Genomic DNA, 72,089 nt, shown 5'->3' on the forward strand with positions numbered 1-72,089 from the left:
AATGCTAACAGAGTGACCATTTTTGGTCTCTATTTCCAATGTCTTCTCAATATAATTTGGTATATGTTTTATTGAAATATCATGAATACATATGCATTGTAGCAAAAACTTTCTATGATGAAGGTTTCCATCAACATGATAAAAATAAAAGGATGATTGGATCTACATACAAAAGGTATTTCTTCAAATAGTGGATAGGAGTCTCTTTAAGAAATTTAGATGTTTAAATAACTTACTTTATTAAAGCTGTGGGGGCCTAGAATTGGCCACCCAAGATATGTTCTTTGGCATGAGGATTATTTGGGGCTGGTTACTTTTAATAAACTGCAGACCCGAAAGGAGCTCTGAAAAGCAGAATTTACTTGCCCTTTGTTAAGCAACATTTATAGTGTAAAGGAAATTTCCATCTGTAAAGGTGTCTCCCTCTATGTACCAGGAAGAAGAGGGGATGACCTTATCTCTAGAAACTCTTAGTCAATCCCAAAAGGCAAGGACTTAAATCTGCATTTGTTTACTGTTACTTGTGTGGTAATCTCCCATGATTGACTCGCCCTCCACCCCGAACATCCTCCTTTGTTGTTAGCTGAAGATGATATTTAAGGTGGGGGCTTCAGCCATTTTGGCGAGTTGCTCAGCTTGCCTGGGCCTCTCCCATGTATACATGCTATAAAGCTTTGTTTAATTTTCTCCTGTTATTCTGTGTCATGTGAATTTAATTCATTATCCGGCCAGAAGAACCCACAGTGTGTAGAGGAAATGTCTTCCTCCCCTACAAAGCTTATGATTGTTTTTGAGCAAATGATCGAGATAACTTCAGAATATATACATACAGTTTGGAATTTGGAGTTAAAGAATTATTACTTTTGAATTTATGATTAAATGAGCTAATGCACACAAAAGTATAAAGCACAGTATATGTATTATTACTTTTATTATTTCTTGGTGGATTTTATTCAGGATACTTACTTACTAAGCTAAATGTAATGCTTGCTTTCAATACCCTAAAACTGCAGTGTGTGCACTTCAATGCTCTAGTTATTTATGTAAATTATTGAGGGTCATAAAAAGCTCGGAAAAGTTTGCTATACAATAGTACAGCAGTGAATAGAGTGCTATGTCAGACTAATCTTTTGATCATGAAAGGCAAGCGAGAAATTTGTCTTTATAACAAAGGAACAGGCTTTTACAACCAGTGGTCTATGGTCATTCAGAAATGATCAGTCTCAGAGGCTACAAGTATGCAAATTCAGTTTGATTAATTTCAATAAAATTAAAGAAATAGATTCTGTGGGTCCACATGAGGTTGAATTTTTCATTTTCAATCAGCTATTTAAGTATGATGTCATTACAGCTCTGGAGTATGTGAGGAGAGAGACCATGACAGTGAAAAGCGTGCCCTTGGGTTTGATTTCCTTCAGGTTGGAGGCCTAGGGAAGTAGGAGTCAGGAGCTAATTTCATGAGAGCCTTTATAAGACTTGGGGCATGAGGAGTATTCTGAGCCCAGGGGACACAGAGTGGTGGAGGGTTGCAGAGGTTTCCCATGCCTCCATGTCTGCTGGGAACCCACTACAAGAATAAGAAGCTTTTGCAACCTTGAAAGACAGACATTTGGGATCTTGTAATAGCAGTGGTAACAGAGAGTCCCTTTCAAGCAGCTTTGCTAATACTTTATACGAAACAGGGTGAACCAAATTAGGAAGGAAAATATACAGAGAGTGTCAAGTGGCAACTGTTGTGGTCATACTACTGACTGGTTGTCCTGTAAGCAGATGTGAAGGTACACTTTAAAGTCTCTCAGAAAAACATGGGGAGCATTTTGGGCATGATGGTGGCATCTGTGTGCAAGGAGTGATTACTAAAAACAATACTGAATATCACAGGTAGGTAAGGCCTCAACTTGAAAGGGTCTCAAAAGTCCCTAAGTAGCAGGTAATAAAAGCAAATGATAACATGGGCACTATCTTAAGGGCTACACATAAAATGACTCATTTAATTCTTACAACAACCCTACGAAGTAGTTATAATTATATCCCCATTTTATAGATGAGAATACTAAAGCTGAGAGATGATAAGCCACTAAGGAAATAGTGGAGGTGTGATTCAAACTTAGGTAGCTCATGTCCTAAAGTGGTTAGGCCCATGTGTCTCATTTTTTGGGTGAGAACATGAATTAAGAAGTTTAGTTTCCAAGCACATAGGACTAACAAGCACAAAGCTTGTCTTTGAACCTAGGTTCAGAGTTGGAGCTTTTAACCGTGCCATTGTTCTGTGAAGTATATGAGGAATGTCTGAAGTAGTGAAAGTTCCGAGATTCAGAGCTTTTCTGTACTCTTACCTTAGGTGGTAGGGTTTCTACTAGTGGAGAATATGAGTTGCCTACACATCTTTACCAAATCAGCTATGATTTGGCCCATTCTGTGTTTCTTCTTTTATTTTCTTTACTTTTTTTAAGATTGGCCCTGAGCTAACATCTGTTGCCAATCTTTTTCTTTTCTTCTTCTTCTCCTCAAAGCCCCTAGTACAAGTTGTATATTCTAATTGCAGGTCCTTCTGGCTGTGCTATGTGGGATGCCACCTTGGTGTGGCTTGATGAGTGGTGCTAGGTCCCCACCCAGGCAAAACCCTGGGCCACCAAAGTGGAGCGAGCCAACTTAGTGACTTGGCCACTGGCTGGCCTCCTTCTCTACTTTTTTGTTGAGGTAATAATGGTTTATAACATTATATAAATTCCAGGTGTACATCATCATATTTCAATTTCTGTGTAGACTACATCATGTTCACCATCCAAAATCTAATTGCCATCCGTTGCTGTGCACATGTGCCCTTTTACCCCTTTTGCCCTCCCCCTCCCCCTTCCCTTCTTGTAACCACCAGTCTATTCTCTGTGTCTATGTGTTTGTTTGTCGTTGTTTTTTCTATCGTCCACATGAGACAAGTGATAAGTATGGTAATTGTTTTTCTCCACCTGACTTATTTCCCTTACCTTAATGCCCTCAACGTCTGTCTATGTTGTCGCAAATGACAAGATTTCACCTTTTTATGGACAAGTAGTATTCCATTGTGTATATATACCACATCTTCTCTATCCATTCATCCATTGATAGGTGCTTGTTTCCAAGTCTTGCCTATTGTGAATAATGCTGCAATGAACATAGAGGTGCATATATCTTTTTGAATTAGTGTTTTTGTGTTCTTTGGATAAATAGCTGGATCATATGATAGTTCTATTTTTAATTTTTTGTGGAATCTCTGTACTGTCTTATGTAGTGGCTGCACTAGTTTACATTCCCACACCACGTCCTCTCTAATACTTGTCTTCTAAATAATAGCCATTCTGACAGGCATAAGGTGATATCTCACTGCAGCTTTGATTTGCATTTCCCTAATAATTATTGATGGTGAATATCTTTTCATGTGCCTGTTGGCCATCTGTATATCTTCTTTGGAAAAATGTCTATTCAAAACCTCTTCTGATTTTTTTAATTGGATTGTTTTTTCTGTTGCTGAGTTATATGAGTTCTTTATATATTTTGCATATTAACCCCTTATCAGATGTATGATTTGCAAATATCTTCTCCCAATTCTTTGGTTGTCTTTTCATTTTGCTGACAATTTCCTTTACTGTGCAGAAGCTGCTTAGTTTGATATAGTTCCATTTGTTTATTTTTTCTTTTGTTTCCATTGCCTGAGGAGACATGATATTCAAAAAGATACTGCAAAGACCAATGTCAAAGAGCGTACTGCGTGTGTTTTCTTCTAGGAGTTTTATGGTTTTAGGTCTTACACTTTAATCCATTTTAAGTTAATTTTTGTGTATGGTATAAGACAGTGGTCTACTTTCATTTGTTGGATGTAGCTGTCCAGTTTTCCCCACACCAATTGTTGAAGAGGCTGTCCTTTCTCTGTTGCATGTTCTTGGCTCCCTTGTTGAAAATTTCCTGTCCATAGATGTGTGGGTTTATTTCTGGGCTATTGATTCCGTTCCATTGATCTGTGTGTCTGTTTCTGTGTCAGTACCATGCTGTTTTGATTACTGTAGCTTTGTAGTATATTTTGAAATTAGGGAATGTGTCACCTCCAGCTTTGTTCTTTTTCTCATGATTGCTTTGGCTCTGTGTTTCTTAAGGTCTTAAATAGCCATTTCCCTCAAAAGTCAATAATTTATTCCAAGTCAGCTATTAGAACCATTATTTACTGAGAACTGCTATGTATGTATTGGGTACTATGCTGAGCATATACATACACTATGATTGTTAGTCCTCACAACTATGTTGAGAGAAATGCATTGTTGACTTATTACCTTATTTTACATATGAAAAAAACAAATTCGAGACATCTAGCTCATTTAAGGCTAACCGGCTGACAAGGAGCCAACCAGGTCCTTCTGAGGATACCATTAAATCTACATCACTTTCTTTGGTACACTCAGATCCACTCAGTCAACTCCATGTTCTGCAATTGTTTGGACAAAGGTCTCCTACAGTAAAATCCTCTCTGAGCTTGACTTTGTCATGTCTGCCAGCCAACTCTATGTACCTATTATTTTGGTTGACTTTCATGCATAATCAGTGACAATAGGAATGAAAATATGAAAACAAAACAACAAATATATATATATACATGTATATACATAGTATACATATATGTACTGTATGTATAAATACGTATATACACTTATGTTCTTGTTAAAATACTTCTTGTGTGCTATTATATCCCAAGGTAGTTCACAAAGGGCAAAGATTATTTTGTAAACTTGATCCTATGTTTTATTTAACTCATATTTATCTATTAAGGGAGTGATAAACTTCAGTGTCCTTCCATATTTCTCACCTGCCTTCATGTACTTTGTCCTTTGGCTTATAAATTAATGAACTACTATTTGAAAGCATGTCCCCTTTTTTTCTATTTGATGTTCAGCAGATGCCACCTGTCTCCAGTGGACAGGTTGTTTGTTGTTATTAGGGCACCATACAGAGTACAGCGCATATAAACACAGTTGTTGGAGTCTAATTACTTGAGCTCTTTATGGAGGTGTATCATCTCACAGCGCAATGCTCAACAGGACAAAGTAAGGCCAACTGTCTTTTACAGCATCAGCTGCCGCCCCGAGTTTGGTGTTTTGCCACCGACACCAAGTCTTCTTTGTTTATCAGGTAATTAATGGTAATGATGTCTTGCTGCTTAGCTTTGTTGCGTAACCAAGGCTCCTTCTTTGCGGATTTGGGACGACTCCTAGTCTTAGGCTGGTGGCTTGACTGTCATAAGCACCAGCAGGCAATTCTAGGCTTAATTACCTCCCTGTTTTGTTCTTTACATTGGGCAATAAACATCCAGTCTAAAGGCAATTTGTGGGAGAGAAGAGGGAAGGGCGCCTCCTCTCACAGCAATGCATCCATCAAATAAACTAACTTAAAAATGTTTCGACCTTGAGTTCTTAAACCTTATTGTAATTCCCCATCTTATAAGAAAAAGTATTCTAAAGAAAGTTATTTAAATAAAACACAACCCTACAGATAGGCAGTCTTTTTATGAAATATGAGGGAATTCAATTACCCATGAATGGATGAATGGCTTTTTTTCGGTCTCTTTGTCTGGTCATCATTGTTACTGCGCGTTTCTTTAACAAAAGATATCAAAATAAACAGAAATGTCTTCCATGAACTGTGAGCCTGCAGTTAAGTGGCTTATCTATGGGAGTGTGCCTCTCTCAGATGTATTTAGTACAGCCATGATTTTTTAACGGTACATTATTGAATTTTTAGCAAAGTCACACTAAAAAGAAGAAATTACTACATGAGAATGAGCAAAGCTCTAGAAAATCACCATGTGTAGATTTAAAATTGTTTTCCTTACAAAAAGCAGGAACGCTTATTTCATGAGAAATCAAATAAAATTTGAGACTATTTTGGTTAAAGTCTGTTGATTATGCATAAATTTATATAGAAACTAAAGGTATTTGAGTGCTTGTAACCTTTTAATCTCAGTGCCTAATTGACTATAAATTTTTAGCTTTTTTTGGTATGGAAACCATAATTTAAAAAAAGTTTAGTATGCAATATTTGCTAGTAATTTTTAGTGCTTATTAGTGATATTTGAAACCTTTCAAATGCCAAAATCCTAAAAATATAGAGGTAAGTTTATTAATTATAAGCTGTAATATTATTACCCACACTATTTTTCTTAGATAGCTCTTGTGGATAAATCACCAACTGTTTAAAATGAAATTTGCCTGTTCTATGTTTATGAACCATTTAATTATTCTACAAGATATTCCATATTTTGATCTCTTTTCCATTTAATACAATATCTGGGTTAAATTACAGGTCCTGAAAATAACAGACCAAGAGGTTCAGTTCATATTTCAAATAGTGAAACAATTTTCCATCACATTTTACAAATTTAAGTAAACTTTCTATGGAAGGTTTCATATGGAAAGGAAGGGCATTTGTATAAAAATGTATTTTTTATGTTTTCTAAAGAAATTTTGTACCAATATATTCAAATAAATTCCTCCACTATCTTTGGTTGGAAATGTTCCTACTTCTTACTAATATTCTTCAGATTTTCTTGGATGGTACATGTTTTCTATAGATGATACATAGCCTTCTCCTCAATATAAAAGCTCGAAAACTACCGCTTTCCTTGGCATTCAAGTAATCTTTTCCATTTTTAACTACATTTTGAAAAATAAGGTTTATGTGCTCCATTGAATTTTATTCCATTTTATATATGGATAAAAAGAATATTTTAAAGTTAAACAGTTTCCAACTTATTAAATACAAAATATCAGAAATATTATCAGACTTTCCCTGCATCTATAATTTACCGTAAGGCTATAGTAAGGGACATTACACTGAAAAAGTGTTTGAATTATTTTTCCACTAAAGGTACTCATTATTGAATTAGTGCATTTAAAATTTATTCTCCTGAAAGAAGAAATGGTATGATTGTTCAAGTGGGATAGTGTGTGGAGGTAGATGGCTTATATTACTAAGTAATTTTGAAACTCTATAAAGGTGATATTGATGATATTGGTAATCTGCCAGAATTTATCTGCAGAACTCTTGAAATATAATGGTTCTCTTTCTCTGTTAATGTGAAATTTTCGGTAACCTTGAGGTTCATAGAGGAACCAAGGAGCCCTTCACACCATTGTTTAATATTTTCCTCATACACGCAATAAACATAAAGGGCTTAGACTGAATTGGGTATTAGTGAATCACAGCTATTTTATTATTATTTATATCACAATGATGATTATTATTTATTATTATTTTATTTGTGAAAAAAGCAACATTATCATGATTGTGTTGAACATGTGTTGTCAACTGGGAAAAAAATAGTTTTACATATAGGAAGAATGGTAGTGACTTTTACTCTTGAGAAATAACATCAACATCGCTGTGGGTCTGGATGAAGGTCGGAAAACAGGAGAATGTAACTGGTCTAGTCCTAGGACCCTCCCCCCGCCCCCGCTTTTCTTTCAATAGGCGTGCTTTGCGCTGAGTTCATTTTCTGTGCTCTAAACCACAAAACAATACCGCGTAATGGTAAATGCAATAATTCCCAAACTAGGAACCTACGACACACTCTCTGCAAATGCAAAAAAGAGTTTCTCAAGATCATTTCCACCTTAGGCCATCTTTTCTCAACAACGAAATGTTTGGACACTCAAATGCTTAGTGAAACAACAACAGGCACGTCAGTTGGTATTTCTGTGTTTGTGTAACTCAATTCTGTGGGATGAAACTGCTTAGATACAGACTTAGTGACTTCATTTGAACATCTGTAGGGACGTACTTTGTTGATCTGAACAGTAAGGGTAGATTCATACACGCACATAAAAACAGTTAGAATATTCACAGTACTATTTTAGTGTTTTTTAAAACTGAAATTAAATTTTAAACTCAAGAGTCTGAGAAAACGCACATGTGATCAAGTTTTTAGGTGAGGATAAAATTTCGGAAGTTGATGGTGACAGTATATAGGTTCTTGATAACCAGCAAATATTCCCCAGATGATTTGAGCACTGATTTTTTTTTTTTTTTTGGCATTTCAATATGAAATTTCTTTTACATTTCCCTCACAAACTACAGAAGAGAAAGGAAGTAATAATAATAATGATGATGATGATGATCCATTTTGAGCATCTTATTATTTTCCCCTTATTCATTTGGGAGCTACTGTGGAGTCTTAACCATCCCATAAATACTTATTTAGTAAAAGAAAACAGAATATATTTTCCCTCAGACTCTCTGCATTGATATATTGAAATAGGAGGGAAGAAAAAAAGGCCCATAATGCTTCATTAGTTAATTGTGCAGAGTACAGCTCTTTAGGGGTAAACAAGTGAAGGACATTTGCTGAATGGCCCATCCTCGTCACGCATATTATGGCCTAATGATGCTAGTAATGGTAGGAGGCTCCTGGAGAGTCATCTGTCAAATTAGCACATTGAATTATTTATTGCCTCAGAGTAAAATTGTTGAAAGGTAGCAGCTGAGACGTGGTTTTTATAAATCTAAAATTCAGGGGAAAAAAAACTAGAAAACTCACACAGCTGCTTTGAGGGTAAATTTGCTTTTTAACACTTGCATTTATGAACACAATAGTCCTTATGGAGTAAACAGTTTATTTCTACCTTTAAATCTGATGTTTAGGGTGTGTATGTATGTGCGTGTGTGTGCATGAAATCCTGAGGGTTTCATGCCATTAATTATAATGTAATAACCTAAATTCTGAGTTACTTGTTAAGTCTTCATAATTCATTTCAACTACATCACCTGTGTAAAACATAAGACAAAATGTCAAGTTTTCCTAAGCTCTGTGCCCAGGAACTTGCATGGAGGGTATGGTTCTTGACTTCCAGTTCTTACAACCGTTCATACTTCTGTTCTAGTGAAAAGTTGTCTAAGATAAAAAGTCCGTCTTCTTGGGACTCAAAGAAGACAAACCTGTGCTCAATTCTATGAAACAAGACAATAAGTATCATAAGAAATGTAAATTTGGAGGACCGTAAGCATTTGAAGGTCTGAACAGGCTAGTAAATTTGGGGTGTTTAAAAAAATTATTTCATTTTTGTTCAGCATTTACTTAGTGAAAGTGGGCAGAAATAGTTTTTTTCCATTAATAAATATTATATAGAAAAATAAATTCATTTACTAATTTCTTCCTCTGACTAAGGAAGAGTTACTGTTATGGAGGAAAGAAAAGAAAACAGTTTACTAATTCTCTGGTGCCTATAATCTCTTTATTTCTTATTTTTTCAATTCCTCTCCTGAATTAGACAACTACTGGGGAAAGTCTGAAATTTTGATAATAAAATAGGTTACTAATTTTAAATAAGCAGACTTACACTATGCACTATGTGGTCTCAAAGTAGTAAATGAATGACCTTCTCAAAAACTCTAAATATGAGTCACTATGTACAATTAAAGATACATGAATGTATGTATACTTTTGGTTCAAAATAGCTCCAATTTATTCTAATGACGTCCTGGTACCCTTAGAGACTGGCACCTGGCAACTTCTGGGCTGGGTGGCTTCTCATTGGGCAAAGATCATAGAGAGACTAGAATTGGATCAGCGTCTTGAAGTATAAATAGGTTTTTAATGGGCAGAGAGAAAGAACAGAGTCATACAAGAGGAAAAGTAATCAGGAAGAGTGTATTGGAGAATATATAAAATAAAATTAGGATTGTGGGCCAGACCCATGGCCTTGTGGTTGAGTTTAGCGTGCTCTGCTTTGGCAGCCTGAGTTTGCAGGTTCAGATCCCAGGCACAGACCTATATCACTCATCAGCCATGCTGTGGTGGAGACCTACATATAAAAAATAGAGGAAAACTGGCACAGATGTTAGCTCAGGGCTAATCTTCCTCAGCACAAAAAAGAAAGAAAGAAAATTAGGCTAAAAACAAAATTGTGCAAGATCATGGAATGTCTTGAACATTCTCTTAAGGAGTGTACACTTTATTTTTAGGAAAAAATAATTTTCTTTTGAACATCAATTGAAGACCCTGAAGCCATGTTAGACACTACATATATAATCCAGGCAAGGAAAGGAAAGGATATTTGCTAATATGATCACTGATAGTGACAGTGATTGAAATAAGGAGACGGATTCAGCAGAAGAATTTTTTGGTAAAGATTAAGTAATGTTATATATAGAAGAGCACCATGTAAATTCTAAAGTACTGTATGATCTGGTTCTCATCATTATTACTACCAACACTACCACAAACACCACATGACGTTGGAGGGAGTGGGAACAGAGAAATAGAAAAAAGTAGAAATACTGAGTTAAGTAATGTCTGTTCCGGAGGAAGAGTGATGCTATTAATCAAGAAAAAAAAATCATTGGGAGAGGATCAAGTTTGATAACAATGGTAAGAAGAATCTACTATGGAAATTTTGATTTGGAGATGTGGGTGAGGTATTCAAACGGAAATGTCCAGAAAGTTGTTGAAAAGCAGAAATGTAGCTCAAAGAGAGTCGAGGGGCAAATTTACCGGTGTAAATTGGAAATGACATTCATACATGTAAAAAGTCATGAGAAGTGCCAAATTGGTTATTTAGTGTGGTTTGGCCAACACAAACGTTCGCACGCATATTTTACGTTATCTTAAGAATGTGAACATCATATTGAGTCAGTGCTGTTCTTATTACAGCAACAATTCTCCCATCAAGATCCTATTCTCCTGCTGCTGTTGCCATTGTAGGTCTTCTTATTTCAGCTCCTCTTTCCTAAGTTCTTTCTTATTGCCTCTCCTTTTTTCTGAGTCTGTGCCCACCATAGCCAAAGATCTTCGTTATTTTTGTATTTCTCTTTTAATCTCTTCAAATGCACAGTGAAATGAGAAAATATTTGTTGTTTCAGGACCTTAAGCATTTTGCATGTATTATCTAATTTAATTAAACGACTATGTATAAACTGTTATTTCCAGTGTGTAGGAGTTGAAACTCATCCTCAGCAAAGGTAAGGAACTGCTCCAAATCACCCTGCTAATGATGGCAGGTCTATATAATTCCAAAACTGATTTTTCTCTATTGTTATTTTTATATCACATTGTTTCCTGCATAAATACCTCTACTCTTTTTTTTCTAACACCTCAACTTTTTACCCTCCTTCTTCACATTTTTCTTTAATCTCTTCTATCTCATTTTTCCTTCTCTTTCCTTGACCTCTCTTACTCTGGATCTACTCCAATTGTCAGCCTGCCTCATTCTGCTACTTGGTGTATTCTCTATATGTTTCCTTATAGTGACCTACTGGAATACTGTTAAGTTATATTAACTCACTAATTTTTAACTCACGCTTTTACCTTTAAAGTTGACAGTGGCATTGTAAGTTGTCTCAAGCCCACACTTCTCTCATCAATACTCAAAAGATGGAGCTGAAATCTCTTGCTTATGTTACAAAAGGCTATACTGTGACAAATGAATGGAGAAGTATAATTTCAGTTGTATGCCATTTCTCCAGAGAAACCACCCACAGTTTTACTGCACATAAGAGGACATTTTAAATTGCATTGTTATTCTTCTTATCCATGTACTTATAAAAAGTGGTCCACAAAATAGTTCAAAGATCAAAATTTGATAAAGATTAGAACTGCTTCAAGCCGTCATGTGATTTTTAAAAAATATAATGCTTTTTTCCTCTGTTAGAATAGTGTCTATTACAAATCCAACATGAGAGTTGAATTTGATCGAGGTAGGACATCCAGCTGATGCCTACTTGGCATTTAGAAAACCAGAATATCTTCTATCGCACCCCAAGCAGCCATAAGAGCAGCCCTGGAACAAAGACTAGTGGTAGTTGAAGTGCTTAACTTTTAGCTCTCTCTAGAGGATGACTATAATAATTTCACATCTAGGGGCTTCTGTTGAAGTAAACATGGGAAGGTTTTGTAGACGTTGGGATTATATTTTTAAAGTATATAATCTTAAAGGAACCATGCGTATTTCAGTATACTATAAGACCTGCAGGAGTGGAGTTGGTGATCCAGTAGGTGGCAATCTTCCCTCAGAATAAATATCAAACCAGGGTCCCAGTTCAGGTTTGAGATGAGCTGCTTGCCTAAATTAACACCAAGGATTCTGTATCTAAAGATTCAAAATCCCAACAAAAGAGGAAACCTCTCTTGGTGTATCAGAATGCTTTCCACTCTCTTAGTGAACTAAATTTTAGGGGCTCTACTTTGCTTCACCAAATTAAATTAGGTATCCTTTGGTCCTTATATTATTTTTTTCTTTTCATTAGCAGTGTAAGGATAGCTATATTAGTATAGCATCTTCACCATGCTTCTCAAATCACTCATGTATTGTATAGTAGAATCTGCTGTTTGCCAAAGATCTATTCATGACACTTTCCACAGAGTGAGTGAGGATATGTAAAATGTCATCACCCTTGCAATGTTTTTAAGGTGAAAAATTTAAATGATTGTGTGCACTGCATCTAACTCTCCACCATGTTTATCCCCCCTATTAAGGAATTTAGAGTGTAAGGTTTTGAAAAGGCTTTTGCAAAATAACAAGAGTGTTTCTCAGTGGGAAGTTTGAAAAATAGATTTTATGAGGGAAGACAAAAGCAATCAGAGGACTTTATCTTGAAGAGAAAGTTTACAGGAATATTTTACTACATTGTAACATCATATTTTTGTTATAAAATTTTCTGGTGATGTGTAATATAATTATTACTCCTGTCATTATGGGATTTTAATGCCATTCTTCCTAGCAGCACAGGGGAGGCTAGCTGCAATCTTTAGTCTTCTTTGTGTTTGTTTCAATAAATCCATTATGTTAAGTTTTTTGAATTGGGCACTTAGTCTCATGAAGACTGACTAATACAGTGGCCTTACTACCATTCAGTAACATTTTGCTCTTCTCAACTTCTGTGTAGCATTGTGCTTGTCTCTTCCCTTGATGGTATATGTGTGTGCAAATCACTTTGTCACAGAAATATGTATGGAAGTGATGCATATCACTTCTGAGCAGAAACATAGAATGGTCACTGGTAGAGTTTTCAGATTGTGCCTTCTCCATCAGTCTCAGTCATTTAAGAAAGTCAAAGTGGGAGGAAGTCCCTCATTTGCCACAGCTAATATGTAGCATGATCAAAGCATAGACCTTTATCGTCTTAGGCCACTGAGATTTTGGATTTGTTTGATAGTTTGGTATAACTTAACCTATCCTAACTAATGCCATAAAAAGGAATTAAACTTAGTAGTGCGAAATGGGTAATAAGTAATAGTAAATCATATATTCTATTAACTTTCCCCTTCTAGGACAGGAAACAATACAATGCACGCATAGACAACGTATATTGTAGAAGTATATGATTAGTCACTAAAATTTTCTCAAACTGCTAAAATGTTTCCCTAATTTGGAGGAGGTAATTGTTCCTCCATTTTCCCTCCCAACTGGGTGAAAGCTAGACCACTCTGTAATCAAGCAATAGTCTTATTTTCTCAGGAGGTTTGAGAATCTTCTATCAGATGATATTCCAGATCAAGATTAGAAAATCAGAGATTTAACTGAAAATATAGATGAGTTAAACTTCACAACTAAGTTAGAAAAGAGAGAATTATAATTGTACATGGACAATGCAAATATTTGTTAGATATTTACCAAGCTGCATTTCTACTGCAGGACTTCTCAGACACTTCAATATTCATTGTACATTTCCAAAAGTGAAACATAGTATTACTGGCAAAATCAAAAGCCTAATGAAATGGTATCTCACTCTGACTTGTGCTTAAACACAAATGATATTTCCTTATAAAAAATAAGAATGCATTTAACCATTACAGGGTAAATTTCCTTCACAAATCATTTCCTTTTAGAAGCATGCTTCTGAAGGAATTACAGAAGAAAATCATAAATAATTTTCTTGTTTTTTTAAAAATGAATTCATAGTTTTCCCTGAATATCCTAACTCTCACTCCCTCGCATCCTGGTGTTTTCTGATTGGGAGAAGAAGCGAGAAGTTGAGTTTAGTACCTTGGGAACAGGACACTACCTTGATTTATACCCTTGGTGCATGTTGAGTATCTAAATTCTATCCTCTGTTCATCAGGACATTAATTAAAGGTTGAAATCTACCTTTGGAGCACAGCTTTACTGCCAAATTTCTATATTTGGTTAATAGTTAATGGTCTAATTTACTCATTTACTTAACAATTGTTCATTGCATACCCAACACAGGCCAGGCTCTGTGCAAAGCACCAGATTTAAAGGATATATGATCCCTATTTTGAAAAAGATCATCATTTATCAGAGAATACAAGTGACTTGAAGGTACCATAAGTGCCAAAAATAAGGTATCTTTAAGTGTTTTGGATACAAAGACAATAAAACAATTAATGGCATTCTAGAGAGCATAAAGAGAATGATCAGAAGCACACGGTTTAGGTGATAGTTGGAGAACTCTGTGCAATCAGCTGTGGTTGAAACAGCCCAGAAGGGTTTGGAATATTGGACTCACATTAGAATATTTCTTAAAGTTTTCTTTTCTTAAAGGTATGCTTTTTTTTTGGTGAGGAAGATTGGCCCCGAGGTAACATCTCTTGCCAATCTCCCTCTTTTTATTTTCCCAAAGCCCCAGCACATAGTTGTATACCCTATTTGTAGGTCATTCTTGTTCTTCTATGTGGGATGCTGCCACAGCATAGCTTGATGAGCCATGCGTAGGTCTGTGACCAGGATCTGAAACAGTGAACCACAGGCTGCCAAAACAGAGTTTGTGAACTTAACCAATCGGCCTCGGGGACAGCCTCCAGAATATTTCTTGATACAAAATAAATAGCAACTTTATAACCTTGGTTAAGAAGAAACAATTCAGGCAGTGAAAGGCAGAAAATATTTAAGAACCTTTGAAACTCATCAAGTAACATGTCCTGTAAATACTGACCACGAATGGTCCAAATAAGAGGCAGATTGGAACAGCAAGGTGGAGGGAAGGGGTCATACTGCAGCTAAAGTAGAGAAACAAAGATTTATTGATCACGTAGATTGTTCTAGACACTTTGAGGGTATTTTGCACATATCACAACATTTCCTATTCAAAACCAGCCAATCTGTGAGCATTATAATTCTCATTTCACAATGCTTTCCAAGGGCTCTTGAACAAAAAGATGAAAGATAATTTCCCTTAAGCTATGCACACAAGGTCCTTTTCAGAAAATAAATTTTATACCTGTTAAACAATTTGTCCTTTTTCCTTATTATACCCAGTTATAATTTGGTTTTGGAAGTTTTGCTTTTCTTGTAAACCTTGTTGTAACTAGGGTATCAAATTACTTCAATGAAAAGAAGTTAGCACTACATATTTTCTTGCAAAAAACATTTTTATAGAAATGGTGAAAAAAATATACATCTTATATTTATGCTTCTATTAGTTAACCATGTCTAAGGAAATACTTGTGGCCTGAATTTAACCTAAACAAACTTAGAAGGGCAAGAAGAACTGTTACCTTCTTAGATGTATTCCTTAATCTGAAATTCCTTTTTGCCGTGAAAACAACTCACTCTTATTTTTCCTCCATTCTACTTTTCTGGCTGATATGTCTTGCTATCACAGTCAGTAAAACAGAAAAGAATTCCTGCTAGATATCTGATATTAGTTAATACAACGTAAAAATAGTTCCTTAATAAATACCCACCAAAAATTCTCATTTATTTTTGCAGAAACACTCACAGATACACAAAGCTTTTGGCTATCAGAAAGCCTCCTGCTGCTTTTAGACCTTAAGATTGGGGAGCTTGATAACTCCTCCACATATCTTAGTATCATTTTTTTGCCATTCTTATCCACTGACCCTAATTTCAGCCTAAAGCATTAAAACCACCTTTAGGCAACCCACCTTTAGGCAATTCCCCGTATTCACCCAAACTTTGACCATGATTCTCAGTCCACTCTTCTTGTATTGACATGTCTTACTTACCCTGATTAAAGCATCACTAAAGTTGTTCTATCACAACATGCACACACTCATCAAAATCTTATAATATGTACAAATACGTTATAGCAATGTTATTGCTCATATGCTTGCACATATAAGCAATATGGCTGGCTGACAGAATGGCCTATAGAAGAGGTAGTATTAGGTGGCAGTTAAGGCTATCTGCTGCCTCCATTATAAAATATGGCTTTATAGTAAAGTTGTGAACAACAGACAAGAGGGCAGTAGAAGTAGCAGTAGCACCCTCCAAACTTAGTTGTCATAAGCCATATGTTGCTAAAGTGTCCCAGCTGAGTTGGGAAGATGGATCTATTTCTCAAATGTTCTCTCTGTGGCACTGAACTCCCCAAACAGTCCGTCAGCTTCTGAAGCCCAGATTCAGCCTCTGTCCACTTCAAAGAAGATGCAACAAGGTACTCCACTTCAGGAACAGGCACTTATAACCAGTGCTTAAAGATCTGTTTGAGACTACTCACAGGTTTTGCTTGTTCTAGCATCTATTTTTACACTGTGACACATGGGTTTTTGCGATGCCTAATGAATCACTGGAGAACGGTGTTAGCCCATTTTGTGTGCAGGTGTCTGAAAGGAGAACCAATCAAATTCAGACAGACGTTAAATCACATATTACAAATATAAATCAGAAACCTAACATTTAAGCCATTGTCTCTGATTTATGATTGCACAGCAAATTTAACACTGATAATTAACGCACAAATTCTCTCCCTTCAAAATATGAAACAAACAGCAACCAAAAAACCATTTTATAATGGGTTACACTCATTACACCCAAATATCTAAATAGTTTATTGCTAATAAACACAAATTTGAACACTTCAGTCAACATAATTTAAAACCAACTCAAGAAAACTATCAAAAACAAGGCCTTGTGGACCACTCAGGCCCTAAAACGGATTTTGTAATATCGCTCCAAGATAGCTTGACTTGAGTAGGCTACACCACAGGTTCTTCTGCCTTACTCAACTCTGCCAAACAAGAGAACTAACTTCCGGCGGAAAATAAATGCACAAACCGGCTTATTTGTATAAAAAGAAAAATGCAGACTAAAATTTGCTGATCTTAGAACTCTTAATCATCACTAAAATTTGATAGAAATAGAAATTATCAATGCCATGAAGTTGAGAATTTCCAACCATCAACAGACTGCAATAGCAAATTTAATTTCTCCTTATTTTTAAGAATCAAACTTCAGCTAGTTTCAGTTTGGTTTGTAAAATGAGTATATTTGTAGACATTATAATAATTGGCTATAGTAGCCTGATATAGCTATACTTTTTTATATAGCTATACAAGAGCCTAAAGAAGAAGGTATGTTTTTTACTTTAATAGGCAACTCTTAGCATTCATTCAACAAATATATATTGCGTTGTTATTACATACCAGCATCAATGAGACCTAAATTAACATATACCAATCCCTTATTGGAGGAATATTTTTCTCCACAAGAATTATAGTTTGAGTAGACATGAAATATGCTTAATAAGCTTATATCTGAGATTATAAACTGGCAACTTGCAGGCTACAATGCAGACTACAGACACTTTGAAGGCTCATAGGATTTTAAACTATTTGAATTGGTATTTGAAAATCGACAGATTTCACATAATAATCTAGCTTTCTTGCTCCTTTTTGAAATGCTAAAATACGGTCACAATATGTGGAGCTCAATAGCAGGCCATCCACTCTCCGGTTTTCAACAGTTCCCACTGCTTGCCAACACCCAGCTGATTCTACTCATTTATATCACACGCCTGGCCCCTGAGGTACTTGAATTTTAGACCCTTGTCTTAGATTCTTTCACAAAAGATGGAATGAATCATGCATGTCTCCAGATGTATGTCAGCCTCTCAGTCATCTAACTCAAGAGTAACTTTTTCCGTCTCATCTCCTGTCACAGTTTTTGTTCAAGTATAGCCAGGTCTGAAGAAACGTCTGTTAAGAATACCATCAAAAGTCTGATCATGTTTTATTTTATAATTAAAATAAATGGAAGGTATTATTTAAAAGTTAATGGAATATATGCTAGAAAAAAAGTTAAATTCGAGGTAATTATAAAGTTCCACAGATCAAAATTGCTTTCTTAATTAATCATTTGTCATTAATGATTTTACCTCCATAATTCTTTTGGTATAAAGATGCAGAATTAGGCAGTGCCTCTTGAGCAGGTTAAATTGTTTAGTATATTATCTAAAAATTAATCACTGATGTCTTTTTCCTTGTGCTAAGGGCTGATCCCAAGAACATAGGCTCCTTCTTACATCGTACAATGTCAAGGACAGTGGGGAGGAGCTATTTCCCCTGAAATGCTCATCCACAGCATTATTTTATACCTAAACTTCTACAAATAAAACTTCATTTCTAGAATTTACCACAAGCATGGCTTTTTGTTATGCCACCAGTTAAACGCATAACAGGTTGTTAGAATGAGAGAGAGTCAGCAAGAAAGACTTAAAGTGGGCTCTGTTCTGAACACAAAGTTAGCAGAGAAATCTTTTAGAAACATTTGTGTGCAGAGAAATCTAGTCAGATGAGTCGGAAGAGCCATATATAAGCAAGGCAACTAGATAAAGGTTTATATGCTCAACAACAAAGAAAAAAAGGCAAACACGATCTACAAGCAAAAAAACAGAAAATCACGATGTTAGAACAAGCGAGGAGAGTGGTATGTACCTGTGACAACAAAGAAAGGGGAAGAGTGAGAGTAGCAATTGAAGGGACAGTTAAAGGCAAGCAGTCCAAATTGACCAACCTCGTATGGATGGTAAGGAACCAGCCAAATGGGATATGCAAAAGGCTATATTGACCTCAGTGTTCAGGTCACAGAGAACACAATATAGAGATTTATATAAGGTGGCAGTGGGTATAAGGAAGCTGTGTAAGCAAAAGGGATTGTAGGATCAGAATATTATTTGGTATGTGCTTCATTCAATGTAACTCAAGAGGAAAGCCACTGCCATATCCATTGAAGTTCTTCTCTTGGATTTTCAGGCCAACCCAATGGATTTACTCTTTCCAGGGCTCAAACAACCCCTACGATCTGAGGTTCATGGCTCGTCTTCCAGATACCAGAATAAGGACAGCAAAGAGTCTTCATCTCATCAGAAGGTAGTGATAACAATAGATACATTGAGTACTAGGTTGACAGGGCTTTTATGATCAATCATTGATGTCTACCATGAGTGCTGGACTATGTCATGGGACACAAGTGTCTGCTGTCCCAGCACTAAAAGATGTCTTCTTCACATTTGGAAATAATGACTCCAGTCCATAGAAAGTGAAATTTCATTCTTTTAGGAGAAGTGTGACAGAAACAACACTTTAAACCTCAATAAGTATTCTTGCTGGGTAGTGTTGTCTATGTGATTCTCACCTAGGGGACAAGGGATGGGTTTTACTGGCTGAGAAGTTCTAAGCATCTGGAGAGAAGCTGGGAATGAATCTTTTGAGTGGAGAAGAGAGCACGGTCAGGGAAGTTTTGGGCCATAGAACTTTTTTCCCTCCTACTTCAGGCTTACCTGTCACTGGAAGCATAAGAAGAAAAATCGAATCTGTCACATAGGTCTCCAGTTTTTAAGATTTTACCAGTTGTATGTAGTTCTCTTTTGATATAGTGTAACCTTTTATCAGGAAAAATACTTACGGGAAAAACCTTTAAATTTAACATAAAACCTAATTCTTTTGCTCCTATTGAAGCTTGGAGGACTGGATCCTTATTAGAGTGCATTTCTACAAAGAGATAAACATTTTAAAAAATAAGCATGAATGGAATCCAGGATAAAATGCATCCATTTGTGCAGGAAAATAGCTTTTACTGAAGAAAATGGCACAAATTCATCGTATGGAGAAAAATGTCATTTCAAAGCCTATTTCCAAGATCAAAATGTAGAACTTTTAATACAATATATTAGCTTTTTAGCTACTCTAAATCTACGACTTCTTAAAGCCAAAGGGTTTTTTCAATCTTTTTGAAAACATCAGCAATTAATTACCCCTATTAAAGGAGAAATTGTCAAAACTAGTTTAAAACTGCCTGAGCAGGAACAACACATAAAAGAGGATTTGCAAATTGCTGTATACCAGGGACACTATGTTGAGCAACAGTTTTATCCAAGTACTTTAATTAGTCTTTGTATATAACTGAGTACTAAATGCAAATTACTAACTTTTTGAAATAAACTCTCAAAACTGCTAGTTTTTGTCTTGCTCATGTTAAATGCATTTCAACATGCCATGACATACAGCTAATAAAAGGGCATCTGTCACAAGGGACTAAGTACCAAAATCAACAATTTGCATAGTGAACAAGGTTTATATTGTGGCGACTCATGTTGCCGTGTACCGAACAATGGGATGAATGCTCCCTTATGGCCTCTACTAAGTACCAGACATGTGGCCTTAGAAAAAGAAATCCCCTCTCATCCCACTTTTTCCCAGTGGTGCTTTGTTAGTTCACAGCAAGGGTTTGACTTCATGCCCTGGTCTCTGTCTGAGAGGAAGTCCAGTTCAATTCAATTTGCATCTCTCTGCCTTTTAGTAATGAAACAGCATCCATTTGAGGAGGCCCCATGATAATGCAGAGCAGATGGGCAGAGTTTTGTCTAATTAGATTCTGGGCGGCCTGTTTGCCATAGTAAATGTGCGTGTATTTGCTTATTTCACACTTATTTCGGTGACAACAGCTTAGTAGAGACAAGATAGAAATGAATATGGGAAATAGCCTCTCTAAAGAGCTGCTTAATACAAATCAATAATTTTAATTCAATTACTATTTACTATCACCTATTTAATGAGTTGCTTGCAGGCTCTTTGATCTCAAAAGAATAAAAAATTCCCTTTACAAAAATTATTTTATGTTTTTCTTTTTCTTTCCTTTTTCTTTCCTTCCTCCTTTCCTTCCTTTTTTCCTTCTTTAATTCTTTCTTTTTTTGTCCAAAGGTTATTGGTAAGGCATCAGGGTCTGTAATACAGATTATTTTTAAAATAATAAAAATAATAATAGATTATTTAATCTATTTAAAAAATTCAATATCAAGAGGGCCAATCTATTCTTCATGCACTTACATTTCTCAAAAGACACATAGAGATATTTTAAGATATTTTAAAACATATCCACAGACTTGTGTTTTATATATACACTCAAGTGATATATATTTTTTATTTTTTATTTTTTTTTGAGGAGGAGGAGGATTAGCTCAGGGCTAAGGAAGACTGGCCCTGAGCTAACATTCATGTCCATCTTCCTCTACTTTATACGTGGGACGCCTACCACAGCATGGCTTTTGCCAAGCAGTGCCACATCTGCATCCCGGATCTGAACCGGCGAATCCCGGGCCACTGAGAAGCGGAACGTGCGAACTTAACTGCTGCACCACCAGGCTGGCCCCAACCCAAGTGACATTTGTCATCATCCCCATCATTATCACTCGCAGTAGTTTCCTTTGGGTATCATTGTTCTCTATCCTCTCCAGTTAGAGAATCACGAAAGAGCAAGCATCCAGGCTGCATCAGTTTCAGTGGTTAGTTTCAGAAACAGGATTTTTCAGACACTCAGTTTTGACCTTTTCCTGCTAACTTTGCAGCTTCTTTATTTTTCCTAAACTCTTCATATGTAAACACAAACACAAAGTCTGAGGACCAAGACAGAGAGATGCTGGAAATGGTGAGACGGAAAAAAGCTTGTTATTTGAGAGGTCGCAGTTTTATTGTTACTCCAATTACCTCTCCTTGACTCCCCCACCCCTTAGGTACCCAACTTCTGAGGAGATTCTCCCTCCGACTCCTCAATCAAATACAGCATATTATAAATTTAAATCAATGTCTTGCAGGTAGGAAATTAATGACTGTACCCTTGTATTACGTAATAAAAGTCTATCACAAAATAATTTCACACTTTCTATAAAGATCATTATGTATAAAGCCTTTAGGAAGAGAGAGGAAGAAAAATTCTGGATGAAATCTCAACATGTAGTGGGCTACTTGATGTGCTTACAAAGAAATGACACGTAATATGCAGAAATACACATTGAAAATGCCAGATGTTTAATTTGGATTATGGCTATTGGATCATAAGAGAAGCTCTATTTCCTGAATAGTTGGGGCCTGAAATACGAATCTCATTCTTTGGAGTTGCTTATCTGTAAATATTGTTAGACCCACTGAGCAGACATCATTAACCAGATACTGAATTTCAAATGCTCAACTCGTCTCTCCTCCTCATGGGCTATTTCAACAGAGAACAGAAAATAATCGGCTCAGTTCCAACAACAACAGCATAAAACCCCCACAATCCATAGTACAAAAATGTGCAAGGCTAGTTTGGGAATCCAAATGGTCCTTATCTAAATCAAAAGATGAAAGGCTCTAAAGCAATTAAATTGCACTGATAACCCTGGTGAGAACAAAATGAATCATATTCTCACCATGGATGCAAGGAAAAGTGTAGGCTAATCACCTTTTCCTCATTGAGCTGAAGGGGAAGAGAAGCCATGTCTCTGAATGCTTTTTTCCAAAGAGTGTATTTCAACATACACCAACATGAATTTATTGTCTGCCCCTCCTCCATCTGAGACCTGCTTCTCTTCCAGTCTTCCATATCTCAGGAACCGACACATCCATTTTATGTCACACAAACCAGAAGCCTTGCAGTCTTCCTTGATAGCTTCCACTCCCTCTCACTTTCTCCCTCTGTCACATCACTTATTTCTGTTAACAGCCTCCTAAATAGCTCCTGAATCTGTTCCTTTTTCTCCACGTCCTCTACCAGCCCCAGAGGAGGTCCTCGTCATCTCTCCTCTGGAAGAGAGTAAAATCTTAGCCAGCCTCCTCACCCCTTCACCCTCAAATCCCCCCACAAAATTAATCTTTCTAGAATGTAAATATAATCCTATTTTTTCCTGTTTTACAACCTTCACTGGCTTCCCTTTACCAAAGAAGTGAAATATGAAGTCTATTTATTATCACCAAGATCTCCTGGCATCTTCTCCCTCCCCAGTACCTGAAGATCCACCCTCACCACACTTATCATTAATGCTCAGAATGCTCCCTATTCTTGCTTTCCTATGGCTCCGAACACTACTCTCTGAGCTTTCAAGTCCTCTTTAGATTTTCTGGCCTGGTGAACTCCCATTAATTTTTAATACACATCTCAAATAGACCCTTCTCTGTCACAATTTCTCTGGCTTATCCTCCACCAACTTTTCCTTGCTCCCAGCTTTGCACTTTTCACATTTTATTCTGATTGTTTACGGCAACAGAGAATATCTCAGAGATTCTTAATACTTGGACAGTTGAGCTCACATTGTTTTCTTCATTGCAGTCTTGATGCCTAACCGCAGGGGATACAGAAGAAAATCGGCAAGCGTTTGTTGACTCAATGAATGCGTGAATTAGTGTCTCTTTTCTAAACTTTCCTTTCTTTGTTAATCTTCCCACCATTTTATTAGTCCCCCAGGCAGAGAACTGCACAGTTGCCTTATGGACAAACATTTCCTCCATGCCCCTCACCCATGTGATCCTTTTTTATCACATCAAATATTCTTCCTGATATCCGAGGCTGTCCATAACACATTGCCACACTTCGGAATCAGCCACATTAAATGACTGCCCTGAATTGATAAAAGGACATCATTGCCTCTTGCTGGGACCACTCATGAGTCTTCAACACTAATCAACCATCACATATACTGAAATTTCATTGGTACTAAGGTTCTCACCAATCTTGTTCATCCTGTAGCACCCTGTCTGACTTCTCTCCTTGATGTACTAAATATCTTTAAACTTGATTTTTGTTATATCATATTCCCTGCTAAACTATCTACAGTGCCTTGTTTACCCTACCACAGAATATGTTTACCTGAAATGTTCTCGCTATCATTATTGACCTATCGAATCTTCAAGGTGGACTTAGCTGCTCTTGGCAGACATTCCTCACTGCTCCAGTCCCTGTCCTACGTGTTCTCTGAAATATAAGCAGAAATAATTTAGAACTTAATTGTCTACTGTTCTACATGTAAATTGCTATAAATGACAATGTCTTTAGGACCAGTGAAGTTCTGGGATATGCAGTGGACAGCCCTGGATATCAGAGAACAATATGCTGTGCAAGCTTAGCACTGATGCCAGCAAGAGGAAATGGTGCCCTTTGATGAATTTTTCTTGGGTTCTTCCTGTGTATTTCCTCTCTAAAATCTTCCACGAATAAAATTAATACACTTCCTTTTATTGTGAGGGGAAATTGCCCACCTGATTCATGGCCTAAAATACTTCTCTCCATTGATCATTCCACGTACTTCCAGATTTATTCTAGTCCCTCGTTCCTTTACGAATTTAACTAAATTCCTAACTCTGATTAAGTCTAAACTTTCTCACTGTTGACGAGTCACTTTGTTTTTCTGTAAAGAATAAAAGGCTTTGTTAAAATTATTAGCAACATCTCAAGAAGAGATCATAACTGATGTTTAGTAACATTTCTAAGGTAAAATATAAAGCTCCTCTTTTTGTACTTTTAAGGATACACATTCTATATTGCTTGGTACGTGTGATACAAACCAGGAGACATTTTCTTCTGGTCAGAGGGAAATTCTTGATTCGAGGAAATTGCTTCTCTCAGTGGTTCTCACTCCTCAACCCACACCTCATGACTCTCTCTCATCACCTCAAACACCAGATAGGATATTTTCTTATCTTTCAGGGAAACCAATGTGCATTGTTGGTAGCTGATTTGCCTCTTCCAGATTTTTCTTCTACCAAATAGGATAAAATAACACTATTGCCAAAGTAATTTAACTCCTTTATATCAACAAATAAATGCCGAACTCCTTAGCCTACACTTTGAAGCTCTCCCTCTTTCCTTTGTCCAACGTTTCAGCTTCACCTCCCACTTCCACTCATATATACATAAATACAAATTGATATATATATCTCCATCCTAAACTATAATCAACAAGATCACTTGCCCTCTTCCAGACGTAGCTGGTTCCTTCTCACCTTTTCCCACCTTTGTTCATTCTATCCACTCACTTTATCCAGAGTGGCCCTGCATCCATTTTTTTAAAAATTGAGATATAACTCGTGTACCATAAAATTCACCTTTTTACGTGTACAATTCACTGTTTTTTAGTATATTCAAAAAGCTGTGCAATAATTACTACTATCTAATTCTAGAATATTTTTATCATCTCAAAAAGAAGCCCTGTACCCATTAGTAGTCACTCTCTACCTCCTCCTCTCTCTAGTCCCTAGAAACCACAAATGCATTTTCTGTTTCTATGGATTTACCTATTCTGGACGTTTCATATAAACGGAATCATGCAGCACATGGCCTTTTGTGTCTAGTTTCTTTCACTTAGCATGTTTTCAAAATCCATCCATGTTATAGCATGTATCAGTACTTCATTTCTGTTTATGGCTGAAAAATATTCCATTGTATGGATGTACCACATTTTGTTTATCCATTCAACACCTAGTGGACATTTGGGTTATTTCCACTTTTTGGCTATTGTGAATAATGCTAATATAGACATTTGTGGACAAGTTTTTGTGTAGACATATGCCTTCAATTCTCTTGGGTATATACTTAGGAGTGGAATTCTGGGTCCCATGTTCACTCTATTTTTAACTTTTTGAGGAACAGACAAGCTGTTTTCCAAAATGGTTCATTTTATAGTCCACACTTTGCCCACATTGTTTATTGTTTGTATTTTTTATTTTAGCCGTTCAAGTATGTAAGAAGTGGTATCTCATTGTGGCTTTGATTTGCATGTCCCAAATAACTAAGATATTGAGCATCTTTTCATATGCTTCTTGGCCATTTGTATATCTTCTTTAGAGATACTGGTCCCATATTAGATATACAATTTGTAAGTATCTTCTCCCATTCTGTGAGTTGCCTTTTCACTTTCTTGATAGTATCCTTGAAACACAAAACCTCCTCCGCATCTTATCAATTAAAATTCTGCTCATCCTTCAAGACTATTTTCAAATGCCATATACTTCTTGATAGTCTTTTTAGTGCTCTCAAATTTATGCTATCTCTATTTTTTTCATGGGCAGAGCACTTGGTTAATATCCACTATTATGTTTATACAATATTCCCTTCCAGATGTGTTCATTCTCTCCACATTTGGATTCTCAAGATCAGTGACTATGTCTTATAGACTTTGTATTCTCCATGGTAGCTTTCCTTGTAGCAAGAGTCTCCAAACACATTTTGTTAATGTGTTAAAGAAGCAAGAGCTAGTAAAGCTAAAACAGGCAGGCTACGTATGGTGGTATAAGTGTATGTGAGTCTGGGAATATGTTTAAACGGACCTCTTTACATGAATGAACTTTTATGAAAACTGTTCTCTCCTAGGGTGGGAATGTCAAGGTGAGACAATTATACTTGGATACTCCCAAGCAAAAATACCAACAGGAATTGTATTGCCTGACATTATTTAGTTTATTTTTCACCTAGACATTTTTTTAAGTAAACACAATTAAGAATGTTCTGTTTATCAGCACACACCGCAAACTGTTTTTGGCACATTTCTATTCATATGTTTCTATAATTGCATTTTCTTTTACTGTTCACAACTAGAAATTCGCTTTCTTTAAATGTGCATTTTAAAACCATGAGTTCTTGATTGCTCACTTCTCAGGTCTAAATTAGCATTAGTTTTCTTTCCCTTATGACTAGGTAATACTGTACTAATGAAAAACAGGGCCTCTTTATTTATAATGGCCTTGGGGTCAATTATCAATTTATCATTGTGTCCTGCAGATTTAAAATAAAATATGCTGTGCAGTATAACCATTGCACAAAATTGACAGTAAGTAGATTCTCTGAGTTTGGACTTAATAAAAAATACAAAGAGTGCTGCCTAAAAGGTTTCTCCAACTATAAATTCTATTAGGTAGCTTTTAATACAAGACAGTAGGAAACTGAACAACTAAATTAGAGAGATATTTTTCACTGCTGTTTTTTGTCTCATACATGTGAACGGTCATTGGAGGACAGTTTGCTTATTCACAGAAACAACATTTCATATCTGTATAACAATAATTCAAAAGCAGCCTCAATTTTTACTTGTGTCAATCTCTGGATGGATCTTAAAATATTTACATCCAAAGTCAACGTATTTGCATAAGACATTCTGTTAATGCTAAGAAGCATATGCATGAAATATAAGGAGCAGTAGTTTCTTGTGTCAAAAATAACCTAAGTCTTTCACATTTACTAATTAATCCATGTACACCGAATTCAGATCACCTCGAGACTATCCTCCTGGAAGTGTGTGAGATGACATAAAGCTTTAGGTTTTAACTCCTATTGAAAATAACTAATTCCCACATAGGTATGTTACTATCCATGCTGACTCTCAGGTCCTGTTTACGTGAGATTAAAATCAGCATATCCTGCCCATGCACATGTTATTATATACACAACTTAAAGCCACAGCCTCAATGAGAATGTAAATACAGAAACAGAGTTGAAGGTTAATTGCCCATGCGAGAGCCTGAGGTTGTTTAACTTTCAAGAACAGAGTCTACTTGCTCAGTCCTACCCAGTGAAGACTGAGGAGATTCCAGGTACTATGGTGTCAGTCCCTCAGCAGCACTGGCCCTGTTGCAGGTGCTCAAGGCCACATGTGGCTGTATTGGTTACTGTATTAGATAACATAGCTATAGAACATGTCCATCTTCATAGAAAGTTCTAGTGGACAGTGTTGTTCTAGAAAGTAAGGGACCAATTCCTTATACCTTAGAGTCCATTACATTTTTAGTGGCCTTGTGTTTGGAAGAATGGCTTAATCTGGGACTGGAATTGTTAACTGTCGATTTTATATCCTTGTCTGCACCTTACAGTTGGTGTTCTTTGGTGAGAAGAGTAGAAATGGAATGTAAAAAAGAAATAAAGGAATATAAATGAAGGGCAAGATATGAGGATATACAGTGATATATTAGTGATGTCAAAGGACTTTGATCCTTAGTTCAGACGTTATTTGTTATGAAAAAAATTAAATCCACAGAGCCCCAAACGATTCAATATGGAAATAAAAACTGTATTGAGAAATTTTGCTAGTTTTAAATGGCTGCTGGAGCAGAGATGTTGCATATTTTTCTCAATAACCAGGTTTTTATTTATAATTTTTCATGTTAATTTAAATGATAATTAAAGCATAAGAAAATTAGTTGAGGTATGTATCTCCATATTCCTCACATGGGAACACAAATAAAATAATATCAGGTTTCCATCCTGGTGTCTTCATTAATTGGAAGCAATGAAAACATTTGAACACAATTTGCTTTTAGATCCTCTCTAGAATTCAAATTCTTTTTTTTTTTTTATCATGTACCTTTCTTTTTCCTTTAGATTGGCACCTGAGCTAACAACTGTTTCCAATCTTCTTTTTTTTCTACCTTTTCTCCCCAAATCCCCCCGGTAGATAATTGTATATTTTAGTTGTGGGTCCTTCTAGTTGTGACGCGTGTGACACGGCCTCAGCATGGCCTGATGAGCGGTGCCGTGTCCACGCTCAGGATCCGAACCAGTGAAACCCTGGTCTGCTGAAGCGGAGCGCGCAAACTTAACTACTCGCCCATGGGGCTGGCCCCATAGAATTCAAATTCTAACAAACCAGTTTAAAAATCATATTAACATTGGAGTAAAAACATGTTATTTCCAGAAAAAAATTCTTATTTCAGAGAACTACTTCTGGAAATAAATATATCACAATGAACATCTTAGATTATTGTGAATAATCATTTAGAAAATTGGTTTAAAGTAAACTTTATTTTATGTGAACTGCACAGGTGATGTTCTTCCCCTCATTTGCCAGGAGCAGCCTAGATGGGAACTGGATTTGGTTGTCCATATCTACTTCTTTTTAATGTTTTTTTCAGCATTTATTTTCAAAGTGAGTCTTTTAAAAATAATCAGAACAATGTCTGACCGCCCTGGAATGAAAGGGTTTATATATTCATCAGGAAGGGAATAGCTTTCTTTGAAGGGAATACATTGTCATTAACTGCTTTCAGTCTGGGTCCAAACTTTAGGTGCTGTTATGCAAAGCACACCAACAGGTTGTACAGAGGAGGCGGGTTTTCAAGCAGCACCTTCTGCCGAGCTCTCCCAAAGCTCGGCACACCCCAGCTCCTGTCTGTCCAGCTGATGAATGTACTTCAGGCAGGACTAGGACACGGCTCAGCACAGTCCTCTAAACGGTGATAAATGACCACCTTTGTGTGAAATGGGTTAGGTGGGAGGGCCACCCTTTGACAAGGCAGAAAATGAAATGATTACTATTGGATTCTATTGACTTGTCTGGTAGAACAGTTGTGCCTCTTCCTAGAGGTTAATTGGACTTGAACTCAAGAAATTAAGAGGTCAGCTGGGGTCACAGTGACAGCAGGCCCACTTTTAACTTGCTGCTAATAACATTTGGCAGAAGAAGGATGAATCTGGGAATTTTGCTCTGGGTGCAGTTCGATTTCTTTAAGAGTAGTGGTTTGTACAAATTATTGAACAAATCTTAACTTTGTATCACATACCAAAATGCAGTGTGTTTTCAAGTCCTACCAGGTGCTACTCAATAAATGTGAATTTTCTTGAAACAATAGGCATTAGAATATATGTTGTCTTGACATATATATTCATATTCTTAGAATAGTTTTATTTTATTGAAGACTCTCCATCAAGAAATTTAGATTTAAAAAGAAAAGATTCAGAAATGCTTGAAAATGACATTCCAATGTATTTACTGGGGTCTTTCTTTTTCCCAACACTAAGGGCTCCCCATTCTTTATCATAGAAAATGTAAGGAAAGCAGAGTGAAGGATTTTACAATATATACAGTAAGGCATATCCTAATGTATAAACTCTGTTTCCTAAGTGTGTTTGTGAGCTTCACACACTTTGATTTGAGAATGTAGTAAACAATTGAATTGTTATGGCTTCCTGAGAAGATATCCCAATTTAGTCACACAAGACTTTCTTCAACTCTGTTCTTTTCTTTGTTACTTTACATTCAGGGTCCCTTTCTTGAATGGACCCTGGTCTTTTCTTGTGTGGTACCTGCCACATCACTGCACCCCACAAGGAGCCTGAGTGGGGGGCAGAGTCCCGAAGTGCTTTATGAGGGGGAGGGGCATGGTGTTCAATGAGCCACAAGGGAGATTCGGGATGGGACTGGGCAGTGTCATGCAGATGGTGGGAACAAGGCACATCACCTAATTAGTGGTGAGGCTCCGACAGCTGTGTAGCTGGGGCACCAGGAGGCAGGCAGACAGTCCAGCAGCGTGCGCCATTGAAGCTGCCCTCTAGCCTCCAGCATTAGGATCAGTTTGTGCTAGGCAGGGACTTGTACCACATACCTAAGAAACTCGAGCACAAGGGAGAAATGCCTTTGCTTCTGTGTCCTAGAAATAAACCCAAAAGGGTAACACAACTTTGGAGATCATGTACACAGCTTTTTGTTTTCCAGCTCTCTTATGATGTAGTTGACATATAACATTGTGGAAGTTTAAGATGCACACTGTGTTGATTTGGTACATTGTTATATTGCAAAATGATGACCACCATAACCTTAGCTAACAGCTCCATCAGGTCACATAATTACTATTTCTTTTTTGTAATGAGAACATTTAAGATTTACTCTCTTAACTTTCAAGTATATAACACGTTATTGTTAGCTATAATCACCATGCTCTACACTAGATCCCAAGAACTTAGTCATCTTATAACTGGAAATTTGTACCCTTTGACCAACATCTCTCTATTTCCCCCACCTCACAGCCCCGGTCACCACTACTCTACTCTTTGTTTCCATGAGTTTGGCTATTTTAGATTTCACATATAAGTGATATCATACAATATATTTATCTTTCTTTGTCCATATTTCGCTTAGGATAATGCCCTCCAGTTTCATCCAGGTCGTCATAAATGGGAGAAAATATTTGCAAACCATATATCTGATAAGGGATTAATATCCAAAATATATAAAGAATTCATACAGATCAATAAAAAAAACCCAGATTTTAAAAACGGGCAGAGGAACCAAACAGACATTTTTACAAAGTAATACAAATGGCTAACAGATACAGCTCCTTTTTCTAATAAAATAACTTATTTTCCCTTATATGCTACAGCTTCCCGGTAAGAGGGGTTCCACAATGAAGCTTTAGGAATACTGACCTGTCAAAGGAGCATGGTATACTAACCAGATTCTTTTAACCACCTCACTACAGAATCTCATTACTAGTCAACCTAATAAATTATAAAATCTCTAAAACAATCAGAGGAAATGTGCCAAGTTTTGATTTAGTCTGTAGAGGAGAAAGTACTATGGGCTAGAGATCAGGAAGCTCACGTTCTCTTCCACTTACTAAAAGTGATCCTAGACAAATCATTAAACTCTACTGGTCCTCATGCCCATCTGTGAAATGAGGGCATTGGTTTTGCTGATCACTAAAAGCCCTTATAGATTTGGAAATCAGAGGGTCTCTACTAGTGGGTCTCAACCCTGGCTGCACATTAGAATCACCTGGGGAGCTTTAAATTGAATTAATCTCTCGGGGCGGATCTGGGCATTGGTGTGCCTTAAAAGTTTCCCAGGTGACTCTAATGTGCAGGCAGGGTTGTGACCCACAGCTCTATGATATCACCAAATGCAGGCCATTCCTCTAACTCTAACACTACTCACATTTATCGAGCACTTAATACAGGCACTGTGCTTGTCATCAGTTATCGAAATTATGCAGTCATTGCAACCTGCTATGGATTGTGTATTAGCTCCATTTTACCCTGTTTTACAAATGAGGAAACAGGTTTATATAGGTGAAGTCAATCAACGAATGACACCCAGCTGGAGAGAGAGAGAACCAAGAGGATTTGAGCCTGAATTGGGTGCCTGTGTTCCTCACAGGGTACCTGAGAGCCTAGGAACACCTCCAGCTTCTCTAAGAAGTCAGCCAGTATTGCAGCTGCAATTTGCCACCGGAGGAACCAATGTCTATGACTGGTCTCTGACATCTGTCTGTGCTGATGTCTCCAGAGACAACCCCCATCCTCAGCTTAAACCCCCAATCTTCACAGCACTGCATTTGAGCAAGAGCAAGATCTTTCCAGAAGGCGAACAACTAAACTACAAGATTGAGTGCTTTCCTATGAAAAGGGATGTTATCCTGGTAAAATCCTTGGGGTCTTCATCCACGGGGCTCAGGATATCTAGTGATGATGCTCTATCACAATCCTGGATAAAGCTGCTCACCAATGACAGGCAGAATATTGAAACTTCTAATTAGCTTCTTTGTTTCTCATTTAAAGGAGAAAAGTCAGGGCGAGTCTTATTATAAAAAACTGAGTACTTCTTCCTCATGCCTATTAAGATACCACCTCTTAAAATTAGATTATATAATTAGATGAAAACATGTACAAATATAGGCACATTTTGCATTTGGAGTTCCAGTGGTCCAGTGAACGTACTAAGGAACATTCACATTCATAAAAATATATTATTTTGAAGGAAAACGTTTTAAAATATTCTGAATAATTTATAATTAAAACATCCAATCACTTTCTAGTAAGAACCTTTTGCTGTCCCAGAAGCTATTTGAAACTTTTAAAATATATCTGTAAAGATTTTTGGTTAAGCAGAAAACTTAAATCATGTCAAGAGTAAACTAACCTGAACTGCCTGTTTTATAGCTTCTTCATAGGCATCTCACGGAAGGAATGCTTGGAAATTCTCTTGCTGGCTGTTAAAGATCATCAGTCCTCCTCAGCTGTGTTGCTGTTCTGTGAGCCAGGAGGGTAACCCAACCGCTTTTCTAAATCCTGACTCACTTTAGAGAGAACTGAGCGCTTGCCATCCACTCATCCTGGAAGCCGTTCAGAAAGAAAAGCACCAGCTCATATTTGAAGTTGGGCCCAGGTGGGGACAAATGGGTCGATACTGGTACAGAGCTTCCCCAAAGGAAAGTGAAGGTAAATTCCTCTCCTTTAAACCCTAATGCCTCTGGTTTATACTCGGCCTGTCAACAAAGTATTAACACGTATTTTACCGCAAGCCCTGATGGGAGGTAAGACAGCAGGCTACAGCTGCCATATATATATTTACATTTAATGTCTATAAATATATTTATACATTTTGTATATAAATATATATTTTTTTAACCTCACTCTTTTGTAGTAAAGTTTACCAAAATAAAATTAGTAACTTTAGGGCATAGAATCATGCTTTACATGAGAAAACTGGCCCAGGCATTTCATAAATATTGACTACATACCTTCTATCTCCTATTCTTGTGCTAGGTGCTGAGATAACTGCAAAATTCTCATGTGCTCCAAGTTGCAAAACTTCTGTCTGGTTAACTCAAACATGTCTATTAATATTTTTGCTAAGCTTGAAAACAGACCATTTGGTCACTGTATCAGTGAAGTCTGGACCTTTCTGCTTTGCATATTTATAGTACTGTTCTTTCCTGAGAATCCACCATGCTTTATACTTTTCTTTCATTGTGTCATTAAAACCTTAGAAAATGAGGACGTTCTGGCAATAATATTTGTGTATTTAAATTGGGAAGTTTAATTATATTGCTTTCTTGTATTTTAAAGAACCAGTGCAACAGAGAAAACGCTATTTATACATGACTGATGTTTAAAGAAGGTGGGGCCTAACAATGGAAGTTGGTCTTTTTTTTCTTTTCCTTTCCCTTTCTTTCCTCCCCTCTGTCCTCCCCCAGTTGAGTACTTAGAAAGCAAGTTTGGAATTATGACCTGGACAGTGCTGAGAAGAGAAGAATTTGGATGTTTCAGGGCACTAGCAGAGTGAGAGTAAGAGCAAGAAAGAAAAAAGAAGTGGACAGAGAAGTTGGAATAATAGGAATGTTACAGACCAGATTGTGCCTGCCCCAAAGAATCATATGTTAAAGCCCTAGCCCCTAGTGTGACTGTCTTTGGAGACAGGGTCTTTAAGGAGGTAATTAAGGTTAAATGAGGTCATAAGTGTGGCACCCTGATCCAATAGGTCTGTTGTCCTTACAAGAGGAGGAGGAAACCCCAGACAGCGCTCTCTCCCTGTACTTGCACAGAGGAAAGGCTGGGTGAGGACTCAGCAAGAAGGCAGCTGTCCGCAGGCCAGGGAGAGAGATCTCCTCTGAAACCACCTGGGCTGGAACCTTGATCTTGGGCTCCTAGTCTCCAGACTGTGAGAAAGCTTTCTGTCATTTAAGCCACCCAGTCTGTGGTACCTTGTTAGGGCAGCCTGAGCAGACTAATACGTGAAGGCTGGGTGTGAGTGGATGAATGAAAAATTGCTGTTGGCAGGGTGCCCAGCATGACTGTATGAAAAGGAATGTCTAATGTGGGATGGAAAGGTGGTTTTTTTTGTGTGTATGCACTAAGGGATTCCTCCTTATGACCCCCCACGTCTTCAGTAGAACCTGCTATATTTACACATGTTCATTGTTTACTTTCTGTTTTGTTCCTGGCAGCTGAGGAAGGGGCAGAATTTCACACCCAGGAGATGTAATGCAAACCAGGGACAGCACACACACACAGGCGCCTGGGGGCAGCTGGTGCCCAGGGGAATCGAAGCTGGGGTGGTGAGGTGAAGGTACTGACATTGCCGAAATTTGGGGGACTGGTTTAAACCTGAGGCCACATTATCTAGAGGGAGGGGTCTCCATGTTAAAATAGAGGTTGAATGCTCGTAGGAATCTCAGGAATTATCTCTAATTTACTCCTTAATTTAAAGATGAGGAATCGGGGCCCTGAGAGGCAAGGACTGAGGGCTTCTTGCACTGCAGTCTCGTCCGGCTGGAAAATGGCAAGAAGATTTTGAAACTCCAAGTTCACTGCTTTTGTTTGCTTATTTACTATAATACTATAATACTGCTTCTCATTTGCTTTGGACCATGTAATAAAATTTTTTTTCAATCCCTGGGCCTGTACCACCTCTTTAAGCTTCCCAGTCTTACTGGTCATAATTTGATTTGAAACTTCATACAATAATTGTACCCAGTGTTGTTTGAAAAGCAAAATGAGATTATTGGATATGAAAGTGCTTTGCCAACTGTTGTGTGAAATGTAGGGTCCTGTTATTACTTGTTACTCAACTGTGTAGTAAGTTCGTGTAAACATTTCTCTTTCATCTGATGAGAGAAATTAGATTTTATTTTAAAATCAGAAATTGTTCAAACTGAGGATATACATTCTGCTCTTAACTAGTACCTGGCATTGATTTTTGTCAGAACATGCACGCACGGACACACACACACAGACACACGTACACATACACTCCTAGTAGGAACATTCAGGAACTGAGGCAGAGAAATGGAAAGGTACTGACTTTGCAGTTAAACAGGCTTAAGTTAAAGCCCTAATTACTCTATTAAGCAGTTGCTTATTCTGGAACACATTCCTGAACATCTGTATGCCTCAGTTTCCTCCTCTGTGAAATTGGACAATGTCCTTTTCACAGCGTTGCTGTGGAGGATGAAGGAGTTAAACAGATAAAGTGTGGTTTCACAAATGCCATTTACAGAAATACATAGTTGTGTAATCTTGTAGAATTGACTCATTAATGAAAAGGAAATGACAGTGTATTGCCATCACAGGGTAACCAGTCCATCAAGGGAGAAGACACACATAGAACACATGAGTTCCCTTCGGTCTTTTTGAAAACCAGTCTCAGGTCCACTTAATTTTATGAAGTGAAAGAGCATTTTTTTTTATTATATTCACAATTATATTAATATCTGAGTTCCCTTATGTTATTAAAAAAATACAAGTATGAGAGATAGACAAGGCTAAGGTAACAAATATATATTTATTTTGTCAAGTGGGTTTCCAGTCAACCCTTAAAGCTGTTTACCTCAGTAAAGAACCGGCTTACGATTGATCTGATTTTCTGTCAGGGGGATTGTGTTAATGTTAACACAGCTCCACTGGGTCTGGCACATGAAAGTGTGGCCCCGAAGGGTGAAGGCAGTTACTGAAAGGGAAAGAATAGAAGGGCTTTTAAACTCTCCAGTTTCTAGTACACGTGAGATCGTATTGGATGTGGTACAGACATTGCTTTGCCCTGAACAGTGGGGCAATTCAAAGACTTTTATATTTTTGCATCACAAGTACCAAAGAAAATATTTACATTTTAATCCATTGCATTTTTAAGCTTTTTAGTGGACATTTAGGATATAGTAATTTTGTCTCAACCTGAGTTAATGTAAAGGCAAAAAATTTTAAAGGTAAACATTTATTTCAATAAATGTTTTTATTTCATCTGAGATTTAAACAAGAATATTCACTAGTGAGTAGAAAGGTAAACTGACTTTTTAAAACTGAAATAGTAAGAGAATAGAATTATAACAAAGGTATTTTGTTCCATATATTAATTGATGCTTAGGAGCAATTTAATTCTTGGCTAGCTTTTAGATACTCAAAAATTCCTTTCCCCATACTCAGCATTTGATAAGGAGTCTGACATTTTGGACATAGTTTTTAACTGAGTGTGATGGAAAGATTTTAAAGTGTCCTAAATCTTTTGTCTGAACAGAAATATTAATTTTTGGAAGTGTAAATCTAGAATAAATTCTAGGACACATAAGATCTCTAACAACCTAACTAAAAATACATAATATTCTTATACATTATTTCCTGTTCTTTTAGTATAAGAATGACTCCTTAAATTAGCATTCTGGAAAATAGTTTTGCTACATTTATTCCAGTTGGACTGTGCATCAAAAGCCAGCGCAATAAAAATGAAAATGTGTTACATACTTAATATTAGAAAATGTGTATCTTGTTTCTTCAAGAAAACTCTAGCTTTATTGCTAAGAAGTTAATAACATTCTAGGAAAGTGTTAAATACACTACTGTTTTGAATACTTTACAGAATAATATAAAAGTCAAAGACCAAAAAAGTAAAATGAGGAATTATCTTGAGGTCAACTATATTCCAAGAAACAAGATAGCCAGACAGAGTTAAGACTTCGAATAATAAAGTAGTTCTCAATCGTATCCAGTTCCCAAAGCCCCTGATAACTCCCTTGTTACTCCAATGAATACAATATTCCCAGTAACTAACTAATTAACTCAGTCAATCAGTCTAGGATGGGCTAGATAGGTTGTAGAAATAGGCATAAAAATCAATTTTGCAATATTTTGCCAGAAGTAGACATTAGTTCTTTCTAGTTCTTAGAGGCTAGATAAGTCTAGGTTGTCAGGACAGACGAGAAGTTTTCATTTCATAAATATAAACTATAAAGGATTCAATGCATTTTCCAGTGGAAGATTTTATCTTGGGAAAAATAAACTGCATCTTTTTAGTGAAAGTGTTACTTACACTGACAGTAATATGTTGGTTGAAGTTAAGAAGAGAATCTCTCCATTAGATCATCTGACCTGGGATTTTAAATGGTCTTGGACTAGCAAAAGGTCAACCACAGTAGCTACACATTGCTTTTAGGTTACCTGGAACCAATGAGTCCTTTCTAACACTCCACAATTTCCATGTGAGAAATTGCCTATCCTCTGCTGTGTGCAGTTTGGGGAGGTTGCTAAATCAAGTTGCTGAGTCCTCTCTCCAGGGAAGTCTGGTTTTTGGCAACTTCTTTTAGAGCCTTTCTCTCACCACCTGTACAGCCAAGAGGCAAGAACATCACTTAAATACAAGCATACGGATTTTTCTCTCTCAAAGGCTGGGGAATTCAAAGATTGAAAAAAATAGCTGACATTTTTTCCTTTATTTCAGCTACAGATCAGTTCTTGTTTCTGGACCCTCAGCCGTTGCCTGTTTATTCAATATTCCTTTGGTATTCTAAGTGACTCCATGTTCTTACAGTAATTTTCCTTTTGGCCAAGAGTCAGATTTTTTGGCTAGAAACTAAGAGCCATAAATACCAAGAGATAACGATGCAGTTAACTTAATTCCTTCTATTCTTTTAACCTTCCAGGCCAACCATACATATAGGTAAGTTAAGACACAGTTAGACCACGAGTTAAATTTGGCATGGGAGTGATCAAACATCACCTACTTTCTGGTAACTGTGAAATCGCCCTGCACATGGCACAGACGTTGCTTTGCCCTATTATGTATATTGAGTGTTTGTCCTGTGTCGGGCACTATGATGAAGACTGGACACGAATTACATCATTTAGTCCTTATAACAAACTTACGTAGAGGTTAAATTGTTTACCCAAATCTCACAGCCAGCAAGTGGCAAAGCTAGACGTTATGAGCACCTCAGAGAGGAGCTAAAGAAAGTATGATCAATGTGGTAAGATATATTGCTAAAATTTTCTTCAGTTTCCCCTCCACTGTTAGAAGCAGATCTAATCCATCAAAAACACTGACTTAAGGGACTAATTTCTCGCTCCTTCGTTCTTTCCTGAGTATGCTTCTGCTCTAAAGGGCAGATTTTTCAATTTCTAATCTCAGGGGAAAGGAGATAGTCAGTGGCTTTTGGTGTTTGTCCTAAGCCACAGCGTTCATTCCAACTTTTATCAATACATCAGAAATTATTTTGTTGCTTCACTCTTCAGATTTGCTAGCATTATTTTTTATTTGATTTTGAAACACAGATGAGACAGAAGTACAATTTGGTGCACTCCCTCAAAATCATACATTTACCATCTTTCAATACTCACATGCTTTACATAAGTTTGTGGAAGAATTTACCATTTAAAATAAATATTAACTATGACTAGAATGGCCCATAAGAAAGCAATTTTTACCTTCCTCAACTCTCCTCAATCCCACTGGAGTCACCGCCATTCCTAGCATTCAGATTCCAAAAATGACCAATGATCAAGATAGCTACTTTTGTAAAGAGGGTAAAGAGAGAAGGGGGTAGAAAATCACATAGGAGAAAACGTATATTTAAGAATCCTTGAAGTTGACAGCAATTGTAATTACCCTTTTTTTTCCCTGACAGCCTATGCGTATGTTAAATGATTCTGAAATTTAAATCTCTTAAGAAGATGCAATATTAAACATATCAGAAAAAGTGAACCCATATCAGGATCATTTAGGAACTCATTGGGAAATAATCTAAGAAATTAGTCTTAGTGATTGAAAGAATCAATTCATTAGAAAAATGAAAGAAAAAAGAAAATTTCAACTTGTAGCTTTATGCATGTTTATTGAAAGGCATTGTTCCTACAACCGATAAACTAAACTCAACTACTCCAATGTAGGGTATGTCTAGCTAGTCCATAGAAATAATAAAACCCATAGGTTTTCTGAGCCAGGCCACTTACACTAGGAAAGGGATTGTTGGTGTATTTTTTTTCCAAGGATTATCATTAAGAAGAGTGGATTCAAATATTGAGTAGAGCTCTCCTAACTTTCAAGTCAGGAATTTGTGAGTGGTGTTCTGTTCCTCCTTGGGAACAGGAAAAGGATCTGCAAAGACTAGCATCAGCTGAATGATATTACCTGAGGACTTTTCCAGATAGGATCAAGGTCATCTTCTGAAGTTAAAATGGCTTTTCCTTTCTCCTTATGTTCTGATTAACTAGGTGAGCCTAGATCATCAAGTATAGAATATAAAATATTAAGAGATGTCAAGAAATTGTCAGGACAAGTTGATACCTTTAAAAAAAAAAAAACAAAACAAAACATGGTTCAAACAGCTTTTACTCTAGCCAGCTAATCCCTAACTGTCTAATATATCAATGGACCGGCATAGGCTGCTCATCGAGAAGATCTTCTTTTGAGTTTTGTGTAATGGTGTAAGGCAGCTTGGAAATCAGTAAATTAAAATCAGCCTGCTGTGAAAGTGATGGTTTGAGTCACTGTTCTTCTAGGGAAATGCCTGTGTCCATGTTAATCCATCAGAAGATTTAGCATCACCTAATTTATCATCATAGTTATGGGCAGAAAATAGAGATTTTTTTCCTACAAGTATAATCTCTTAGATATTTTCTCCTGACTATTCCAATTTTATTGGCACAGTTTGTCCAAAATTTTGTGATATTAACAATAAAATCGTTTATTGTATAGGCTGTAATGTTCAACAGACTTTCCTTAGAATCCTTATTCTGAACTTGCTTCTTAAGGACTTTGATATGAACTTACTTTAGTTTCTTCATCGGTAAAATGGGCATATAATATCTATTTAATATAGTGGTTATAAGGCTTAAATTAGACATTGAATGAAAAGCACTCAATATATACCAAAGATTTAATGCATTGCAGTTAGTATAATATCATTGTTGTCAATATCGGGGACCATGAGTTTTAGAAGCCTTATATAAGGATCATGAGTTTTCAGTAGCACTGCATAGAGATTTTAGACTTAGGTAGCATTAAGCTGTATGTCTCCTGTGTGTCCTAAGCACGAGATTACTTGAAGAGTCAGGGTTAGAAGGGCTGGAAGATCCATTGGTGGAGCCAGAGGCCAGGACACAGTTGTGGGCAGCATGACGTAGTCCTAATAATACCTCATCTGGACAAAGGAGGGAGGCGGAGACTTCTACTCCACTCCCCCGGACTCAATCACAATGGTTAATGGCATAAATTAATAAAAATAAGTTAAATAATAAAATTGAATAATAATACAAGAGGATAAGTAGAGGTATTAAAATAAAGCAATGAAAGAAATATATGCATTTAATAAACCGAGGCATTATGCTGAGTGAAAAAAGCCAATAAGAAAAGTTTCATTATGCATGATTCCCTTTATATAACATTCTCTAAATGGCAAAATTATAGATGGATAACATATTAGCGGTTACCAGGGGCTGGGAATGAGGGGATGTGGATTCACATAGCACAGGAAAGTTCCTTTCTGCTGATGGAACAGTTCTGTACCATGATTGTGGTTGGTGGTTACATGAATCTATACTTGTGATAAAATTTCATAGAACCACACACACACACACACACACACACACACCAGTGCATGTAAAAACTGCCAAAATCTGAATGTCTATAGTCTAGTTAACAAAATTATGTTAATGTCAATTTCCTGGTTTTGATATTCTATTATAGTTCTATAAGATGTTACCATTGAGGGAAGTTTGTTGAAAGGTTCATGGGGCTCTCTGTACTATGCTTGCAACTTTCCATGAGAATGTAACTGTTTCAAAATAAAAAGTTAAATTTAGACACAAAGAAGAAGATTGAGGAAATAATCACAAAAGGCCTAAAATGTAGAATTTTTAATAATTAAGTAGCAAAGCTATTTAAGCATAAAATCAATAAAATATAGATAGATTTGATTACATAATTTTTAAAAATCTGCATTTCCAAACACACCATGAATAAATGGAAAAAGTAAATACGAACCGTGAAAATTATTTATGGCAAGATTGACGAAGAGTTGCTCCCAAGAATGTATAAAGAGCTTTTCTTGTTAAAATAGAAAAAGCTAACACTCCCAGAAAAAGGGGGTAATAATATGATGGCATAATTAACAAGAAACAAGAAATGACAAGTAAACATACAAGAAGTATTTAACTCTTGTAATAATCAAAAGCAGATTTTAAAAAAAGAAACTTTTGATATGAAATCAGAAAACATGTATTCTCATATAGTAGCCAGTATATGCAGATGGAAAAGGGACTCTCATACAAATGAAGATGGGAGTGTGATCTGGTACAACTATGCTAGAAGGTAAATTTGCAAAAACATATACCAAAAGCTTAAAGAGAAAAAATATGATACTTTAATTCAAGTATTGTCAATTTAAGAATTTATCCTACCAGATAAAAGGGTTTTATGAACAAAACAATTCATCAGAATGGTATTTTTATAAATGAAAAATTGGAAATATTAAAAACATGTAATTGGCTAAATAAATTGTCATCTCTTTACCACAGATCCATTAAAACTGTTATTGTAGAAGTACACTTATTAACATAGAAAGATGTTTATGATTTCCTGTTAAATGAATAGACAATATAAAGATATATTTTGTTAATAAAAACTAGCTTCTTATTTTCTCCTGACTTTCTCTAATTTTTGTTGTTTAAAGTTAGCAGTTGCAGTATTTAAATTATATTTTGAATGATATAAATTTTATCTTATCATTTGTAATTAATTTATCTTTTAAAAATAATAGTGTTTATTTTTCTCTTAAAATTCTTATTCAAAAGGAAAAGACATTCAATATTACAGAAATACATAATATAGAAAGTAATATAGCCCCCAGTGATAACTACTCTCAAAAAGAAAACTATAGCATTTTATCACAGAAATAAAATGTGCCAAATTAAATTTAAAACTGAATATAAAAAAGAAAATAAAATTCACCTACAGTACTTTTCCTATGAAACATGAATATCAACCCCAAATCTTTTTTGTGTTCAGCTGGATTAACACTCTTTACATTTATTCTAGATCTTATAAAAGCAAAGCAATGGATAAATTCCAAAAGAGAAACCATATATCCTCTATAATAACATAATAATGATATTACAATATAATTGCAATCATTTCAATAGAAAAATAATAATGAAACTATTAAAGCAAATACTTCATACCTTCTAGTTGTGTGGAATCTTGTTATGGTTTCTCTTGATTGACCAGGAAAGTTGATCTCAAAGAAAAGAAACGAAGTTTAGACACATTATGGGTGTTATTGTTCCCCATCATAAATTTTGCCTTTTTTTAAACACCCGATTGTATGCTGTGAAGTCCACGATATAATCTTGAGTATGAAATAATATGAGGATTTTGGAAAATAACATTTCAACAGAGTATTTTCCATTTATTAGTTTCATGATGTTGATAGATATTTATAAAATGGAAGGTTTGATTTAAAATACAACATCATCAATAACAAGTTAACCTGGGTGATTAACTTTATTTTCTGAATTTTTGTGGACAATAAAAATCTTCTATATCTACCTTTATGGACAGAGGCTGTGATCTTTACCCTAAATTTGCAGTAGCCTTAGCTGACTAAAGTTGCAGGCTTCTAAGGCATGAAAAAAATCATGATATTTAAATGACACCAATTTTCCCTTGTCTTTTGATAGCAAAAAAATACATTATTGGTGATTTTAATTCTAAATATTTTGGTTGCAATGTTCATTAAAAGGAGCTTATCCTTACTGATTGGAGAAGTGTAATAGCAAAGATTTGGAAATATTAACAAGGAAGCAAGAAAAAGAAACCACGGATTTTCACGGTTATTATTATTCAGCATTAAAATTTTGTGAGAGTAGACATTTAATTCTTTAAACATGTGTTTCATGCTTTTTCACATGATTCTTTTTTCTTTGAATCTATTACCACACTATTCAGTAAGTGGAAAGTCAGAATTTAACATGATGAATACTCTAGAAATGTTTCTACAAAACCTAAAAAGAAACTCCGAATAGAATGAACGTGACTCCTGTATCTGTTATCTCACTAAAATATTCACGTCTCAAAAGAGTTGCCATAACAGAATCTACATTGGCGTGAAAAGAAGATATGTTCTTTTTCCCTTGTGAATATTTGCAAAATAGACTAATAATGATATTGTATTAAATGGCTTTTTCAGGGAGCTGAGTCTAATTCCTCACATTTTTGTGTGTTTGTGTTTGGGTAGGTTGTGTTAAGGGTGATTTTTTTGCTATCGTTCTGCTCTATTTTTAAGGGTAAGAGAAAAACTGTTACTACTCAGGATGACTAAGGAAGTCTGTTTGAATCACGGAAGAATGCGACCCTGTGGTTCTAGAAGAAAAGCAGAAGCAAGGAATGCCTTATAGAAACAAGATCTATTGTTTCACCAATGGAGAGTCAGCTGACATGGTTAAGGTGAAGTGGATTTTCTCCCCCTTTAATAAACACACAGCCAACACCTGGGCTATTTGGAAGGTTTCTTCTTGGAATAATCATTAAATTATTCATTTGACCAACTTATTAGGAGTTAAGCTCTGTGCTAAGCACTAAAAATGCAAATATAATTATGATATGATCCCCATCTTTGTAGAATGTCATAAAGGTAGGAGAAGCAGAAAACTAAACAAATTCTTGTCATGCATTATGATTATTTTTTAAAAAGTAAAAAGTACCAAAGAGAAGCCGAGAATTGTGATACATGTTCTTTTCAGGGGGAGGTTCAATATCTATTCAAAAAAGTAATAGAACTATATTTTGCAGGATAAATGAGATTTTGTCTAACAACTGGTATAGAAATGATAATCCAAATAAAGAGAAGAGTACACACAAACACAACATATAAAACAATACAGAACCTTTGGTAGTCTAGCACAGATAGAGCTTGAGAGTGGTGTGGCAAATAGACTCTTTGGTGCCCCTCTCCACCCCATGATCCCCACCTCCTGGTCTTCATACTATTGTGTAATCCTCTCCTCTCGAGGGGTGGCAGGATCTGTCACCTGTTTTTAACCAATAGATATCCCTCCTATGATTCTGTTATATTACACAAGACACCAGTTTTGGTAGCAGTTAGCTAGGAGACTCTTCTTGCTGGTTTGATGAAGCAAGCAGCCATTTGAGGAAACCCACATGGTAAAGAAGCATGGGCAGCATCAAGGAGCTGTGCACAATAGCCAATAGCCAGCAAGAAGCTGAATGCCTCAGTCCTACAACCATAAGGAAAGGAATTCTGCCAACAACCTAAGTGACTCTGGAAATGGATCCCTTCCCTGGTGGAGCCTCCAGCCTCCCTGGCCAGCACCTTGATTGCAGCCTTGTGAGACCCTAAGAAGAGAATGTAACTAAGGCGTGCCAGACTCCTGACCCACAGAAACTGTGAGATAACAAATTATCTTGCTTTAAATTGCTAGGTCTGTGGTAATTTGTTATACCACAATAGATAACTAATACAAATAATGAAAAGAAGTGGAGAGGAAGACAAGGAGATAGATCAGAGAGGGCCTTGTGCGTCACACTGATGATGGATTAGAGAATGTACTAGTAGAATAAAAAATACCAGTCAAGTTACTATTTCAGTCTTGTAGAAATGTGTGTTTTTTTCTTATTAGTTATTTTCCTTGCTATGTCCAGGCAGTTGAAAAAATACAGTATGTAGAATAAAATAAACGTTTAATAAGTATAAATTAAAGAAGTGATTTTTAGATTATTCTATATTTTTAATAAAGATAAGTATTCTGTGTGTGTGTGTGTGTGTGTGTGTGTGTGGTGGGGTGGTGCTGGGAGGTATGTGTCACCATGTGATTGATCCAGTCTACTCTCTGTGACATTGGCTCCAAGAGGCATAATGTGGCTGCTGTTTTAAGCTTGAAGTTCTGAGAATATCTCTGGAATCCATTAGTTTTCTTCAATACCTTCATGATTATGACAAAGAGCTCAACAAAGCTTGTCTAGAAAATATTAATCTGACCCAGGAAAAGAGTAGAGTCATTATACTAAGCCATCTAGGAGATGTAAAGAAAGAGACATTAATTAAGAACCTAAAAATATATCAATACTGAGGAGAAAACACCAGAAAAAAACACGGTAAATATACCTACAGTACCCAGGAGTACTGTTTCCTGTTTTAACTCTAGATCCCAGATTAATTCCTGTACTTCATTTCCTTTCTTTGTCATGATAATTAATTAAATTGTCTAATTATATTTGGAAGATATCTATATTTTTAGTCTATAGTTTATCATCTTTTAGAGATAAACTTCTTGATTTTATTCCCTACTGGAAAAGCAGAAAGAGTTATCATATTTTAATAATAATCCCAATCATTACAGGGTCAGCTTCATCAAATTTAGCAGATTGAAGCAAGAGGTGAAGAAATTTAAGATAAAACTTGTCCCAAAATATGGTCAATATAAAAAGGGTTATTTTTTTCCTTCATTTGTACAAAATTGGAGACCAAGCTCACTTAAGCATAAAGACTTTCATGTTGTCTAATAGTAGGAGAAGTTGTCTTGTCTTTGACATCCTAACTCTATAATGTCAATTCTCTTTAATATGTATATACACCAAGGTTTACTTCAAAATGGACCAGTATCATATGCATGGAACATGTGTTACCACCCATAATCCCTCTACTCTATGAGCTCCTTAAAACTGGAAAACAAGTTTTGTTTGCTAGCTAATCTTCAAAGAGGTCCTTATAATGAACCATGTCTCCCAGTATTTGTGCCCTCAAGGAGTCCCTTCTCCTTGAATCTGGCTAATGCTGTGACAAGTTTATAGCTGATACAATGTAATAGAAATTGTTCTGTTTGACTATCAAGGCTGTGTAAGAAGAGCCTTGCAGTTTTTGCCTTGATGTCTGGGAACGCTTCCTCGGGAACGTAAGATTTTGGACTACCGTGGGACTGTCAGGTTTCAAGGAAACACAAGGTGATCATGTGGAGAGAGCTTGTGGAGAGACAGGTCCCCAGCCAACCTCTAACTCTTCCAGCCATTCCTGCCCAGGTGCCAGGAATGAGTGAAGAAGACATCCTGGTCATCTAGCCACCCAAGTGAGCCAACGCTTGATTCCATTCTCCTGAGACACTCTAAGAACAGACTAGCTGAGTCTGCCCAACCCACAGAACTGTGAGAGAGAAGAGCAAATTGTCATTTTAAGCCACTAAGTTTTGGGATGCTTTATCATGTGGCAATAGATAACTGGAATATTTATTCACTGGGAAAACTGGTGTGTTGCCTTTACTGGTACATTTGCCACCTGTTACGTCATGAAAAGGTTAAGTACCGAGGGTTGAATTTGACTTGAATTGCATATTTAAGAGTAATTTTTTACACACATGTATAAGCAAGAGCTTACCTGCCTTTTTGACTTTCTAATAGTTTTGTTTCTCATTTGATGAGCATTTTAGCACTGGCAGAAGTATTCAAAAAAATGATTTCAAAAATTGCTTTCTCTTATTTCTGAAAAGATCAAAATGTGGAGTCATGCACATAATAGATGCAGGCCTCTGCCAAAATTTATTTTCCACTCAAAATTTATCCAAACCTTCAATTTTTACTAAGAAACATATCTTTCTTGGAACACTTAGTTTCTCTTACTTTCCATGCCTGCGGTAGCAGTTGGCTTATTTATCAGGACCATTTACGTCATTTGATTACTGAATCAAAGAATTCCACACGTATATTTGAGTGGAAGTGATATGCCAGGCACTACAGGAGGTGCTGGGAATGGAACAGTAAACAAGGCTCACTTGGTCCCTAACCACTTGGAGCTGACAGATTTGTGGAAATGACCATCACCAGAGGTCTCCAAACTTTCTCTGTTCGCAGACCTCTTATTTTCTAAATAAGTTTTTTCACAATGCCGGTAGACAAAAAGAAGTACCTAACATTCCATTTAGTAAGTAGTGAAGACCAAACAATTTAATAAGTTGTTTTGGTCTAACAACTTAGTACACATAAATAATGCACATCAATTTAAAGAAAAAGTAATATGTTAGTTTATTCTTGAATAACCACAGTTCCTTAGTAATAAGATGTGTGCAGCTGTTGGACACTACACACATTCTCGGATGTTGGAATCAGATTGAACACCACCATGCTTCCACATTGATTTATACATGGTGATTTCTTTTTATCACAAGAACCACTGAATACTGGCTTTCTAAGGATATGATGACATCATACCTACTAGCACCATCTAATATGGAAACTCTGAACTATCCTGGGCTTGTAGTTCACATATTTCCAACTGGTGCTGAGTACCACTAAGTTTCTTTCAAACTTTTAAAATTTAAAAATTTTGAATATCCTGTGGCACCCCTATGAGTTTACTGCAATGCCCCACTGTGCCTGCATGTGCAGTCTGAGAACCAAAGACGAGACAAAGCATGCAGAATAACATAGCCTGGCTGATGGGTGAGAGCTGGATGATCGCATGGATTGCTCTCCCAAGTTCAGCACAGCTCAGCTGCCAGATTAAAGTTTGATGTCAATTTGCTTCATCAAAATAACAACATGGCAAAGTCCGTCAATGCTCTGAAGTATTTGTGAGCAAAATTATGTCTATTAAATTATTGAAATCCAATAGTCAATTATATCTAAATAGAGTTTGAAATTACATGATTAATTAGTCATGACAGGAGCTATAAATGCAGAAAAAAGTTATATAAAACATATAGAGTACACATTTCTCCTCTGGATACAGTGTATTTTGTCTTTTAACATGAAAAGTGACAAGCTTTTCCTTCGATTTCAGAAGCTCATTATGATTGTGGAGACAGAAGTCTTGTCCGGCCAGATACGGTACCTAGAAAAAACAACTTAGAACTTTTATGACCCATTTATTGTATGATTCGCAGACTGTAAAATATCCTATACCTACTTGGAACAAATTAGACTACTTTATCCAAAAGATAGCTCAGGTTTTATCTACAAAATAAGATGTAAGGATTTTGTTATTATGCTAAAAGTAGTTAAAGGTACAAAAATCTCATGACAAGGTCCTTTAGGTATCTTTATATTGTATCATTTAATAAAAAGAGAAAGATCTTGAAAAAGAGGAAATTACTCTGTAAAATATCAAATTAAATTACCTTATATTTCAAGAGCACTTATTATTTGTCAGGCTTTTAACATGTACTCACAGCTAACAATAAAACTTCTTTTGTTTACTATTGTTAACCAATTGAATTGTCTAGAGCAGAAATTGCCCATTGCCAACCCATTGGCCACCTTCTCTTAGGAGTAATGTTTTCTAGCCTACACCACTTATAAATGTTTGAATGTAAAATTAACATTGAAAATTGAGCTGTTTCCCAAAGAAATCTGGATTATGAGCTCCTTATGTACATTCGAAGATCTGGTAAGCTTGGCCTTGAATGAATTAGCTGGTGCTATGTGGGGGTGTGTCTTTAAATGGGAAGTTCACTATCCAGTTTATCACATTCCCCACTGTTCGCTATTTCATTATACCTGACATCGCACTTAATCATAATTCATGCCTGCCCTGTAGGCATTTGAGTTTGTGAGTCCCACTAGAAGATAGCTAATTTATCCAGACAATGTCTAAATCATAAGGATGATTGCAGAATGATGATAATATAGGACAAATAAAATATACTCTTAGTTTGACAGAACACACCCATATGTCAGCTTTCTTTTCCCACACCTTTGCAAGAAGGGCAAAAGGGAAAACAATACTTAACCTACCACTTCAATCACAAGCAGGTTTTATAAACTCAACTCACCGTGTAAATTTCAGGGGTGGGAGCTTTTTCGGAAAGCAATTAATGAGAAGTAGAAATTGTAGAAAAAATAATAAATTACCTGGATTCAGTGTGGAGATCTGAAGACAGCTAAAAGCAAATATCATTTTCCCAGCAAGGTTATTTAAATTACTATTTAAATTACAGATTAAATAAAATCTATAAAGGATAGAAAACTGTAAATGACTAAAAGGAAATAAAAATATCTCACTTCGGCCCTCCATGAAGCTAACCATCCAATTTAAATATAATTTGCATGTTTAATTCTTACATTTATTTATTTTTGTATTCTTTTAATTTTAAAAACAATTTGAGATGGTTTGTAAAATTAAGTACAATGTAGAATAGTGTCATTAAAATGCAGAAAGACGTAGAACACAAGGGGATACGCATCCCAGTTGATTCAGAATTATTAGTGTATTTGTGCACTACATGTAGAAAAAATTTCTTGGCATCTAAAACAAAAATTCATATATATCTAGAGATACTTTGTAAATAATTCTGTCTGTGATAGAATGGATACAAATTTATCTAAACAAACATTCTTGCATAAGATTCAAAGGTAAATGTAACATGAGATGCATTATTTATAATGATGTTTGGCCATATACTAAAAAAGAAAATAATGATAGCTGAAACAAGTGTAATAGGCAGAATTCTAAGATGTCTGGCAAGATTCCCACTCCCTGACATATGTTCTCCGTAGAACCCTTTCCACTTGAGTGTGGGATTATGAATATAATGGATTTCAACTTCATGATTAACTTGTACTATATGTCAAAGGTGGAGGGATTTTGAAGATGCCACTAAGATACCAAATCAATTGACTATGAGTTGACCAAAAGGAAATTATCCTGGGTGGGCCTGACCTAATCAGGTGAGCCCTTAAAAGAAGAGGTTGAGGCACCATACCAGAGAACCTCCTGCTGGATTTGAGGAGTAAGCTACCATGTTATGAGAGGCCTACGGGGAACACAATGTGGTGAAGACCTCCAGGCAGTCTCCAAGATCTGAGAGCCATCCCTGGCTGGTGACTAGCAAGAAAAAGATGCTACAACCACTGTGAACTGAATTCTGCCAACCAAGGAGCTTAGAAGAGGCCTCAGAGCATCATAGGAGATTTCGGTCCCAGCCAATGCCTTGATTTCAGGTTTGTGAGACTCTGAGCCAAGGTCACAGCTAACCGATACCTGGATTCCCGATTCATGGAATCTGTGAGATAATAAATGGGTGTGGTTTTAAACCACTAAGTTTGTGGTAAATTGTGCAGCAATAGATACAGAAAGATAGAATTTCATTTTTGTTTCATGTAAAACTAGTCCAGAGATGAGTCCAAGACTAATATGTTGTCTGAGTCCTCAGGATCCAGGTGGCTCTATCCTATTGCTTTGCCTTTCTTACTATGCCACCACTTCATGAGGCAAAATTGTGGTTCAAAATCCAGCCATCACATCTACTAGTAAATAGAAGGAAGAAAGAGGGCATGCCCCTTCCTCATTAAGTCCAGGAGTCCATTACACTTGTGCTTTTCTCTACTTGGCTGTTATTAGCTACCCAGCCATGCTAGGTACATGTGTGGTTGAATAAAGGAAGGATTTTGACAATCTACAGAGGCTACAGGAAGCTAGCATGCCATTGGACTATCTCATTTAAATGAAAGCTATCTTAAGGGATAGATTATAACAAACTTGTGCCTATGCTATGTTACTTTTGGGAGAGGAATCCATATGCTGTACGAATTAAATTATAAAGACACTCGGACTTTGTATCAAATCAGTTCCACAATTTACTATGTGGCTTGAGAGACATGCATAACTTCTCTGAGCATCAGTTTGTTTTTGTAATCCATAAAATTTAGGCAATTATTCCAAAGTGTAGGCATTGTTGGGAAGATTAAGTAAAAACACAAAGAGGCATAGGAAATGAACTGCCAGTTCTGAAATGTTACACTGCAGAATACTAGCTGCCTTCACTTACTAAGGAGTGTACGTCATGAGGTTGCACTAGAGAGGAATACTATTTTTATCAAATAAGAGTTTTTTACATCAGCTTCAGCATTTGGGCAAATATGTAACTGTAACTACAGATCACTGCAGTACATAACATAGATAGGAAAAAAAAATGAATATGTGTTTTTAATCTACCACTTTGTCCACAACTTACCTAAACACTAAAGGAACATGAAATGGAATTCTGAGAGACTTGTCAGGGATGAATTGTTTCCCAAAAGTGCTGCCATACAACTGAACAAAATAATCTATTTGATAAGGCCACTTAGCATAGCCAATTTAAATATCAAAGAATATCTTTTAAGAATAATGTATGACATAAAATTGATATTTACTTACTTTGTTGATCATTAACCAACAATTTCAGCTGCCACTTAAGGTTGCTCCTGTTTGGATGTAGGAAAGCAGTTCTGTTAAGGAAGAGGAGGTCTAAGTTTCCCATTTACTACAGCTGGTGGACATTCACCTATTTCCTTGTTGGATAATATATATTTGTTTACTGAGAAGGTTAAAATGAAATCAGGGTGAGGGGATTAAGACAGAGTCCTATTTTCTTCATCCAAGATATTTAAATCACCTAGTTTATTTGTCAAAGAAATCTTTTCTCTGTGCTCTGATTTTAGCTGTAGTACCAAGAAATAGGCTTTGAAAATGTATTAATAGACTGAACATTATGATAGGTTTTATGATTCAGACTTGGGATAGTTCCTATAAGTGGAAGCAAAATCTGACGAGAGATTTAGAAATGCGGCAAACACAGACCGTCCCACAGAACTATTTCACTATTCTCAATCACTTGCTCTATAAGATAAAATAACATATAGCACAATGATCAGAATTGGGGTGACCATAACTAAATTTGATCCTCTCTCACAAAAGATATTAGATTAAATGATCTAGTCTTATGATTTTGTTTAGAAGAAAGATGATTATGTTTTAAGGGGATATGCAGAACACTAATTGGTCCTATATATTTTGGATTAATGCGTGTGTGAATTGAAAGTGTTTTTGTTAGAGATATATATCTCCAATAAAAAAAATATATGTATATAGAGTTGAGGGTGTGTATATATATACATATTTCTCAGTATATGTGTGTATACATACATACACATATACCTTATAGACATCTGTGTATCTACATGTGTAGTACATACATTTGCATTTCAAGAATAGTAGCAGTAGCAAATTCCTTTATAGCAAAGGCAAATAGAAATTTTAGAAAATTTATATCCATTCATATTCTCATACAATTAATTGTCTCGATTTGTGCTTGTGTGGAAGACATCTAGAAGTTAAGGACCTATGGACTAGAAAAAGCAAACATCAATGAAAAATAGTAGCAAATTTTAAAAAAAAGAAATGTTTACCTAGTAATATAAAATAAGTGTCTATAAGTATGTGGAGGAATATCTTGCTTGACACTGTTAAATCTATTAAGATCATTTAAAAAACCCACAGAATTTGCCTAAAAATATCAGGTAATTATGGAAAACTCAGAATGAAGTGTTACACTCATTTTTTTCCTTTTTTTTTTTTTAAATCATGCTTTATCTTTGTTACACTGGACATGATAACAGAGACTATACTAATTTAAAATTTGTAATTTCCTCATTATAATTTGTTAATAATTTGCTTCCTTTAATGGTTATAATTTTGAGCCATTCAAACACCAGTTTTCAGAAAATCCTTTTTTTAAAGAAAAAATATTCCTGAATTATAAATAATTGAGCCCTATTATTGTCTGTGCGTGGGCCAGGGAGTAAGAGAAAGTGGAGTAGTTAGCCTTAATTATCTGGATAATTTATTTCTGTCAACCCAGCCTTGGTGCCCTTTCCTTTCAAAACTGAGAAGTTATATTAGAAATTATAGTTCGTCTTAAGGGAACTATAACATTAGAGATGACATTTCAGCACATTTGTGGATAAGTTATTTTCACTATGTCACCTTTCCCTGTGATAGTCGTGCAGTGTTCCCATCCTCAGATAGAGATTGAGAGAGTAGATGACAGGAGGGTCAGGGGACTCTTCTCTCTCACTCGAAGGCTCCTACCATTGCCATCTGCAATCAGATTGTTAGCACGTCAGCTCAGTCTGTCAGAATCCCCTCAGTGCTGCTCAGCCAGCTAAGAGAAAATACCTTGTGTATTGGCTGTGGATGTCCCTTAACAACAGCCAGTCACTCAGTCATGCAGCCTAAATGGGGCAGCAGACAGCACCTTACACCAGTGTACAATAACTGAGCTTCCCATCGATGTGTCTTGACCTTATAAGAAGGCACAGCAAAGGGCCGGGGTGAAGAGTCCAGGAAGCCTTAATTGCTGCTAACCTTCTCTTGTCTGTTAAAAATGGCAGCTTCTTTTACTCCAGTCAGTCAGAAACAAATGTAATAAGACAATCTTTACTCAGAAAACCAGGAAGGCATTTCTTTTATGCAGTGATGAAATACAACCACTAGATGACACCAAGAGATAGTTTCTGTATGTCTGATTGATATCCCACACTCAGTTGCCTGTTCAAAGGTGACGTTCTTGTTAAGATTTTCATTGAGATCAGAGATGTAGGCCAATTAAGTGATCTAAATTTTTAGAATTGCCTTGCATCAACATTATCAATTACTATCTCATCAGGAAGAGAAAACAAAACCAAACAGAAATGAAAACAAAACAAAAAAAAACGAAAAATATTGGATGTGGAGTCATTTGGACACCAATCTTAAACATTTCACTTTTGTTTCTTGCTCTACATTCCATTAATAAGGTATTCCAGGGGAGTCGTTACTGTTACTGTGATTTTGAAGGGTTCTGCCAGTATTTCTATCATAAAACCTTCTCAGGGCCTTGAAATTTAACTGTAATGCTTTTCTCCCGTCTGCATTTTTATAATCCAAGTCTCAGCACTATGCATCTTTGCGAGGTTGTAAACAATTGGCCTGCTCATATTTCTGTGTCAGCAAGAGAAAAGAAACTCTAAATGCTAATAAGCGTGGACTCTCAGATGATTATCTGTATTTCCTTCAAAAAAAAAACAACCGATGGGGCCAGCCTGGGGGTGCAGCTGTTAAGTTCACATGTTCCACTTCGGCATCCCTGACTTCACCAGTTTGGATCCCAGGTGTGGACCTATGCATCGATTGTCAAGCCACGCTGTGGCAGGTGCCCCACATATAAAGTAGAGGAAGATGGGCACGGATATGAGCTCATAGCCAGTCTTCCTCAGCAAAAAACATGAGGATTAGTGGCAGATGTTAGCTCAGGGCTAATCATCCTCAAAAAAAAAAAAAAAATTAAAGAAAATTAAAATTAGAAAAAAAAGCGTGATGCTTCATCTTGGATTTAGTATACTGATGGTTCGTCACCCAATTAGTGTAATTTTCATCCTGGGAACATTCTTTAACTTTGAAAAAGTAGTTTCCCTATATAATACAATATTGTTTTAGTAGCAGGCTATCTGTATAATAAGAATTTCATGCAAATTTCAAAATCCGCTGTCTGAACTAGTAAAAATCTCCAGATGCCCAAGATCGTGAAAAAATACTAAATACGTAATTCTAATAAGTATTGCATGAAATTTCTTAGTAAAGTTTCTGTGTGTAGCTTTGAAAATATAATGATGATTTTGTTCTTTTAGCTAGCATTGCCATGTAGTAAATTAAATTACATATTTTTCACTAAAGATATTTATTAGAAAGAGACAGTATGTTGATTACGTAATGAAGAAAATAAATGTTCTTGATCCCACCATCAACATTTGAGACATGACCATTTCTAAGAAGTAAATGTGTAGAAATTAACAGAACACAAGGTTATACTCAGGTACTGAATATTAATTTAGTAAAACATATGCATATCCATCAGTTTAGAAATCTAAAATGACAAGGAAAAACAAATACAATCTTACCCTGGAATAACTCTTTATTTTTTTGAAATAAAACATTCTACTCTGTTTATTCAGTACATCCTTTTTGTTTCCTTGAGGAATTTTGGGCCATTACATATTTGATTTTCCAAAGTTTTATGGGGTTTTCTGAATTTATGGCAAGATTTTCTTATTAAAATAGCACTCATATTTTGAAATGAATATGCAGAGACATATTTCATATTTCCATTAAAAAATGTTGGCTAATTTGCATAAGAAACATTGGGACCTGTGTAGATTTTCTCTTTCTTTTTTCTTATTTTCTTAAGTGGAAAAACTTAGAATGGACCCACTTAAAAACTTGGTTTGTTTCCAATACTAAGAATGTTAACTTTATTATAAATTTTGTTGCATAATTTTCATAAGAATTTCTCTGAAATTCCGCAAGAATATAGGAAATGAGTCACTCAAAACATTTTACTTACAGAAGAAATTTTTGATTCTAAGAAATTAGCCATTTTATTTTATCGGAATATGTAAGTGGGAGAAAGGCCTTACAGTTTTACACAAACTACTTATTCTCTCTATGCTTCTATTGACTTATATCTTCTCTGTTTGACTGCATGAAATTTCCATTTCTGAGAAAAATGTGGATTTCGGGTCCATAAAATAAAATACACGCACCCACATCTAATTCTAAAATGTATTAAATGTGCGATGAATAGCAGGCAGAGTAATAGAGTTTTGTAATGCCATGACGTGTTAACTCTTGTGTGTTGGAAGTCATAGAATAGCAGGTGTCATATTCTAAATCCCACCAAAGCAGTTATATAGAGCCGTGGCACAGGGAAGAAAAGCAGCCTGGCATTTTATATTGCACAGTCAAAATGGGTACGTGAGAGAGAAAATATTAAGCTTAATTGGGAGTTTTTGTTTTTCATCATTTATTTTCCTATGCCCTCATCTTTGCAGTCACTTAAGCAGAGATATTCAGTCATTTGATTATATTTATGGAAAACTTTGAATTATTCACCATCTGAGTTTTAGAAGGAGACCTCACAAAGCAGCTTAAAAATAATTTAGCTGTCTAATCTTCCTTTTTTTGATAGAGATATTTTCTTTATTTTTCCCTCCATTTACAGGTGCAGAATTAAAGAACACGTTCGCTCACTATATTATTGATGCACTTAAGTGGAGTGTTCCAAAGCATGTAATTACCGTGTAGGCTTATGGCCCTGAAGTAGCCGGGGATAGCGGTGCTGCATATCCATGATTTGAAGGACATAGAGTGATGATTATAGAGGCAGTACTCTACATCCATTCTAGCCCTTTTGTGTTTAGCTGGTTGTCATGGCAAATAATTGGATAGAATTTAAGCCACTTTCTTCCAAGTGGGAAATTCATAATTTTACCCTTCACCTAATTTTGTAGATACTTTTAAAGAATCTTAAAGTTTCTACAGGAATGACGTAGAGCAGTGTGGGAAAAATTTTCACATACAGTGGGCACCTCAGATGTTAAACTTCTTCACTTTTGGAGGGTAAAAATGTCAATTTCCATTTGCATCAATTTGCTTCATTTTCCTATAACTAAGCCACAGACTTAGCTTCTTTGATAAAATGAGCCTACCGTGGTTTACTTTGACAGCTTCTGAGAGAAATGGAAAAACAGAATAAAAAATTGAACTCTTATTAGATTTTAGCCAAAAAGACACTCAGCCTAGAGTCATATATGAGAAAGCTATAGAGCCTTTTCAAAACATGGCTGATGGAGGAAATTGTAAATAGAAATGACTTAAATTAATAGCATGAGGGGCCCACCCAGTGGCTCAGGGGTTAGGTTCACACATTGCGCTCTGGTGGCTCGGGGTTGGCAGGTTTGGATCCCAGGTACGGACATGGCACCGCTTGGCACGCCATGCTGTGGTAGGCCTCCCACATATAAAGTAGAGGAAGATGGGCACGGATGTTAGCTCAGGGCCAGTCTTCCTCAGCAAAGAAAGAGGAGGATTGGCAGCAGATGTCAGCTCAGGACTAATCTTCCTCAGAAAAAAAAATAAATTAATAGCATGATAGGATTGCCATGAGGTGGAAAGTCAGGATTAATTGACCCAGAGGATATGTAAGTCAAGTAATAATGATGTGTTTCATACATTACTTTCTGTTTTAGTTGTATAATTTTGAAATGTATATTTATTATATTGTATCCTTCTTCTAATTGTAAAATACAGTTATAAAACCTCAGAAAACTTAGAATTGAAAGATATTGGTCATCATCTAGTTCAATTATTCCCTGAGAGGTATCATTCATTCAGGTGCTTATTTAATGAGCCCTATTTGATGCCAACACCTCTGTCAGCCATTAAGAATATGTGATAAACAAATTTAAAAAATGAACTAACAAATAAATAAAAATACTCCTGCCCTCAAGAAGCTTACATTCTAGAGAGGATGTGAAAATATGGAAGATGATACCTAAGAGAATTGTAGCCACTTTGTATAGGTGATAATTTGTACACCCCACTAGAATCCAAGTCTAGGTTCCCAACACTGTCATTCTTTGGACGAAAAGGCCCTTCTGTCAAAGTTCGTTGCTGTTTAATTGCAGTGTCGCATCAGCCCTGTTACATTTAGCAGTACACGGATGCTAAATCACATAGTGCAGAGCACGTGTAGAAATGGTGCAGAATCCTGCAGGATATCATGTGCTCCTTCAAGATTAGAATTCTTGTCTGAGCTCAGAATCATTTACTTCTTAGTCAAGGCAAGGGGAGTTTTTGCAAGGAACTGGGAAAATGTATAAACAAAGTGGAAGAAAAACATACCAGTGGAAAAAGAGGAGACAGAAATGGAGGAAGAAAGGAGATGACTTTGACTGCAATACTTAGAGTACCTATGTTGTATCTGTAAATCTGAATTAAAGTTTTGACTTATCCCATGTCTCAAAGCCTACAGTACTGACGGAAAATCCTACGTTCACCTTCAGAATATCAATGTGGGATAGTAACCACATATATTTCACAAACGTCTAATCTCAATCAAGCTATGAATGTGTAAAAAAAAGACTAACACCATTCAAGGCAGAACTAAAATTAGATCCCCGAAGTCCTGCGTTAGCCTAAAGATAATACACCAGATCATTGCTACAAAGGAAATTTTATCTCACAGGGACTAAAAGTCAGCCTTACTCTGCAAATCCCAGCAAGGGCAGACACTATTGTGTGCACAGGGCAGTGTGCTGTAGCAGACGCAAACTTCTGAAGCTAGGAAAGCTCTCCTTTCACCAACTTGTGAATTATTTTTAGTCACTGGAAAGTAAAGCGTTCTTTATTCCTCATCAGTATTTTGGATTTCTGTTTGCCCTGACTGAGATATTGTAAAGAAGACAAATGTAACGTATCAGATATGGGGTTCTTTGCGATCCACTAAAATAAAAGCAAAATATGATAAATTATTGTAGTGTAAAAAACCTTGTAAGAAACAACAGAACTATGAAACGGCTCACAAAGAAGTTGAGAAAAGCAAAGTCCCTAAGAAAGACACAGAGAACATATTTCCAACAAGAAGAAATAGAAAACCTAGTCAAAGTCTTTTCTTTGCGAATGTCTATAAACAGGCACCTCATAAATGAGCTAAAATAGTGCTATTGATGCCCAACTGAACTCATATAAGTATCGTATTCTAATTTGCTAGTAAGATTTTCTAATGGAGGAGATTCTTCTCAGGGCAGTTGAAGGTGAAGTGTAGAAATTAAATGTATTTTCTTTCTTTTTTTTTTTTTCTCCAAGGAAGATTAGTCCTGAGCTAACATCTGCCAATCCTCTTCTTTTTTCTGAGGAAGACTGGCCTTGAGCTAACATCCGTGCCCATCTTCCTCTACTTTATATGTGGGACGCCTACCACAGCGTGGTGCTTGCCACACGGTGCCATGTCCGCACCAGGGATCTGAACCGTCAAACCCCAGGCAGCAGAAGCGGAACGTGTGCACTTAACCACTATGCCATGGGGCCAGCCCCAAACGTATTTTCATTTAATATAATTACTGATAAGATTGGACTTATGTGTGTTATGTTGATGTTTTCTATCCTCTTACGTCTTTTTGTGTTCCTCTATTCCTCCATCACTGCCTTCTTTTGTGTAAAATAGATACTATCTAATGTACCATTTAATTTCTTTATCATTTATTTCCTTATAATTTTTTAGTTATTTCTTAGTTGTTTCCTTGGTAACGTCTGTGCCATCTTCCTCTATTTTGTATGTGGGTCACCACCATCGCACAGCCACTGATGAGTCATGTAGGTCCATACCTGGGAACCAAACCAGGGCTGCTCAAGCAGAGTGCACCAGACTTAACCACGAGGCCACAGGGCAAGCCCCACAGATTTTTAATTATTGCTTTATACAGTTGTCTTTTAAATCAGGAGGGAAATAAAGAGGTACAGAAAAGAAATATATTTATACTGTCTTTTATGTTTACCTATGTAGTTACTTTTACCACTGCCCTTTATCTCCTCATGTAGGTTCAAGTTATCATCTAATGTTCTTTTATTTTAGCCTGAATGCTTGGGAGAAGTTTGCTAGCAACAAATTTTCCTAGTTTTTGTTTTACGTTTTTTTTAATATCTCAATGTCTTCTCTTACCCTTCACTTTTGGAGGAAAATTTTGCTGGTATAGAATTCTTTGTTGACTGTATTTATCTTTCAACACTTTGAATATGTCATCCCCCTGCCTTCTGACCTCCACACTTTCTGATGAGGAATTAGCTGTCAATCTTATTGAGGATTCCTTGTAAGTTATGAGTACCTTCTCTCTTGCAGCTTTCAAGATTCTCTGTGGCTTTCAACCATTTGATTATGATGTGTATAGGTGTGGAACTTTTTGAGTATATTATACTTGAAATTCATTGAGATTTTTAGATGTGTAGATTAATGTTTTCCTTTAAATTAGAAAGATTTCAGCAATTATTTTTGTCCTTTTCTTCCTCTGATGTCCTTTGGGTCTCACATTGTGTTTTTGCTGGTACACTTAATGGTATATCCCAAGTCTCTGAGACAATGTTCATTTTTCTTTTCTTTTGGAAACACAGTGCATGAGACTCCCATGTCAAGGAGTCCTCAAAATATCTTTTGTGCACATTCTGACCATTTTATTCACTTACGTGCATATACCCTTGGGTCCACAGCCTGGAGTCAGGTCAAGGGACCCTGACCCTCTGATCAGTTCTTGTCTTAAACGCATTGTGGGAATATTGTCCCACGTGATTATAGGTCATACTTCTCATTGTCATTTCTACCTTACAGCCTTTTACATTCGTCCAAACTAGAATGAATAAACCAGGTTAGTTTGACTTGTTTGAGGCCCTTCAATATGGCAAAACTGCAGGGGCTTCCATCAGTCTACCCAACTTCCAAGAGTACTGGATTAAGACCTTTGTTTTGACCTCATCAATGTCTACTTTATTGGTTCCATTTCTTAAGCATTTAAAGACTTCCACCCTGTTGGAATGAATCCCTTGACTCTCTTTTTTCTTTCCTCCTTTTTTTTGCCTATTCTCTTCTGAATCATTCTAACCTTCTTTGCTGTCTATTTTTTCACCATAATTTTTCCCTTTGAAGGTGGCTCTGAGGCCCAGTATTAAGGTCCACCACTGGTGTTTTCTTTTCTTTTCTTTTAACTTTGCCCATTGGTAGGGTCCCTGAAGCTAGAGACTGTAATTCAGACTGGTTAGGACCCAAGCTAGGCCCAGAATCAGGATTTGCCTTAACACTTTTTAATTTTTATTTTAACTGCACCCATTGGCATGGGCTCTGAGGTTAGAGGCTGTAACTTGGACCAGCCGGAATCTACATTTGGCCCAACATTCTCCCATGCTTTCATTTTGGCTATTACAGATATCAGTGATCAAGGGATTATAAATTCAGCTCATTTCTTCTTACTTTGCATTTCTTTATGTATCCAGTGAACCAACTCCTCAGGAGTTGAGCCCATCATTTCTAAATTCCATTGGTAACTTGAAATCTCTTCATCAGAGATTCATTGTCCAGAATTTTTATTGGGACTTTATTATATATACATGGCTGATTGATTGATTGCCCACTTGGTTGAACTCAGTCTCCAGGTCAGCTGATACCACGTGACCCAAGCCATCCCCACTTAATCACGTGGTTAGTTTTCAGCTGTGGCAAGCCTCTGTTCTAAACAAAGATACTCCTATCAGGTATGACATTGATTACCTCCCAGAAGCCGGGGGCAAAGGCCAGACCTCTCTTTGGACAAGGTCAAATTCTTTACTACACATACTTGACAGGTCAAATAATGACAATTCTCTGGGAATGAGGTTTGAAGAAGCTCCAACCTTATTCTGCACCTTCTGGTGGTTTTCACTATAATTGCAGGCTGTTAATTTTCAAGGCTACTCCTTGGATCTGAAGTTGAGGATGGAAATAGGTCAAGTTAAAATGCTATAAAGCTCACTGTTCTTACTGAGTTTCAGCCACCTATTTTTAATATATAATCTCTGGATTGCCTCAAACCTTTGATTAATTTCCAGAGTACTGAAAAAGTTGCTTCTGACAATTTTGCCAGTTTTCATTACTTTTATGGAGGATAGAATTTTTGGAGGTCCTTACTCTACCATTCACTTATGTCACTCCATCAGGCTGCTTTTCTAAATAAAATTTTGTTGGAACACAGCCCTTCTCATCTGTTTACCTATGATCTATGGCTGCTTTCCCACTGCAATGACAGGGTTGAGTAGTTGCAACAGAGACTTTCTGGCCAAGAAGGCTAAAAAACCTAAAATATTTACTATATGGCCCTATATAGAACATTTTTGCCAACCTCTGCTCTATTGTATAAATATTACTCTCTTTCTCTCTCATTATATATATTCCACATATATATAATCCATAGTCCTGTATCCAGAATGTATCACTTGCTTCTCAAAACCCTGGGGAAAAATTTAATGATATATTACAACATGTTGTTAAAAGAAGACCATCTGGACTTTGCAATTCTCTATGCTGCTTCTCCACATTGTTTTTGAATACACAGTGATTTCTGCCATTAGTAAATGGTGAAGAAATAGTAGAAATCAAAGCTATAGCAAATCTTATGCTACAAAGCCTCATTAAAACTCTGGGCATTGCCTTCTTTTCCTGCTCTGTTGATTTTTCCATACACCATTTTGTTAGTTTTGTTACAGAAAGATGAGACAATTCTTATTTCCCCTACCTTTATAATGTTAATAGAGTCAAAATAAACATCTTAAATACTATTCTCTACCTAATAAAAAGCTATATTTTTATGTAAATCAGTATGATCAATCATATTATTTACTTTTAAAAATTTAATATTTTATTTGAGTAAAATTTTGAGAAAGGGATTCATTTATTCAACAAGGATTCTTTTACACACTCATTGCTGCTCAATTATTTGAATAAAGATTCTTTTTCTTGAGGAAGTCCCTTCGCTTCTCAACGTGCCAGCTTCCTCAGCCATGGTGAACACACACATCTGATGAATCTTTAGATTCACTGAACTCTCCCTAATTAAGAAAAAAAATGTTTTAGAAAAGAATAATAAATGAGAAATTTTAAAGAGGTGAAAATAAACTCAGGTGTTAGGAGTTTGAATTACTGGGCAAGATTTAATGTGCAAAAACAACCTGTGAATCTGACTTCAGGATTAATAGGATCTACAACTTGCTTGCAGGATCGAGTGTTATGATTTGTTGGATAGAGAGCAGGTAGTATCTTTGAAGTTCTATTATGATAAATTTAATTATCCACCAAAGTAATTCTGAACCAAGATTTGACATATATGCCAAAATATATAATATATCTCTGCTTATATGTCACTTGTATTAAATTTGTTGTTTCAGACTATGGGGAAAAAATAGATAATTTAAAAATACGACATCAGGGGCCAGCCCGGTGGTGCAGCGGTTAAGTTCGCATGTTCTGCTTCTCTGTGGCCCGGGGTTCGCCGGTTCGGATCCTGGGTGCGGACATGGCACCACTTGGCACGCTATGCTGTGGTAGGCGTCCCACATATATAAAGTGGAGGAAGATGGGCACGATGTTAGCTCAGGGCCAGGCTTCCTCAGCAAAAAGAGGAGGATTGGCAGTAGTTAGCTCAGGGCTAATCTTCCTCAAAAAAAAAAAAAAAAATGACGTCAAGCAAAGGAAATGATTCTCTTATTTTTGAACTCTTCTACCAGAGTAAAAACAAAGTTCGAATGTTTAGAAAAGGAGATTTTACTGGAAAAACAAATAAACTCAGGATATGAGAAATCCTTGGGAGGCCCAAGATCATAAGGGCATCTATTCATCAAAAAGACTGCTAATATTAATGATTATTGATATTGATTTAAATTTCTACGTGTATTTATCATGTTATCGTCCTGTAGCCAAAACCTCTTGGTCCACTTTGTATTGGGCCTCTCTGTAGACACAGGCAGGCCACCGGATGTTCTGTATGCGGTCCTCCAGGGACAATCACATGTGCCTTTTGTGTTGGAGTCGGGTGGAAATATAACAAACTTTTAAACCAGTGTTGCTTTACCCATTCTTCTGTATTTATCTGGGCCGGTAAATTATCACCCCATACCATAACCTGGACACACACACACACTGTCAAATTCTGGGTTTCAGAGCAAAACAAAATGAAATCTTATTAGTCGGCATGCCTCTTTTCTGGGCTATCCCCTCCTTCTCTTGCCTCCAACAGCACAGGTAATTATAAGTTCACTATATTTTATCACTTGACTTTATCTGTCAAAATGTTGTTTTGAAAAGCATATGCCTGCTGTTTTGAAGTCTTTCTGCATCCCAGTCAAGGCCTTTGTGCAGAAAATGTTACAGTTGTGCCTTTTTTCCTTACTACCCAGGACAGAAGGAGAGAGTAGGGAACTGTCTGCGGGCCAACAGGGAACTTCAATATCTCCCACAGAAAGAGCCAGTAGGGAGTTCGTATTTTTGGCCATGAAGCCAGGGCTTTCATTTTAAGTTTCAGGGTGCGTCATGCAAGTCATGCAGTTGAGCACTGATTGAATGGGGGCACTGGAGGCTGTGGGGATCAAGCTGTGACATTTTTCTGAGCCTGAAGGCTGCTCACAGCTATTACCGCCTGGGCCTCACTGACTGCTACTTCAGGGGATGCAGGGAGAAGGAGGTTGTGCTTCCAAGTGTGGGTGGTCGAATAAACTCTTTTAGCAGCAGCAGTTGGTCTATTTAGCCTGAAAAAGAGACCACCAGCAGCCCCCAAAGTGCTAAAAAAATTACAATCAATTTTAAAAATATATATTATATTACATAAAAGACTGCAAGAGCGAGGGCTGAGCATTGCTCCACAGAATTACCAGCTGCTGAATGAGGCGGTCACACGCAGCCAAGCGGGATTTATCCTGTAACCCAGAGAATTTCCAGCTCTCCCGCCACTCTCCCCTTGTCTCAGGGGAAGAGAACAAAATCTAAACAAAACAAAAAACAGCAGCAGAAAACAAAAAACACAAGCTGGTTTGGAGAAAATGTACTGAAGGGAACGACTGAAATGCAGCTGTCTTCATGTTTATCCTTTGGTTATGACTGATTTAGGGTGTGTTTTTAAAGGGATTGTTAAGACTCATATATTGGCCATACATTTAGATAATGATTAAGGACCAATTTACATCTCCAAATTCATTTAGGATGTTGATCGTCAGCGTTATTTTTTAATACTGGTGTTAACCGGTCTTGAAGGATTGTCTCAAAGTTTTAAAAGCCATAAACTATGTCACTTTACTTAATTCCACATTTAGTTTAAGAAATTCTTGACTCCTAGAATTTTTCTAATTGCTAATTTGTATTCTTATGTAATGTTTAAAGGTACTTCAACCACCATATGAAATTGATTGATTTTTAAAATCTAAACCATCAGAAGTTCAAGGGTCAATGTAATTTGCAAGCAACATATATATTGATGGGTTGGCTGTTGATATTTTAACTTCAAGCACCGAAAATAAAACTCTTTCCATACCTTGTGGTTCTAATTAAAGCCCAAATTTAAAGTGAAGTGTGTGAAATAAAAACCTTTCTGAGATAATCATTAAGAAAAATTTTCACATCTTGAAGAATTCAAGACACACTGTGCCCCGGAGTTCTTTCAGTGATAAGAAATAGGAAATCTCATTGTACTTTTAAACAACTTTGCTTATTAGAACATATGTACTTAAATTAAACTGGATTATAGTTTAGTCTCTCCAGGAATCGTGTTTCTTTAGGAGCCCATACCTGATGCACAGAAGTAGAGATGCCATGTAAAAGGAATGCCATGACAAGAAAATGACAGCCACAAGGTTTCCCTAGTCTGGCTTCCCTCTTCAGCCAAGCCTTGCCCTTTCTCCAGCTACTCCACATTTGACATGTTCCCCATTTCTATTAGACTTCCCAATTATTTATAACCAAATTATTCTGATTTTAGCCCCTTGGTTCTTACCTTTCAAGTTTCTGATCTATAGCTTTATCTCCTATGAATAATTTTCTCATCCATTTTTGATAAGAAGTCCTGTGACTCTCAGCTCTCGTGGGGTAAAGATATCTCTAGAGAGTCTTCAGGCCTTTCCTCACCTCTCTCACAGGCCTCCTCAGTAAAGTGTGACCTGACATTTTCAAACTCTCCTCTTTTCCTGATCCTGATCCTAGGAGTCGAGTGTCTAATTCTTCATAATTTTCTTCCATTTGGAGCCACACAAAATATATATAATTTATCTTCCATTTGACAATCCTTTGTGTGTTTAAAGCTAGCTCTCCTCTTCTGCGTCTCGGAGGAGAACCAACACTCATTCCATCAGCATTTCCTTGAGTTTCTCTCACAATGTGAATCTGGGAATGAAAAACAGCTTTGATTATACTCTGGCAAATGAGCTTACTCTTTCCTTCACCTGAACACTATTGTTCTACCTAAAATTTTAGTCACTATTTCAGAAACCAAATTACACCAAGGAACTGAAAATAAACTAAAATCATTAAAAGATTTTCATAGAAACTTCCATTAAGGTGATATCTACCTCATCTTGTAAGGCTACAGTTTCCTTGAATTTTTTTAAGCACATTTCTACAAATGTAATCTTATTTACCATGACCCCAGATTAAAAAATCAAGATCTTTAAAATCTTTTAAACACGTGCTCACTTATTCAATAAATTGAGGAGATCTTCAATAGCATTCAAAATTGAAAATGTGATACGTTTACCTTATAAATTTTCAATCAGGATTCATAAACATGTATTAAATGCCTATTGTGTGTACTTGTAATCCAATTACATAAATAAGACTCATTTCCTCCCTTGAAGGACTTCACAAGACTATAAACTCCATGAGGGAGGAGCTATGTCTGGCCAATTTACCACTTTGACACTCAGAATCAGCGTTGTGCCTGGCACGTCTAAGTCCATAATGTCCTGTGAATTAATGAGTGGATGTTGGAGAGGATTCAGGAATATAAACAGCTAACATAATACCTTGTGACAAATGCCAATCTAATTTCTATAAAAAATTATGACCGAGGAAACAATTACCAAGTCTATAGCTTGCTGCTACAACTTTCCTCTAGAAAATTGAACACTTCTAGCAAATTATATTTCCTCAAGAAAACCCACCAGAAAATCAGGCACCCCGGTGAACTCAAGATACACTCTATCCTAACCTCTCTTTTCAAAAAGGACTCTTGATATTCATTTAGACTATCTATTAAAAATGAAAATATGATTTGTTAAACATCACCTGAATATCTTCCTTTTACAGCCTAGCCAGTGAAGGTTTTGTAGGACAAAAATGCTAAAGACAGAGTTGCTTTAATCATCTCTGTAACACTGAACTCAAGAATGAACACAGAGTCATGTTGAGTAGGAAGCCAAAGGAAGAAGTTGAACTGAGGAAGCGATCAGAAGTAAGTTTAAACAACTGATGTTCATATGAAGCTCTTCATGCTTAAAGAATGATATCAAGGGATCCTAGAAAAAGTATGACCTCCTCTGTGGGAACTGTGCTGACTCCTAAATAATCATTAGTTTAATTTACAAACTCTTGCAATTCAAGAATTTTATTGGAGATTAATTGTAAGCCACTCTGTGAATCTCCAGATCAATCTACCGACCTTTTTGGTAAAGCAGGGCAATATTTACTATCTACAGCTTTTTTTATCAAATATATTCCACAGAATTTTCCAGAGATGGCCTTTAATATCTTTGTGTCTATAATACATACTTTTTCTTATCTAGAGTAATAATTAATTGAGCTACTTTACAAAAATCCTAAATCTAAATAATTACATCATCTTAAAACAAAATAACTATTTTATCTAATTCTGAAATTACCTGTAGGTTGTTTCATACTCTGCCTAATTTTTAAAACAGACCTTTGAAGACATAGTCTGTTTATAAAATCATCTTGTGTAAAACCACCTTATAACTTAAGAAATTTATTTAGTATGTAACTATATTAAATGTTGAAATAGTCTCAGAAACTTATTTATTTCCTTAGGGCCGTGGCTTTCTAATCAACTTTTAAGTAGCAAATTCCGTTCCTCAATGGAAATCACACATATTTTCAAATTTTAAACACCAACAATAACAACAATAAAAATAATGAGCATAATAAAGTTCCTGTGGTTGAATCAGGATGGGATTTAGGACAGAAAATTCCTATCCATCCAAAGGTGTCAAGTTCACATTCTCTCCATAGTTCTAAAACAGATTTAACAATGCTCCTGTAGGAGACTTTGCTTAAATACAAAGCATTGGTCAAGGGAGAGCTGCTTCACTATTCACTATTTCTGAGATTGTTAACTGTTCTATGTGTCTTCTTGACCATGAGGTTTCAAAGGTCACTCAGGTGAAAGTGACATCTCCAGAGATCAGTGTCAGAACACCTAGACAGCATTTTGGTAGTATTCTCCAAAACCACTCAATGATTCAATGACAGCCATTTTATTGTGTTGACCCCTCACAACACAGAGAATAGACTCTTTCAGATGTCAAGTGCATGCTGACAAAGGCCAGCTTAGTTGTGAGTGGCTGTGCTTTAAACCCCTTTAAACAGATTTATCCCTTCATCAGATGTGAATGTTTAAGGTTTTTTGAAGAAGTATTGTAAAAACAGCTATTGTAGCAAAATTTTAATCTGATAAAATTTATTTTTTGTTTCAAGGTTGATCTAATCACTAGTATTTTTTATTAAATGTAAAAAGCACTAATGTTTTGAATTGATAGCATTTCGCATTTTTAAGGTGACTATGAAATGATATAGAATAAAATTAATCGACACTAGCCATATCACACAATAGCAGTTTAGTTCCTTGTGGAACTGAGTTTAAAAAAAGAAACATTTATTGTTGCTCTCAATTTAGTACATTAGATAGTTTCCCAGGAAAAAGTAGATATATTATTTTATTGTTTTGTATCAAAGACTGAGTAAGAGGAGATTCTCACCCATGGATTGTGAAGAGAGTATCAAAAATCAAAAATAATTATGTGAGTTTAAAAGGGAGATGATTTTTCAAGTTTGAATAGTTTAGATATATTCCTAACAAAAGAAAGAAAAATTGATAAACTGGATAATTCTCAAGATGTGTTACTGACATTCAGATCTTACACATTTTTTCCCAATTCAGATCTTACATGTTTTTCCCCAGCTATTTTACTTATAATTAAAGTAATTAACGTGGCTAAGTTTGAAATTAGCGAGTCATTTTCCCAAATTTATTTTTCGCTTTTCCAATCATTATGTTGACTAATAATAATAATGTTGGAATAATATATTTCCCTTTAACTTTTAGGAGTTTTTTTCAGTGATGGTTTATTTCTATAGTTGGGCAAATTCATTCTTTCTAATTTGATTCTGATGCCAATTATCCAAGTAAATTTGTTTCTGTTTATTACTATAGGCTTACTTATTTTTCTGTAATTCATCTGTGTATGTCTCATATGAAAATTACATGTAATAGTAAAGTTATTTTACTTCTGACATTTGCTAGTAATATTTGTGATGGAAAAACTAGAAATGCCCCATCTCTTTATCATAAAGAAACTCTACGCTTTCTGGAAAATATTTAATCTCTTTTCTAATTTCAATTCAGTGTTACATAAAACTCAGAGCATCACCAAACTTCTTCTCCACTAAGTGCCCTTTTCAATATTTTCTGAGAATTTCTAAGCACTAGAAAGTTAGAGACATAGGATATCGGCATATATTAGATGGCAATCTCAAATTTTTAGTGTATCATTTGCTTTACATTAGAGCTTTATGGTAACATATGAGAACAAGAGATAATGATCTTATCAGGGGAGTGACAATGTTGATTAAAATGTAAAGCACAGGGGGCCAGCCCCGTGGCCAAGTGGTGAAGCTCGCGCGCTTGGCTGGGGCAGCCCAGGGTTTTGCCAGTTTGGATCCTGGGGGCGGACATGGCACCACTCACCGGGCCACGATGAGGTGGCATCCCACATGCCACAACTAGAAGGACCTGCAACTAAGATATATAACTATGTATGGGGCGGGGGGGGGGGGGGGGGGGGGGGTAAAGCAAAAAAAAAAAAGAAGAAGATTGCCAACAGTTGTTAGCTCAGGTGCCAATCATAAAAAAAAAAAAATGTACAGCACATTCATTGGCCAACAGATAGACACTGAAGCCATAGAGTCTAGTGATTATTCAGCTGGCCTGGGTTTCAATTCCATTTCTGCCTCCCATTTAGCTATGTGAATTTAGGTAAATTACTTAAACTTTCTGTGCCCAAATCTCCTCATCCCCCAAAAGAGGATGAGGAGGATGCTTCTTTCCAGGGCATTGTGGTAAGCATTAAATAAGTTAATATAAGCAATTTATTTAGAACTATGACTGGAACTTAGTAAACGCTGTGCACATTTGCTATTATTATTTTTAAATTTTATTTAAAATGAATTGGTCTTAGAATTTGTTAGTTATCTGTGAAAGTCATTCAAACTAAAACCTTATTTTAGGCTTTTTAAAAAAATGTTTCTCAAGTGAAAACTTGAAGTCCATGTAGTCAGTCAATGAACGATAGGAAGGAAGTAAAATCCAGGTACTTGTAAATGAGAAAAGAAAGAAGAAAAGAAGTGGGTGTGGGGAGTGGAGTGGAGTAGGACTTAAGACAATTTACCTACTTTGTTATAACATATAAGAGGTCAGGAAACTTTTTCTATAAAGGGCCAGTTAGTAAATATTTTAGGCTTTGCAGACCATAAGGTCTCTGTCCCAAGGACACAATTCTGCCCATATAGTGAGAAAACTGCCACTGACCATATGTATTTGAATGAGCATGACTGTGCTTCCATAAAACTTTATTTGCAAAAACAAGAGAGGTCTGAATTTGGCCCTGCAGGCTGTGGTTCACAGCCCCTGCAATAGATCACTGAGTACTCACAAGCAGGGGTTGAACTCTTTTTCTCTAATCACTGTCCTTTATCATGGTGTTTTGAATACTGGCAGGGGTTCTTGGGCATTTCCAGTTAAGAGATTCAAGCAAATAATCAAAAGTGACAAAGAACTCTGAGAAGGAAATCAAACAGATACACACATATTTGATAAGTAGGCACCAGATCCTTGAAAAAATATCAGATATCCACAAAGATTATCTTCTATAACTCATTAAAGTTTCGTAACGATAGTAATGGTAATTTCAGATTAAATTCTCTTACAAGACTGAAAGAAACGACACAACTTCACTAAATGTCCAAATAATTTGATTCGAGAATTATACATATAATTTAGTAAACTCATAAACATCCTATTGTGATTATATATTTATTATATAACCAACTTATTTGTATGCATGTAATTTCCAAGTGTAGTTTGCAAAAGTGTAAATTTATTCTTGTATTCCTTTTATTCTTCTGTGTTATTGCTTTCTTTCTTTACATATAATATAGTCAGCTTCTTAGATGCCTATTTGGCAACCATTAGACTACTTTTTTACAGATTGTCATATCTTAAATATAATATATATTCATTAAAATAATAATCCTACTTCATACAATTTATTCTACTCCATCTGTCTCTTACCATCTGAAATTAGCCACATGATTCCATGTAACAAATGTTCCATCTAGCATCAAGGATTGTAGAGAAAGGCAATGAAACCAAACTAGCTACATTAGACATGATGAGTAAAACGTTTTGAGAACCTATAGCATTCCTTTCCATGAACAGAACTCAAGTAATTATGATCTGGCCTATTTTTTATCTTCCTGAGTGCAGTCGAAGCATTCATCGAAGTAGAGCTACCCCCACATTAATGGGAAAATGTCCACATAACATCAGATGAAAAAGGGCCAGCCAGGGAAGATATTTTATTCTTTGGGGAAGAGACAAATACATGAAGGCCAATTTTATTCCTTAAACTACATGTTATTTGTGGTATTATTACTACTATTAAGCATTTATTGGATGCCAACAGCATGGGTACTCAGAGCACCTCATCAGTGCTGATGGAAGCATTTTGTTATGAAAATAACCCCTGCTTAATGCATGCGGTATATTGTGTTCTTGACAAAAAAGGGTGGCTCAAGAAGTTCTCTTATAGCACACGCATTGCTAATGAATATCTTACAGGATAAAACTGACTAAAAGTATAATTCCTGTAAAATACATTCAGTGACTACATCTTTCATATTGTTTTCTTTCTTAACATCACTCAGTTCCTTCAGTCTATTTTTCTCTTGTATTCATGTACACGCATGTGTGCGCCATTTCTCTGTCTTTGTGTCTCTCTTTTTCTCCATCTTTCATGTTTTACTTCTGACTTGCTTTGAAGGAACCCTTAAACCTTACTCTCACCTACATTTACTCTTCTCACTCTTCGTTTAGGTCATAAATTTGACAATACAGAAAGAAAGAAATGATGTGATTAATATGGGGTTAGCTACCCAAAAGGTGTATGTCTATTGACCCAATTCCAAATTAACAACTGTTCTTTCAATTGAAGAAGTAGTAAGGAGAGCCGCTGAAAACAGTATAGGATCTATAATGTACACTTTTAGAATTCACATTCTTACAACATTGTTCTTCACATAATGTAGAGCTACAAATATTTTTGACATCACATGAAGAATCTTTAGTTGTAATTCTTAGGTCAGAATGACAAATTTATTATTTAAAGTGGT

Source organism: Equus quagga, chromosome 9 (assembly GCF_021613505.1).
Source record: "Equus quagga isolate Etosha38 chromosome 9, UCLA_HA_Equagga_1.0, whole genome shotgun sequence".
Taxonomy (NCBI): Eukaryota; Metazoa; Chordata; class Mammalia; order Perissodactyla; family Equidae; genus Equus; species Equus quagga.